The following is a 70,245-nucleotide window of genomic DNA, read 5'->3' as shown; positions in this document are numbered from 1 at the left end:
CACCCTGAGACTAGGAGACTGCACAGAGGTCACAGGGTGGAATTTGGCACAAACAGTAGGTCTGATCCTGCTCTTATTTACCCCCAGTGTGAAGCAGGAGCAGCTCCGCTGAAGTCAGCAAAGTTTCACTGGTATAAAATCTGCAGGCGCGAGAACTGGGCCCACGGGTTAATTTCTGCTGGTGGGGTTAAATCCCAGCAGGCAGCACCGATGGCCCAGACTGTACCACTGGCTCTGAGATCTGAGTCCAAACGGGACGACGTGAGTTTCAGCTGATAGCAGGCTGGAGAATGCCCTGAGTTTGGAGGGAGTCCAGATTCACATTCGGCTCTGAACACTGCGGCTCGAGTCCATCTCTGTAGAAACCGGCAAATGTCTGAAGTACTCCTGGTTAGGCTCAGCACAGCTCAAAGGGGCCGTCTCAGCCTTGAGAATCGCCTGCAAAGCAGAATGGCGAGTGTCTAATAAATGCCAAGTAAAAGCAGCATTGAGTGTGCGAGTGCCTCGTCAGTGTCAGGAGCCGGTGATTAATGACCCTGCTCGGAATACCTGACCAAAGACGCTGGAGCCGTGCAGCAGAACAAACCTCATTAGTCCCATCGGCCCCCTTGCAAAGGTGTGGGCTGCGGCTGCTCCGACCGGTGCTGTGGGCCACTCAGCCCGCTTCCCTCGGGTTTTTAAGCTTGCAGAAGAATGAAGTGCGTACAATGGAAAAGGAACTTGGTCTGAAGGAATAGGCTGTGCCATGAATAAACATGCAGGTTCCTGTGTTGGTATTTGGGTGAATGCCTTGCTGAGGGGGTTGAGATGCCCCAGTTACCCCCATTGTGTGAGGGGAGTGACTCTCCGTTTGAAGTCAAGGTGAGGACACGCTGAGGGCAGATGGAACCTGCTCTGTTTGTGAAAGAGTTTTTCTGCTATTTATGCTAAGCAGTGGGAACGCTTCTCAAGCATCGCAGATGATTCTGTAATGAGGCCGGCCTAAATATGCCCGTATTGTTTGTGCAGGACAATTAAAAACTCCCCCTTGCCACATTAGCGGGCTCTTTCTTTCCAGGAAGGCACTTGGAGGCTGAAAGAGGGGAGAGTGAAAACACCACAAAGACCGACTTTTGTTTTGTGTTCCTTTGAACCTTCTCAAAGAGCCTATTCCAAGGGGTGTCTTTTGTGGGCTTTTCAGCGGTACTGAACCCAGAATCGCCTGTTGTTTAGCAACACAGAAATGTGACCTTAATTGACTCTACTCCTGTGTGAACTTTGTAAATCATTCCTGGCCCAGAGTGGAATTTGGTGAAATAAAACTTGGCTTTGGTAAATCTAGGTAGAGTCATTTCTTTACAGTTGTCTGGCAGGTTCATCCAAGCAGCTGAGCAATACAGTAGGATGCTATAGGACTTTTATTAAACCCGGGGTCTGTCATACAGAGCATATCTCAGAAAGGCTCCACAGAGGTAGACAATACTCTGCCCCTCCATAGCACCCACTTTCCTGGGCTTTCAATGCCTTTACAAACACTGAAGAATTAAATCCCTGTGAGAGAGTTTCAGAATATTACTCCCAGTTTACAGCTGGGGAAACTGAGGCACAGAGCAGTTGGGTGGGTTGCCTGCGGTCACATGGTAAGAGTGGTACAAAGCTGGGAATAGGGTCCATATCTCCTAGATCCTGTTCTGTGGTGGAGGTAGGGTGACCAGGCAGCAAATGTGGAAAATCGGGATGGCGTGGGGAATAATAGGAGCCTCTCTAAGAAAGAGACCCAAAAATCAGGACTGTCCCTATAAAATCAGGACATCTGGTCACCCTAGGTGGAAGGAGAGAGAAATTGGAAAGCCTGGGGGGAGGAGGGGGATGTGTTTCCTGCTTTGATTTGAGGTGAAGCAAAGAGATACCTGGAGGATGTTTCAGGTGGCAGGAAGGGCTGAAGAAGGTAAGTTGATAGCATCAATAGTAACCAGCTTGTGAGCAGAAAAAGACAGGAGCCTGGTGCTACAGCACATGTGTGTGCGTGCATGGGGAACTGTGTTAGCTCACATGCTAGCTCGCCTGCAGGAAGCTATCCTCTGTCACAGCAACGCTACTTGCTGCTGCAGGGCTTCATTGCACTGTATGGTACTTGCAGGCATCTAGGTGCAACAATTCCAGTTTGCTGCCCAGGGAAGAGAGAGGAAACATCACACCCGCCCGCCCTCCGCTGCCATGTTCCCAGAGGTCCAGACTCAGTTCCACTGACTTTCATGGGAATCCTGAGGCTCCACAAGGATCAGGCTGCGGATGTCTGGGCCAGGACTCCAAATCCTGATCCAAACACTCCTGGACTCTAAGAAAGCTCAGCTCTGGTTGGGACTCTGCTGCTCCAGCCCTGGCTGTCGTTTGGGGATTTCTCCGGGGAGCCGGATACCTCTTGGCGTAACCTTTCAGCCTCCCTCCCCCAGGCACTGTATTTTCCACGGGTTGGGTTAAAAAAGGTAAATAATAGGAGATATACCAATCTCCTAGAACTGGAAGGGACCTTGAAAGGTCATCAAGTCCAGCCCCCTGTCTTCACTAGCAGGACCAATTTTTGCCCCAGATCCCTAAGTGGCCCCCTCAAGGATTGAACTCTCAACCCTGGGTTTAGCAGGCCAATGTGCAAACCACTGAGCTATCCCTCCCAGGCCTGTGGGATGGAGAAGGAGCAGCCTGGGGGGAGAGTGCGAGAGATGTGTCAGCTGGGGAGAGCAGGGCGGTTCTCTGAGGCAGCAGGGGAGCACCGTGCCAGCCAGGTAGGGCTGGGAGCCGCCTGCCACAGCTGGGCTTCCGGATGGAGAGCCTGGGAGGGGCATACGGGGGCTGTGAGAACCTACCTTTCTGTGATCCTCAGCCAGGGACAAGCCTGTGGGGAGTTTACTGAAGGGCCCTGAGGAGAGGGCTTGAGGGCAGGTGCCTGCAGGGTGACCCCAGGCCATGACCCTAACAGAAAGAGGGGGGATGTTAAGCAGTTTGGGGCCTCCCTCTCCTCCGTTCCTGCCCCAGTCCCTTCCCTGCGCTGTGTCCCCATGAGCGATGGCAGCCAGCCAGGAAGACAGAGCCACCTTCTCTCCGGTCAGCGTAAGCTGGCGTGGGGATGGGGAGGTGAGCGCCTGGTCTCCGAATGGCAGTGTAATGCCCAGGAGCTGAGCCGAGGGCTGGCAGCCGGAGGACATGGGCGAGAAATGAGCCAGGCCACATGGCACGAGGAATTCTTTCACCTGCGACGCTCAAACATTTGCGGCTTTAACATTGAAAGTGGTGTTCCGAGTGAGAGCAGGTTGTTACATCTCGTTCAAATTGAGGTGGGTCAAAACTGGAACCAATTTTCCAAAAGCTCCAACTTCTGAGGGTCGCGATCTGGGCACACCCCTGCTTTTGGTTGGTACCACAAAACCCAACCAAACCAGGCTTTTTCAAATCGCCCCTTCTTGGGGTCATCTCTCTCGGGGGATGTTGGTAGCTTCCTAGTGTGGTGTGTTGTGCATTATGGCATCAGGTCTTTCCATTCCTGGTCTCCAAAAGCCTTTTGCAGGCATATTTCTATGCTGTCCCCGTTCAGACAGATCCGAGTGCTAGACCAGAGGAAAATACGGCTCTTTACTTTCATTCCCCAGGATTCACTGGGTTAAAGTTTTATCGCAAGGAGAAATTAAATGTGGCAAGAATGTAACAAAGGCCCTCTGTGAATGACTGACAGTCACTTAACCAGACAACTTGTTTGTGTGATACCAGGGGCCGTACATTAGCAGATATAATTTGTAGGCTCCTGAGGAGAGGTTAAGGGCTGGGAGCACAGCTTCCTTTGAGCTGGCTCTGCGACTCCATGTCATCTGTCCCTGTGCTTAATCAAGTTATCATATCAACCAACGCCTTCCGGGCCCCGTCACTCTTTTCAATGAGAAAAATTTGCAGACAAATTTCTAGCAGCAGGAAGTTGGAGCTCTCCTGCCTGGCTGGATGAAAAGTACCTGTAACCTCTGCACGGCCTCCCCGCTCTCTCACGCTGAGAGATCGCTTCAAGTTAGCACCATGCTGCTTCCCTTATTTGATTACGCCTCTCATGCCTTCGGCTGTGTAGGCATGTCCATTCACTAACCCGACCAGTGCTTCCTGCGAAGCGCTAGCCCCAGAGCTAGCCTTTTGTTAGACCCTGCTGATGGCAAGTGGGACACTGCAGATACAGGATACGCACTTAGATTAGGGCGGGAGCTTGGTAACTGAATTGCTCACATTGCTTTAGAGTCTCTTCCTTCTCTTTTGTAACGAGAGCAGCTCATGATACTGATTTTTCACCAGGACTCCCTAACAGTCAATGGCAAAGAAGGACTGGCAGAGAAAAAAAGACTCGGCTATATACCTTGCTATTTATTATGCTCGATGATGCCATTACAGTGTTACGCTAGTTGGGTGTTTTAGTAATTAAGAAATCTCAGCAGTAACTGATTATTACAATCGAGTCCTTTCTGGCCAGCAGACGTATGCGCACACATCCCCCCTCCCCAGCTTACAAGTGCTGGTACCAACAGTTCCCCAGTCATATGTCTGCATTTTGGCTCTTTTCTTCCATAGTTTTTCTTACATTGTCATTGGCTTTAAAAGAAGTGACCGAGTACTAACCCCGAAGCCTTTACTCCCAGAGGGCCCTGTCAGGCACTTGCAAATCCCACAAAGATCTTGGGGACCTGACTCAGGGCCACAAAAGTCAACAGAGTCTTTCCATTGTTCTGCAAAGGGCTTTGGGCCAGGCCTCTCTAGTCCTTCAGTCAGGAGGGACATTCTGAAACCCCAACCTGATTTCACGCAAACTCCCCTGGGATTCATCACTGAGTCAAATCTTCAGGATTTGCCCGTCATTTATAATTCATCTTTCAGAATTTCATATATTTAATAATTCATAAAAAGACGTTCAGGTAAGAAGTGGTTTGGCTGGAGCCCTCGTATCGTATCTGGGCTTTGAAATGGCTTGTTCTGGGCTCAGCTTCATAAATTAATGGATAATCATCGGGGCTCGTTAGAAGTGGGTTTGAAGAGAAAAAATATCCCAAGTGCCGGTTATTCCTGTGCCTCAGGAAATGGGATCTGAAACTGATATTGATCTGTGAGCGTCCCAAGAGGGGGAACAAATTGTCTCCCTACTTGTTAGCTTTTGATTGAGAGAGGGGCTCTCAGCGTGAGTTCCCACAAAGCCTTTAAAGGCTGAGAGGAGGGGCTGGGGGGAGAGACTGCAGCTTTTCATTTGTGCAAAAAAGGCATCCCGCCGCATTGTGTGCTGGAATCTCAACAGTTAAAGATCCCTCGGCACAAAGAGCTTCCAGCTGTAATCTGAAAATAAATTTAATTTTGTGGATTCCTTGGCACCGGGCGACAAAAGCTCAGGTATGGCGCCTCGGCGGGGGATGACCTTTCCGAGCTGCAAGCAAACCCGCCGCGAGCTGTCAGCACAAAGGGGCCCTGGAGCTGGCTGGACCAATGACTTTGCCTGCCACAGCTACCTGCTGCTCCACTACAATGGAGCCTGAGTCCCCAGGCCTGCCTTCTCCACGGATGAAAAAGGGCCTCAGAGAATAACAAGGCAGGCCTTGTTCCAAGGGGCTTGGGGTGGCCATTTCATCTGCCAGGAAGAAGAGACGTGCCCCCCAAAAGCCTAAACATTTTGGAACTGCTTTTTACTGATTGCCTCCCCATTGAGGGTGAGTAACACCCCCTGAGCAGCACTGACTGACTGGAGCCATTCGGAAGGGACCACAGCTAATGACCAGCCCTGGAAACGGAGATGCCGGAGCTGGGGGCTCATTAACAGGGACCCTGAGAAGGGAGAGAGGGGCAAATTGCTCCACCCCGCGGGATACTGCTGGGCTTGGTGGGTCCCTTACCCTGGTGGGGAGAGGGGTCACAGGCATCTGGAAGAAACAGCTGGGGCCCCCCCCAATCAAATGGCCTGCTGCTGGGAGGAGCCCATTCCTGCTTCACCTGGTGCAGGAACGGTGTCTAAGAGTCAGAGCAGGGCCCTGGGGGTCAAGACTCTCAGCTCTGCCATTGACTGGGCCGAACCACTTTGCCTGGCTTGTGCCACAGCTGCTCCATCTGTAAAATGGGCCTAGCAATCCTTCGCTCAGCAGAGTGCTGTGAGGGGGAGCTGTGGCAGCGCACACTGAGATCCTCCAGTAAAAGGTGTTCTCTGTGGGGCCAAGAGTGGAGTCGTGGTTGAGGTTAAAAGAGGTTGAGATGTGTAAAGATAATTCAGAACAGTATGGCCAGCCCCAAGCACTAAAAATCACAAGTCAGGCCTGTGACATCATGAGACTGCCTCAAAAATAATCCACGTGACTCCCTTCTGGGGGTCACTGACCAGCTTTTCTTCACCACTACGAGGGCTGGAAACTTACTTTTTCTTCTTCAGGTAGATGTAGCTGTGTATTCTATGTGGGGGTGCGTGCCCTGGAGGGGCAGCTGGAGGACTATGTGGGGGAGCTGGAGAACTTCGCCTAGCGGTCCCCGTAGGGGTGGCGCTCACGGCCTGTGGCTCCTCCTCTGGCTGTCTAATGGTGGCACCGCCCTGTCCCCCTCTGTTCCTTCTCACTGCCTGTGGCCTGGTGTTGGAGGCTGGAGCTCTGTGTGGCGTCTTCACCTCACACACTTGTCTCGGTTTCTGAGAACTCTTTCCCATACATAGTAGCAGTAGTAGCAGGACCTTAGGTGTAGTTAAGTGCTAGGTTAGTGTTAGAGTTGTTGGCTGCCCGTGTGATGCCCTCACCAGGGTCCAAGCATTGTCGTATAGGGGGCCATCCGCAACAGCGACCCCCATGCGAGGTGCTTGTTGTGTCTTGGCGAAGGATATGATCAAGAGCAGTGCTGCGTCTGCCAGTCGCTCCCCAAGGGAACCCAGGGGCGAGAGACGTGTGGTTGAAGCAGCACCTTCCGGAGCAGGCCCTGGTCTGATCAGCCATCACCTCCAGACCTGCTCTGCGTTCAGGCTCTGGTGTTTCATCGTCCTCTGGCGTGGCCAGGACAGGATCCCATAAAACGAACCGGGCCCGTTCCAGGGCTTGGGGAGACTCCTCCCCCACTTCTAAGAGGATTGCTGACCAGTACCAGGCTCCCTGTGGCACACGGGATGGAGCGGGTCCATCCAACCCCTCCCCAGTGCCATGCCGAGAACAGCGAGGACCCATACCATTGGCTCTGGCTCCAGCCATGGGGAGTCCATTGAGGCTGGTACCAATGACATTCGCACCAACGCCAACTGTCTCCACGCCAGTGGCATGCCAGGCAGCATCAGGCCTGTTTTGCCTCTCAGTCCTGGACTCTCCACACGTGGGTCTTTACCAAAAGCATGGTCATGATGACAGCTTGCCTCAGGGTACGTCCATACTACCCGCCCGGGTCGGCGGGTAGCGATCGACTTCTCGGAGTTCGATATATCGCGTCTCATCTAGATGCGATATATCGAACTCTGAACGCGCTCCCGTCGACTCCGGAACTCCACCACCACGAACGGCGGTGGCGGAGTCGACGGGGGAGCCGCGGACTTCGATCCCGCGGCGTCAGGACGGGTAAGTAGCTCGAACTAAGGTAGTTCGAGTTCAGCTACGCTATTCGCTATTCGCGTAGCTGAACTTGCGTACCTTAGTTCGAACCCCCCCACCAGTGTAGACCAGGCCTCAGGAAGAGGGGAATTAATATCTTCCCATATCTGGACGACTGGTTACTGAGCAGCAAGTCCAGAGAGGACATTCTCTATCATGTTTGTTCACACTACATCTACTCGATCATCCGAGTCCCATCCTGAAAGGTGGGACGTCGACACTGTTTCCAACTCGAAGAATCGAGTTCACTGGGGCCCTGATAGACTCTACGAGGTTGAGAGCATTTCTGCCGACCGACCGATTCCAGGAGATTCGCTGCGTATGTCTGAAGCTGCAGTCCCAGCCCGAGTATGCCTGGGGTTGCTAAGCCATACGGCTGCGTGTGAACATGTAGTCCAGTGTGCCAGGCAGTGCCTTTGTCCTCTTCAATCCCTTGGACAAACTGGCCCGTCTTCCTCTGCCGATCCTGGCAGAAGGTTCCTGGTGGAAGGACAAGGTGGGAAAGGGCGTTCCCTTTGCTCGATCTCCACTGACCAGAACTATTGTCACCGGTGCCTCCTAATAGGTTGGGGAGCACATCGGGAGTCACTGACGGTTCACGAACTGTGGTTGGAATTTTCTCCAGCCCTCAAATCTTTTTTGGGCATCATCCGTTTTGCACCCACTCTAATGTTTCAACGTCTTTTTTAAAATGGGGAGCCCAGCGCTGGCTGCAGAAGTGCAGTATCAGTCTCACCAAAGCCCTACGCAGAGGTGTGATCTCCTCTCTGTTCCTGCTCAACACTCCCTGTTTTTACACAATCAGGGAATGGGAAGTGACACCCTTCAAGGCCAGCATTGGGAGACTCCGGTCCCCCATGACCAGTATCAATGGGCGATGTGACTTTCCTGCACCGGGCGGCCAGTGTCTCCATTAGAGCCGTGCAAACCTCCCAACTCCGTCCTTCCTGGGGACCCGCAAACACTTCCTGCACTCTCTGTCAGCTTGGGCTCATGCTCCCCATCTTGAGTATTGCTTTGAGCTTCAAGCACAAACAATTCCCAAACCCCAAGTGAGACTCAGGGCCAACTGGCAGCGTGGGGTGGGTAGCATCAAAACACCAGGCCACTCCAGGCTTTGGGTGGGCTGATGCAGGGTGTCTGGGATCCTGAAAGAATCCTGGCTGGTCTGTGGCTTTCTCTGAAATGCCACCGAAGACCTGGAGCGACTGAAGCCCACACCCCCCCGCCGCCGAAATGCCACCGAAGACCTGGGACCTGCGGCAAATTGCCCCACTTGCCCCTCCCCCCCCGGGCGGCCCTGCCGCTCACAAGCAAATGTTGGACCTGGGCCCTACCTCTGTGATACTCTGAACACAAATCCCAAGCACTCCTCAAATCCCAAGGGGCGTTTGGCTCCAGGTCTGCCACCTTGGCTCCATTCCTGTGAAACGGCAGCTTTTGCTGTGCAGTAGCGTTCCCTCTGGCTCCCTGTACTCTACTTCTGTCCAGGAGGGAATTCTAAGTTTCTTCTCTGATCTTCCTGTTCTTGTTGGAGATTTTTGCTGCCTGCTGCCCTGCTGATCCCTTTGCATTCTTCGCGCACGGGTGGAAAAGTGGCTTTTTCTGGACTCAGGTCATTGCACTTTAGCAAACAGGCTCACCGCAAAGTTATGAACAGAATTTCCTCCTCCGCTTGTGCTGTTATGAATGGAACCTTCAGCTGCACTCCCTGCCTATTGTCCCAAGCAGATAATTGGAGGCACAAATGAACCAAGGGTGTAATGAATTCTTCACCTATTCAGCTGGAGCTCAGAAGCAGAAAGTTATCTCTGTGCTAGCACTGAAGTGCTGAGGTTGCTACATTCATTCTGGGGAAGCTCAGGAAGGATGACCCTCTTTTGTAGGAGCTCTGGGGGTGAGATTGCAAGCAGCATCTGCAGCTTTATCCTGTGTGTGCAAATACAATTTTAAGTGCTGTCAGTCACAGCTGTGAAACGGATTCCATTGGAATCTTCCCCTCAAGAGCCTCTCAGAGACCGAGTCTGAAATGAGGGCAGGAGGCCAGCTAGCATCTTGGAGTTTTCCTGAATAAACCAGATGAGGAAGTGAGACCCTCACACCCAGCATGAGTGCAGGAAACTCAGCATCAGAACATAAGAAAGGCCCTACTGGGTCAGACCAAAGGTCCATCTAGCCCATTGTCCTGTCTTCCAACACTGGCCAATGCCAGGTGCGTCAGAGGGAATGAACAGAACAGGGAATCATCAAGTGATCCATCCCCTGTCACCCATTCCCAGCCTCTGGCAAACAGAGGCTAGGGACACCATCCCTGCCCATCCTGGCCAATAGCCACTGATGGACCTATCCTCCGTGAACTTATCTAGTTCTTTTTTGAACCCTGTTATAGTCTTGCCCTTCACAACATCCTTTGGCAAGGAGTTCCGCAGGTTGACTGTGTTTTGCGTGAAGAAATACTTCCTTTTGTTTGTTTTAAACCTTCTGCCCATTAATTTCATTTGTTGATCCCTGGTTCTTGTGTTATGAGAAGGAGTAAATAACTTATTTACTTTCTCCACACCCATCATGGTTTTATAGACCAGAGGCCTGGGGGTGCAGCCCACCTCCATGGGGCAGACTGGGGGGTTCAGTCCCCCTGGGGCTGCTCTCCTAGATTATAACCTTCTCCCATGCAGATGGTCCTGGCCACTGGCTCCCTAGACCTGGAACAGGATAGCACCCAATCCCCATGCTAGTGTCTCTGAAGGGTGAGTCGTAAAATGGCCTATTCTCATACAGCTGGTTGCTGGAATTAATATGGAAGCTTTCTGTGTCCTGGAGTCCATGGGACTGACATATACATATTGTGATGTCCCATCTCCTACAGGACTCTCCATCGATGGCATGCCCTCCTTCCACCCTGCTCCGGCACTGTGAACCCCTGCCAGACCTGGTCAGCCCCCATTCTCGCCTCCTTCAAGGTTTGTTCAAAGCTCCTTTTTCTGAGAGGGCCTTGAATGGGAATCCTGAGCCTAATGAGATACCCTCTCCACTGCCCTGCTCAGCCCACGTGGCCTCCCACAGCATCCCTCCCACTGGGTCAGGGCAGGGCCAGCTATGGGCCACGTTGTGCCAGGCAGGGGAGAACTTTTCCGCTCTTGCAAGCGTCCGCAGGGGTCTGGCCCAGCGCGGGCCGTGCGCTTGTCTGCAAAGCAGGGTTGGCTGGTTTGTCCCTAGCTGGCCGGCACTGAGACTCTTGGCGTGTGGCCCATGGAGGAGCGAAGGGAGGACATGGGGCGAGACAGAACGCTGAGGCTGACTACTAGGGAACACCTGGTGTGGGGTGGAGCAGCCTCCCAAGAGAAGGGGTGGGAGCCCCACTGCTTGGAACGTTTAAAACTGGGCTGGACAAATCACTAGAGAATGTGGCACAGGGCACAATCCTGCTCTGGATCCAGGCAGTGGGCTGGAGGGCCCAGCACCTCCTCTCGATTCTCTAGATAAGATACAAACCAGACTCCTGGCTGGACACTCCATGGCTGCCAAGCAGGAATCATGAGGTCCAGCCCCTATCTGCTCTGTGCTAGCTGGAGCCCAGGCTCCGCAGATCCTCTCTCACGCGGCTGCAGGTGGCCTGCAATCCTGAGACATCGTGTATGGCTTGGCTCAAGCTTTCTGCAGCAGCTGCCAAGCTCTCTGTGGGATGCTGCAGCCTTGTGCGATTTTTCCTGTTAGGTGCCTGTGCAGCACCAGGCCTCTCTATTTCCGTGCAACAGCTTCCAGCAGGCTCCAGCTAGAGCCAAGGGGGCAGGTGCAAACCCGAGTCCCCGGATTTAATGGACACTCTGAAGAACTTGGCCTAAGTGGCTTTCCCAGAATTGCACAGCGAGTCAGTGTCAGGAAGAGAAACTGAGTCTTCTGGCTCCCAGTCCTGGGCTCAGTCCACTAGCTGCCCGCGTGAGCCACGTCCCGTCTCAGGGAGTGCGAGGCGAGTGCTGAGGTTCGAGCCGGCTCTCAGGCTTGGAAGAGCAGAGACCTTCCCCATCACAGGCTGGGCCAGCCCCAGACTCTCTCTCCTAAAGCCCAGCTGGCCATTGGTGACTCCAGTGAAACACCCGCGGCCGCATGCCAGTTTTTCTCTGGGTGAAAAATGACCCGACGTCAAAATGCAGAAAACAATCAGCGTGAGGCCTGGCAGCGCACGGAGACACCCCGGGAAGTGAGGAGAAATGGCACAGCAAAGCCCTGGAGCTGTCAGAGCACCCCCCCGCAAGCAGCCCCCTCTGCAAACAGGCTCAGAAAACAAAGCAGCTGAGTGCTGACTGGTAGGCACCTGTCCCAGCTGAGCAGTGTGTGTCCAGAGGATCGAGCAGGCCGAACACACATGCTGGAGGCCAGGCCAGTGCACACAGCAGCAACCAACTAGCCAAACATTCCTGCTGCCTGATTGGGTAGATAGAACGACCTGGGCCAGCAGCATGGGGGGATGGGCCCCAAGATGTTTGCACCAGGACGTGGAGGGCGACAGAGCTGGGGGGAGCGGGAGGATGCACAGCGCCCTGCCGGCTCCAGGGATCCAGAACCACACACTGAAGAAACAACCCCCCTCCGTGATAATGTAGAAAAGGAGAGAGAGACGGGCAGTGTGACAGGGCAGGTCTCACAAGCAAGCGGGCCCTGCAGTGACTCCCGTGCTGAGACCGCTGACTTCATAAGAACATAAGAGCTGCCAGACTGGGTCAGACGCAAGGCCCATCAAGCCCAGTGTCCTGTCTTCCAAGAATGGCCAGTGCCAGGTGCCCCAGAGGGAGCGAACAGAACAGGGAATCACCAAGTGATCCATCCCGTCACCCATTCCCAGCTTCTGGCAAACAGAGGTTAGGGACACCATCCCTGCCCATCCTGGCTAACAGCCATTGATGGACCTGTCCTCCATGAATCTGTCTAGCTCCCTTTTGAACCCCATTGTAGTCTTGGCCTTTGGCAGGATTTGGCAGGGAGCAGCTCTCCCTGTGGGTGTGACCGTTTGCAGGTCAGGGCCAGAATTGGCAGCTCTGGCTGCAACCGGCTGGGGGTTGGGCCGAGGCAGGTTTAGAGCCTGTGTGCCTGACTCGCCTTCCTCTTACCCCCGTGTAGCTGGAGAGCAGCTTCAGTTGGGTTAGTCTGGGGAAAAGCTGGTGTCAGGGAAGTGTCAGCTCCTCCCACTCACCCTTGCTGAGGTCAGTTCACTCACCTTTAAATCCTCTTCTCTCTCTGCAGATTGGTGGGGGACCTGGAGCAGCTCCCCTCCCTGGCCCGGCAGGATGGAGGCAGAAGAATGCAGCTGGAGCACTGCTGTGAGGGGAACTCTGCTCCCTTCCAGGGCGTATCGGAGAGCGATGCTGCTAGAGCTGAGAGTCAGTGCAGCGATGGTACCAGCAGGTTCATTCTAATTAATCCTGACCGAAAAGACCAATAATATTTAATGGGGGTGAAACTCCTAGCGGGCTTGAGAAGTTACTCGAAAAGGCTATAGAGTGTAATCGAGGGTGATATTCTTAACACAGGATTTTTAACCACCCTGTAGAACTCTGTAGCAGGGACAGTCCCTGAACAAGCAGTTTGTTACATTCATCGGCTAGGTGGTTAATGGTTAATTACTCACTGAGGCATATGGGCCATGATACTGAAAAGTCCTTCTGCTTGGATTGCATCCCTGGCTCTTTGCCTTGGTCCCAGTGTTCATTGGGATGGAGAAGGCGGCTGGCCAGAAGATTCAATTTCATCAGAGTAACACACTTCCCAGTCCTCGCCAGCCAGGAATGGGTCCGATGGACTATCCATAATGACTAGAAATAACGTTAGAATTGTTGTCTCAGTCCATATGCAACATGGTCCAGGTAAAGCATGATCCAGCGACGTGCCTCCCTTCCATTGGCACCGCACAGCCAGTTAAGGGCACATTGCACGGACCAAATGCACGAGGGCCCAAGTACAAACCATGGCTGCAAAGGCACATGCGTTGGCCCTATGCCCACGCAGCGTGCTCTGGCCGCTCATGGCGCTCCAGCCAAGTCAAGGCTCAAGGCATGGGGGTTCGTCTCCCTTTCCATGCCAAGAGAGTTCTAATATTCCTGGGCTAAAACCATGCAAACCAGTCAGTGTGTTTTAAATCACCCTGGTGACTCCCATCACACTTTGATGCCAAGGCTGCTATGATGTGTGATTCGTGCGGGGTCAGCAGCATGCTGGAATCCCCAGCCCCTTGCCTAAGAAGCAGCATCCAATCTCCATGGGACATAAGAACGGCCAGACTGGGTTAGACCAAAGGTCCATCCAGCCCAGTATCCTGTCTTCCAACAGTGGCCAGTGCCAGGTGTCCCAGAGGGAATGAACAGAACAGGGAATCATCAAGTGATCCATCCCCTGTCGCCCATTCCCAGCCTCTGGCAAACAGAGGCTAAGGACACCATCCCTGCCCATCCTGGCTAACAGCCATTGATGGACCTGTCCTCCATGAATTTATCTAGTTCTTTTTTTAACCTTGTTATAGTCTTGGCCTTCACAACATCCTCTGGCAAGGAGTTCCACAGGTTGACTGTGCGTTGTGTGAAGAAATACTTCCTTTTGTTTGTTTTAAACCTGTTGCCTGTTAATTTCATTGGGTGACCCCTAGTTCGTGTGTTATGAGGCGTAGTAAATAACACTTCCTGATTTACTTTCTCCACACCAGTCATGATTTTATAGACTTCTATCATATCCCCACTTAGTCACTTCTTTTCCAAGCTGAAAAGTCCCAGTCTTATTAATCTCTCCTCATACGGAAGCCGTTCCATATGACTGTAGGAGGGGCTTTGGGGAGAATGGGAGATGATGGATTCCCTTCTGAGCTCCCTCTAACTAGATTTGATTCCCCTCTGCTCAGGGGAATGGGGGTGGGGGTGATCTGACTCTTGGGGTTTCAGCTTTGTAATGCTGGGCTATTAGTAGGGTAACAATTGTAGTATATAGAATAGGGCACTAACCCTTTAAATAATTTGTGAGCCCTACACAAATGTGTTTTAGACACCACCAGCCAGAGCAATAGTGCAGCTGTAGCTGCCAGGGATAGCTCAGTGGTTTGAGCATTGGCCTGCTAAACCCAGGGTTGTGAGCTCAATCCTTGAGGGGGCCACCTAGGGATTTGGGGCAAAAATTGGTCCTGCTAGTGAAGGCAGGGGGCTGGACTTGATGACCTTTCAAGGTCCCTTCCAGTTCTAGGAGATTGGTATATCTCCAATTATTATTATTATACAGTCAGTAAACACGGTTCTCTGGGACCCTGCTGTGCCCGGGTGGTTGTCTAGGATTATTATGTTGTGTTAAGAGAAAAAGACATATCACAACCATAACTTTTTTAAAAGTTAAGAAAGGAAAAGAAACGGGGCCCCTGTGAAATGAAGACCTGCCTATTGAGTTCACAGCACAGAGGGGCCCAGCTTTGTAACCACACATGTGCTTTCAGACACAGCTTCTTTAGAAGAGATCTGGAAAGTGATGAGCATGGATCACCCTCAAGGCAGGTGCCGCGATGGAGCAGGGTCACCTGGAGCAAATGCCCTCGTGGGAAGGGAGCCAGGTTGGTTGTTTTAAATTCAAATAATGTCACACACAAATCACACACCCACACAGACGCACACCCACACACCGCTCTCCAGAATGAGATGAGTTCAAACCTCGAAGGAGGATTTAGGGCTTTTGTCTCTGGCCAGCAAACCAGGTGGTCACACAATCAGCAAACCAGGAACAATTGCAGGCATTACAATTTCCTGAGTCCGTGCCATGAACAAACAGTGAGCAGTGGGGCAGGGAAAGGCAAGAGCATGGGCAACCTGAATAGAAAGGGAAGACAAACAAGACTTTGTCCCAAGATTTACACTAGGCCTCAGGCCGTCACCAGGGCTACATATGCTGCTTCTTCACTGGTGCTCAGTGTTCAAATGAAGGATCTCATAATACCTTGGCTTAGTAGAGCTTAGCGGGCTGTAACAGGCCCCAACAAGGGCCTTCCTGACCTCCTCTGTAAATGACTTTAGCTAGCAAGCAATAGAATGGCTGCCACTTCCTTTGCAAGGGGGGTTTCCCCTACAGGCTTTAATAGCGGCAGTAACGTTTAGACTTCACCAAGAAAACGCAGGGAGCTGTAAAACTGAACCTGAAAACCACGTCATGGTCTACGTTCCAGAGGGTGCTTTTTATCTTCGCAAACCTTTTATTTATCAATTTCCAATATTACATACCAGCCATGCAGAGCCACAGAGATAAGATCCTTCTGACAGCAGGAAAGGAAGGACAGCACCCCCCCCCCCGATACGGTGACCTTTGTAGCAGACCACAGTTTATGAGAAAAGGGGAAACAAGGAAAAACCGTTAGCTACTCAAAGTAAGTCCCACTTTGTGGCCATCCGCAACTACAGACCCAGTCGCTGTAACACAGTGCCTGTAGCATGCAGCACAGAAATCTGTGAGTCCCCCAGCAACCACAAATCCTGCAGGAGGGGAAAAAGCCACCACTGCAAACTGACAGCCAAAGCTGGAGGGATTTGTAAATAGTTTCCCAATGATGTAATCCTATAAAGAGAATTAAAGAAATGAAGTGCCAAATTAATTCCCAGAGAGAAGAAATACATTTGTGATCTGTGCAAATGACCTAGTTTAATTACACTTTTTGGGGGGGTGGAAAGGCAGAAAAGGCTGTTCTGTGCTAAGGGTCAGAGCGCTGCGACAACTACCAGCAGGGCCTGGAGAGCAGCGAGATTTTGAAATGATACATAGTATTTGTAAAGTACTTCTGTTGCCTCCTTGTGATATCAAAGTGCATCCTCGGGAGGGGAGAGGAGAGGAGATCCCATTGACCACCACAACCCTTGGAGCCATCCTGTGCCCTGGGGTGTGTCTTGGTGCTGGGTTGGCTGGTTGTTTATTTGTGTGTCTTGCCTTTTCCTCACCTGCAAACAAATTGGGTTGCCAACTTTCTACTCACACAAAACCGAAGACCCCTGCCTCATCCCTGCCCTGGCAAAGAGATCTGAGACAGAATCCATTCCAGCGCAGCTGAGATGCAGTTGTGCTGTGAGCATGGTTATCCAGCACAGCCGAAGGCTCCCACCATGTGAGTATGGAGTGCAGGTGGTTTGTGGGATTGGGTTCAGTGCTCCCAGCCTTCCAAAGCAGGTGTGTTTAATCTTCTGTAAGTGGAGCAAGGCAAAGATGCCAATGTCGCTCGCAAAGTGCTAAAGCATCATCACTGATTCAGATGCCTGACTTTCTAAAACCCAACAGCTCTGCAGGAGAAATTGCCTTTGAACTCACTGCTCACTAGATTCCTCGGAAACTTCACAGGGAGTTTTGTTTATGATTCATGCAGCCTTATTATTATTTTGAAGCTGGCTGAACAAACACAATGGAGTTCAGTGTGCCCAGGATGCTGGGGAGCAGACCCAGCAGCTGAGTATAAATTCTTGTGCTACCAAAAAACAAAGCAATAATATATTGCTGAAGTAATACTCAGCTGCCTATTGGGACTTAACATCAAAATAGCTCATCTACCTCTCCTAGTGCACGCTAACGGTGTCACTAGTTGAATGGCCTGGTGAAATAACAGGGATGCCCCACAGTGAAACAGCACTTGCTGTTAGGTGCCCCCTTCTGTCTGTCCATGTCTTTCTGAGAACAGGATGCCCCAGGTTTGATGACACCCAAAGCCCTAGAAAGGTGGGGGTCTGTCCCTTCCTGCCCCTGCATGCAGCCCAGTGATTCACCTGGCTTGTCAGACTGTTACCTGCACACCTTGGGGCACCCTCCTTGACCCTGTTCCTAGGGCTCAGGGTGTAACCTTCTGTGGGTTTGCAGGACCTTTTACTAGTGAAAGAGCCTTACCCAGTAATATCCTTAACCTCTGTTTATTAACGATCACCAAGCAGAAACACACGCTAAGCATACAATGCTCTGCTCACCAACCCTGATCAGGCAGGCGGACTTTCCCTGTTGGCCAAACAAGGTCGGTCTCGTCTGGGTTCTGGTTGCTGCATGACACAGTTGTGCATAGGAGTCGAGCAGCTCTGATCTCTGGCTGTATCTTGGAGGTGAGTTCTTCTTTCTTTCCCTTTCCTTCCTCCTTCCCAGCTGGTCTCCTTCTTGGACCCCAGTTTATATAGTGAAACTTGAGTCCTGCCTAGCTATACTTTAACCAATTATTTTACTAAAATATTACAGAATGATTCTTGACCAATCCTAACGTATTGTGACATAATTCTTTACCCAATCATGCCCCGCCACCTCAGTTGATTTAAATCGTGTAAAATTAATTATGCAACAGACAGAAACAACCCAAGAACCAGACAGATAAACCATAGAGAAGTGGGGACCATAAAAGCAAAACAACAAAGAAGCAGAAGTAGATTTCACACCCACAGCTGCTGGTAAGTGATTCTTTGCCAGACAGATGCCGTCAAACAACGTTTCCATTAAACATCTTAAGATCTGTTTCTTTATCTGGTGATGGTGGGTACCATTAGGACAGGAGCCTTCTTAACAGCCTGCTATGACATTATCTTACTGTAATTTAGATGGCATAAGAGGCTGTGACTTCCTGCTTCTTGGCTCATGGCTGCTGCTCTCCTAATACACCTGTAGAAAAAAGCCTCACACCTTACTAAACCTTACTAAACACTTAGCCAGAAAACTCTTAGGAGGTGAAGGCCAAAGTCCTGCTCTGGTTTGGGTGGGTACGGGGGATACAGGGGAGGCATGTGGCTATGGACTTGGAGCTGGAAGGGGGTGCCAGGCCCCCAGCTAGCTGGCATGCTGTGCTAGGCAGAATGCACTGGCCAGGGTGTGGGCTGCTCCTGCTGGGATCAGCTCTAACCTACTCCCAGTGAATTAAGTAGCAAATCTCCCACTGGCTCATTGGGGGCAGGAGCAGGCAGCGTCTCCTCTCCGAGCACATCCTGAGCTGCTGTGACCTGTGCTGGCAGGATGGCTTCAGGGCTGGGCGCACGGCTACCACTGCTCCCCTCCCCACCCCCTTGTGGCCATCTCTGTTGAGGGGTTCTCTAGAGTAGCGGGTTACAGTTGGGAGAGTCATCAATGGGGTGTCCTGGGGGTACAAAGCTCCTGGTTGATTTGGGGATGCAGAAAGGCAGAGAGCCTGCGATCAGTGACGTTTGCTCTGCAGCTCCTGGGCACGGCATCAACCCGGAGAGCTGCCGGGCTGCCCACAGGCAGCGGGCACTTCATAGCCAGCAACACAGCAGGAGGTGCCCGCACCAGGCTGCCCAGAGTCCTGCTCCTTTCAGACCTTCCAGGCTGCAAGGAATCGAGCTCCCTGCAGTCCCTGGCTTCAGCCTGGCCCTGCTAGCAGCTGAGCGCAGCAGGGAAACAAACTCCAGTGCTGGCCACAAGCACCAACAGCTGCTTGGAGCCTGAGCAAAACCATCAGCCCAGGCTGCGTAACCGCCAGCCCCCATATTTCCAAACCCAAGAAATGCTGGAAGGATGAGAGTCGGCTCCAGGGAATGAGGCCTGAACCGGCTCTCTCAGGGATGTAAATCAGCAGTAGCTCCACAGACAAACATGGGGTTGTGCTGCGGTACGTGAGAATGAATGGCCACATCCTTGAGACCCTGCGAACGGGCGCACTGGGCCCCTTTTCCACGAGACCCGTGGTGCCAAAGGGCAGAGCTGAAACGCAGTTATCAGTTGGGACCCAAATGGCTCCTCGCAGTGCAGAGGCAGAGCCCAGCGTTCGCGACGGGGCAGATGGAGCAGTTGCCATGGCCCTGAACAAGTCGCTGTCTGCACACACACTGCCACTCTGTCCTCGTGGGTCGGCGCCGGCTGTCGGTAAGGGGGATCTGCAGCCCGGCTTAGCCAGAGAGAGCCGCAGAAATGTCTAGGGCCGAATTCTGCAATGTGGCAAACGGTTTCAGCTCCATTCACTTCAACAGAGTCTTTCCTGCTTACACCAGCAGATCATTTGGCCCCCTATCCTCCTGTCACCAGCATCCCATCCTGGACTTTTCATCCTTCTTAAAGAAGTGGGGGGGGGGTGGCTCTACACGGGGTGGAGGAGGATTCACAGCCTAGAAGGCTGCCAGGGACGGCCTCACCAAGGCTGCTGCTGTGATGTTAACACTGCCTGCCACTATATTACAGGTCTACCCATGGCAACGGCAGGTGCTGCGCCTCCTGATACACCCCAGGCAGCTGCTAGCAGAGTTGAGTGCACAAGGCACTGCACAGATCCGAGACGTCCGCTATGATAGAACATTGACGCCGAGGCGACTGACGTCACGACGACGTTTTCCTGGCACCGTTAAATCCCTCCCTTTGTCACCCCAACAGACGAGCAGAGAATGACCTTGTAGCTTGTGCACTCCAGCTCCCCCAGCGGAGCACCTGCCACCCGGTGCAGGCATAGACCTGATGGCATTGCCTTAATCAATGCCGCACGGGAATCGGCTGGTCCAGAGGCGCCGTGATCACTGGCCCTAACCCCTATGACTGCGGCAGAGAGCCTCAAAATATGAAGCATCTCCTGTGATGGCAGCTGCTTGAGCGCGAATGCTCTTCCAGTGCCCTGTCGGAGTACAGCGATTGGGCAATCACGTGCACAGATGTGGGGGGTAGAGTACGGACACAACAAGAACGCTTCTTAAAGCTACGCTACTCCCACTGATCTCGCCTGGGCCAGACGCTCCTGGCAGGGGCACTGCAGGAAATTTGAAGTCGCTCCTGACTGACACTGTTGTAACTGAGGCCAGGGCTACGCTATCACTTACTGCGGTATAACTTGCATCGCTCAGGGGGGTGAATAAGCCACAGCCCGAGCGACGTAGGTTACACCGACATCGGCGTTGGTGTAGACAGCACTATGTCAGTGGGAGAAGCTCTCCTGCCACCCTCGCTACCGCCGCTCGCAGAGGTGGAGTTGTTATGCTGATGGAAGAGCTCTCTCCCGTCGGTATAGAGCATCTTCACCAGATGCTCTGCATCAGCGCAGCTGCACCGCGAGAGCACTTCTGGTGTAGACGAGCCCGGAGGTTGCTGAAAGTGAGCACAATGGCCCACTCCCTCTGCCCAGTTGGATGCGTTTTAATGACACTGGGATGAATCGTTGCAGGCTGTTTTTGCAGCATTCAGCCAGCCCTACAGAAGACTGGTCTTAACAGAGGTGAGGATGAGTGTCAAAATTTGGTCCTGGGATTCCATCCGAATCCAAATGTTCCCAAAGTCTGGGGAGATCTCATGGGTTCTGGGTCAGTCTCATTGTTCATTAGCTCATTGAACGTGTTGCTGGGCTCGCCCAGAACCAACGCTGGCTCCATGTTCAGCATCACCTGCCGCTGCCCCGTGCCTCTGTCCACGTTTGGTCCAAGTTGGCTTCCTGGAGCCAGACATGCGAGCCAGGTGAGGGACCAGGGCCTGGCAGGTGTGCCTGGAAGAACAGAGGCTATTTAAAGCATGAGTTTCTGCTAGCCAGTGTCAGAGAGAAATACTCGGGGGTGGGGGGGGCACCGTGGTGCCCAACTTTGGAGGCAGAAGAAATGCCAAGGAATGACCTGAGCTGCTCCCTACACACCAGGGGTCCAGCAGGGCAGACTGGGGCTGGCCCATTACACAGGGCTCTGTGCTGGTGTTCACTGTTCTCCCGAAAGCCCTAAATGCTCATGATCCCGGAGGCTGCCTTTTCCTGCATCCTCTGCAGGCAGGTCCCCCCTGGGGAAGGATATTGGAGCTGTCAGTCTCCAGGCTGGAACTTCTGGGGCTCTCAGGGGCCAGTTCTGCCCCCGCCCCCGGACCGGGCAGCTGCAGCGCCTGAATCTCACCCCTTAGAGGGCACAAGACGCACCTCTTCTGCCTGGCGTTTGTACACCGGGGCGCTGGCAGCACTGGGTATTTACCCCTTTGGGTAACCCCCCTTTGGGGTGATACTGGCCTCTGAGGCTCCCGCGATGGGTGCCTGTGAGAGCAGCAAGTGGCTGAGCGTGGCACTCTAGCGGGGGCCGAGGGAGGGGGACTGCACTGCCATGGGCTCGCCACAAGTGCACGGTGCAAGGCCCAGCTGGAGAAAGCTGTCACTTCTTCCTTGTCGGTAGTGCCAGTTTAATTCCTGGTGCTCCCTGTCTGAGGGAGCAGGCTCTGCCCTACGCTGCGGGGCCGGACTCAGCTCTCACAGGCCGTTTCCATCTCTCACTGCTGGGCTCTTGTGATCTGAGCCTGCAGGGTGGCTGTCTGGGCCAGGGGGGAGATGGCTCAGGAGATCCCAGACAGCCCCGGCCCTGCAGCAGGGTGTGGTGCCAGCGGACAGGCTGCGAGCTCAGCAAGATGCTCCCACAGGCTAGGGATGAGCCACCCTCGCTGGTGTGTGTGGGGCCAGGAGCTCTGTGCCAGGGCCTGGCGAACGCTGCTCCCTGCTGCCATCAGCTGGGTCTTTGGCCCATAGATCAGTGCAGTGGATGGGCCACTGGGTCTGCCCCAGTGCACCCATCCTCAGCTTGGCCTCCAGTCAGAGACATGCCAAGGAGCCGTTTCAAATCTGCCCAGGGCAGCCGCAGTGGGTCTGGGGTCACTGTGGGGTTGGGGCCTTGGAGCATAAATTGACTCCCCTGACTCCACTTACTCCAGATTTAGAGCAGAAGCCGCAATGGCCCCGCGTGCTGCCGTTTCCCGGGGACCCCACGGGGTCAGGGTGATCGCTGGTGGGGTGCGGGGGGGGGGCTCCTTTGTGCTGCACGTCGCTCCGTGCTGGCCGGGTGGCGTGCACACAATTCCGCCGGGGTTTGTGGGGAGACGCGCTCCGACACGGCGGCATGGGGATGGCAGTCAGAGTCCCAGTGTCACCCAGGACACACTCCCTTGCGTTGCCTCCTGCCCGACCCACTGCGGGGTCCCACAGCGTGCAGAGCCGAGGGAGCAGCCAGGCGGCCCCCCCACCCCAGGGGCCCTGACACCCCAGGGTGCCAGTCTCAGCAATGGGAAACGGTTCGAGGATACTGCCACCCAGCGGCAGAGGGCAGGAACTGCACTGGCAGGGACGCCCTCTCCAGCCCCAGGGGTGCCCTGGCAACATGTCCTGGGGCCCAGCCGTGCAGTCCAGCCCTCAGCCAAAACGCAGTGTTTGCCCGGCCTTTTCTGTTTCACTCCGGTTTTGCCGGAGTGAGCGAAGGCAGCAGGGTTCGGCCCCTTGTCTGTTTTCAGTTAAGGGGGGCATTGCTTTTTACAGCAAAAATGACCCCAAGTTTGGGTAAGGCGCAGAAAGCCTGTCTGTGCATTGCTTTCCCAGCGCGGTGCCAGTGCCCAGCGGGGCAGGCCTGGGAGCCAGCCCCGTTTACTGCTCCCTGCTGTTCGCTCAGCTGTTGTTTTACTGTAATTGTCACGTGACTGCAGCTTGAGAAACAATGGGAATTGTCTCTTCCACTCTTTTTCCAGGCTGTGACCAGTGTTGATTTGGTTAATAAAATGGCCCTTTGCCTTATCGTTCACCATTCTGCTGGTCCCCTCCAGCACACGCACTTTGGCTTCCTAGAGGAGAAGCTACCCTTCAACTCCTGTTAGCCACTGAGTACCCCCGTCCTTACTCAGCATCAGCACGGAAAGTGACAAAGAAGATGATTAGTGAACAATATTAATGGGTGGGGTGGAAGATGGTCCTTGTTCATTCAGATTCATTACAGTGACAGCGCTTGTCTTGAAGGGCAATAAAGATCGAGCTGGGATGACAGATTCTCTACTTCTCTCCATTATGAAGTCAGTTTGGGAACGTAATAAAAAATCATGCGACTCTTAATGGAGAGAACAGGTCTTCCCTTTAAAAATGGTGACATCTTTCTTTCTTTCTTTCTTTCTTTCTGTCCAGAGAGCTGTTGTAATACATGTTTTACTCCTGAAACATCAGCCTGGCTGCCCCACGGGAGCTGGTGTGACCCTGATCTCTCCTCTTGAGCAGAGAATTCGAACAGGGGATGCTGTGGAGGGTGAGAGCTGGGTGGGGAGCACAGCAGCTCCGGAGTAGCTTTTAAAATGTGCTGGCCCAGATCCTCAGCCTTTGTGCTGCTATGGAGGTGCAGAGCCCCCTTAAACTGGCAGCCAACTGGGGAGTCTCCTGGCACAGCAAAACCTGGGGTGACAGAGCTGGCATCTAGGCCACCCCCTCACAGTCCCTGGCTTTAGGGGCCTTGTTGGCGCGCGGGAGCAGGGCATGGCTCAAGCATGAACCGCACACCAGTGATCCTTGCTTGCCACAACTGCATCACAGGCTGCCCTGAGCTAGACTAGGTCTGAGGCTGCTCTACATTGTGCCAGGGTTGAACCCGCACCCCCGGCAGCCGCCGGGATCAGGGAGGTGCAAGGGGGGCTTAAAGCCGACTTTGTCCTGGCCCCCGTGCAAAGCACGGCTTAGCCAGACCTGAGAAATGTGTTGGGGCCAAACCTCAGGTTCAGACGCCCGTAGGGCTGACGCGGGCGCGCCTCTCTCTGAGGCGGACGGAAGGAGCACTGTGGGGCCTGCTGTTTGGCAGGGGAGTAGCTAACCTGGCTTCCCTCTGCTCCCCACTCTGGCTGCTACCCCGCCAGGGATGGCTGCGTGTCGCACTCTGTGCCACGGGCCCCTGGGCCTGGGGATCTGCACTAGCTGTGAAGCGTTACTGGTGCCGTGTTCTCTTATGGCCCAAGCACACGAGTCATCCAGCGTGCTCCCCACCGCAGCAGAGCAGCGTGAACGGCCCCAGCAGCTCTGTTGAGCTGGCTTTACTGACAGTAAACCCTGGCTGGAGCCCTGCCTGCACGGCTGCCCTTCAGAAAGAGTATCTGCTGCTCCACGCTTTCCCTCCTCTCTCCAACTCTGCAACCCCTTGGGGAACATCCTGGGGATACTCTCTGCCGCAGCCTGACAGATCGCCTGATAAACTTCAACGGGGAGAGTCAGGGAGTGCAGGGAGGGATTTTTAGTCACCCGCTGGAATATCTCCTGGCTGGGGGGCTGAGGGCCGGGGATCCCAAAGCTCCAAAGGAATCCAAGCAGGAGTCTTGAGGGCTCAGCACGTGGGCCAGGGCTCTCCCTGCCCACTGCCAGGCTTTGGCAGAGCTCCCTGCTGCAGTATTTTACCAGCCTGGCACCCCCTCACAGCTTTCTCCCTTTGCACGCAGAGCAAGTGACTTCTCTCTGTGTGTCTGCAGGAGCTGTGAGCTTCCCCGGGCTCCGTGGGCTTCGGGCCAGGATTTAGCGCTGGCTCTTCACAGAGAACACGGCAGCCGGGTCTGACTTTTCCCAGCATTTGCAGGGTTCAGAGCCTGGTTCTGACATGGGTCAGCTGATTCCCTCTGCCCTTCCCAGTGGGGGCCGAGCTCAGCCCTGTCTCTCCAGCTGGCCTGCGAGCTGCTGACAAGTGCTGCAGCAGGAGTGCGGAGATGTGAACATGGGAACGAGGGCAGTGCCCACCTCCACTGGAGCAGGGAGAGGCTTCCCAGGGGCCGGAAGCTGCCCCAGGGGAGACAGGCCTGGCAGCTCCGCACGGCACTTGGTGGCCTTGGTGTCTCTAGTGCAATGTTCCCTCCAGACTTTGTTACCTGCGGATCAGACTGCGGCCAGGGCAGGAACCTGAGAGTTTGTGAGATTTCTGCTCTTCTCCCCAAAGGCCAGGGTGGGCTATTTACAGACCCATATGTGTGCACTGAATTCCCTCCCCTCCCCCCTCACACTCACGCCCTGGATTGCAAGCAGAGGGCGAAGTCCTGCAGCCCTAACAGAACAAAGCTCCCTTTGCTTCAGCTCTGGCTCCGGCTCAGAGATGTAGTGAAGAGCAGGAGTGGTGGCAGGATGCCCGGAGACATTCAGCAGGACCAGCTCCTGCAAGGTGGTGAGTGACCTCTCTACAGGACGGGGCCCTCATTCCTTCTCGCATCTCATGGGTGACAAATGCAGGCACGTGGACCTAGCAGGTGGCCAGGCTGCTCGGATTCACCTGCAGATTAGGGAGGTGGCAGCTGCACTCTGCTCCTCACCATCAGGCCTTCCTGCTCCTTGGGTTCTGGAGAGGCCACGATGGCCCTGGTCCCACCCTGCTGGTGTGCTATGGCTGAGATGGGTCAGAACTAGGCGGAGAGTAGGTATCTCTGCGGAAGAAGCTCATTACCCAGTCCCCATGTGTTTGCTGAGGTCCCTGCAACGTTTGCTGCTTTTAGCCCAGCCAAAGCCCCCCAAAGCCCCAGGATTTCAGAGGAATCAGGGGTCTGTCTCCTCCCACTTCCTGCAGGGGGGCACCCCATGGTTGGGAAGCTGCAGACTGAAGTCACTGTGTGTGGTGGGACTGGGGAATCCTGTGATGAACCAGCTGGTAGGGATGTGACCAGTATCTCCTGCTGAACAGAGTCAGAACCACTCCCGTGTGTGAGCGTGGTGGGCTGGACCCAGCCTTGGTGTTGTCCTATTACACCAGTGTTTCTCAAACAGGGGTCACTGCTTGTGCAGGGAGAGCCCCTGGCGGGCCGGGCCGGAGTGTTTACCTGCCCTGTCCGCAGGTCTGGCCGATCGCGGCTCCCACTGGCCACGGTTCACTGCTCCAGGCCAATGGGGGCTGCTGGAAGTGGCGCAGGCTGAGGGACGTGCTGACCCATTGGCCCGGAGCAGCGATCCACGGCCAGTGGGAGCCGCGATCAGCCGGACCTGCGGACAGGGCAGGTAAACAAACCGGCCCGGCCCACCAGGGGCTTTCCCTACAAAGGGGTGTCCTAGGTTTGAGAACCACTGGACTACACCCTATCCCAGGAATCAGTCCTGTGGGAGGAATGGAGCAGTGAAGGTGGATCCTCCAGGCCTGTCTAGAGAGGCCTCTCCAGAGCAGCCACTTGGAAACTACAGAGGCCTGGTCCTCCGAGGGCCAGAAGGGCTAGCGACTGCCAATCACAGCCCGGCAGGCTCAGATAAAAGGCCCTGCAGGGCCTGGGCAGGGCAGTCCCTGGGTGGGACCACAGGCGTGCTGGTGTGGGTGTGGCCAGGTGCAGCTCTGGCCACAGGCACCTGGGATGAGCTGGGGTTTGCAGGGCTCTGGCTGAACGGGCACAGTGGGGTTTGCTGGGAGTGAGGGGCTGAGAGCTCTGGCCCTGAGCTGTGGGTGAAGATAAGGCGCCAGGCGGAAAGAGCTGCAGGGAATGCAGTGCAGGGCTGCTGGTCAAAGGGTCCATGGGTTGGAACCCGCAGTAGTGGGTGGGCCCGGGTTCCCCTGGCAGCGGCAAAGTGGCACAAACCCCAGAAAGGGGGGTCGAGCCTAACCTATGCCCCAAGTAGGGGACAGGGCTTGTCTGGCAGCCAGAGCGAAGGGCTGTATTTACATGGCCTGGAGCCAGCTGCTGTGAACACCCTGCTGAGGGCAGATCCACGGTTTCTTTGCTGGACTCTTTGCTACCCTGGAAGGGGTTCGCTTTGGCCCTGCAATCTGGCCGGAGGGCCGTGCCACAGAAGACCAGCAGAGGCAGGCAGACGGCCTGCAGCGGCCTCAGGAGTGGGACGAGGAGTGCAATACCCCCCACCCCGAACTGCAAGGAGGAGCTCGAGAGGTGAGTGCCCCCCCACCACAGTGGGACATAGCTCCAGCTCTGCTGCCCGCTGATGGGGATTCTCCTTGAAGGTTCTGAGATCCGTCCTGAGCAACTGCAGGGTGGGGGCGGAGAGGATCTGGGAGAACAGGGTGAGTGGGGGCCTAGCAAGACCGCGGCAGGGCACGGGGACAGACAAGGAACCTAGGGAGCCTCCGGCAGGGAAAATGAGAGATTGCACTACCTGGCCCAGTGCCAGGTGCTGCTAAGCCAGCCTCTCCTGCAGAGATCCTGCTGGGCAGACTGGGCTGGCCTGTACCCCTGCTCCACCTTGCTGGGATCACAGAGGGATGCTGGACAGACACTCAGCAGCCCCAGGCGCCCTCTCCACGCTAAAGCAAACAGGTGCAAAGGTGAAGCTGAGAGTGCCCCAAGCCGTGACACGTCTCTCTGCCCTGAATGACTCGTACGTACCTCCATTAAATGTGACCTCTGGTCACCCGGCAGACTGTGGGCAGGGACCTTGTCTCTCTCCCTGCCCAGCTCCAGCCAGCAGGGCGGGGGGGACAGAGGAGTCCGGAGATACCACATGGAACCAGCGAGAGTTTGGACCCTCTCCTCCATCTCTGGGGTTGCTCATTCAGTGCCCTGCCCCGAGGCTGCTCCCTTCTCTGCATGGGTCCTGCCCCGTGTGTGCTCAGAACCTGACTGCAGTGGGAGCTGAGCACTGCCTGCCAGGCTTGAGCCGCAGTGCTGGAGTGGGGAGCTGTGGTCGTCCTGGAGCTGAGCCAGGACTTATCTCCAGGTGAAAGATAACGGCAGCAAATGAAAGCAGTGTCTGTCCAACACGCCAGACAGCGAGTTGCTCTGTATAAAAGAGTCATTAATACAGGGGAAGTCCTGCTCTCCTGTATCTCGATGGCCCAAGGAGGTGGCGTCTGGATTAGGTGTAGGTTACGGTTTGGGGCTCGGGTCCAAGGGCTAGGCTGTGTGTTTGGATTAGAAGAAGCAGAAATCTTGTGAATTGCTCTGGTTATATTTCTGCCTTAGTTCATTGTTAGAAGATTTCAGGTATATGCAGACCAGGACCAGGAAACTGGCTCCTCCTGGTTTTGGATCTGACCTGGAGTCAAAGCTGTGGGTTTGGGCATGAGGATTGGAATCCAAATTCCAAAGGAGTTCAGTGGACTGTGGTGCTCTGTCACTGTTCTGTGCTTGTTTCTCCACACTGCACCTTTACGGTCTGATGCAGTTTCCGCCTCCGGGAAGCGCTGCCATTTTCGGAGGCGGCGGATTACAGGGGAGATGTGCACACTTTGTTTTCTTTTGCTGGAGACTTTACTTTTGTTCTTTCTTGCTATGTTGTTTTCCTTGACCTAAAGTGAAAGTCATCCAGCTGCAAGTGTATGGAAAAACCCAGTAAAGAGTTCCTCATAGTTGCCTGGCTACAGGTGCGGAGCTGAGGTTCCAGTTTGGGCCCATCTCTGGGTTTGACCCTTGTCACATGAACAGACTTTATATGTAATATGCTGGCTTAGTGCCTGTGGGGATCAGGTGTCCCTCCAGCGGCTGAGATAAGGACCTGCTGTTGAGGTCACAGTTAATTCAGGCTCCTGCTAGTGAAGGTCTCCAAGTTCCATCCTTCCTATTGCCTTCTGGCCTGTCTGGACTCCTCAGACACTCCAGCGCTGTCGTCTGATGGAAGAGTAGTTAGCACATTGACTTCATGTATTTGATCACATTTCTCTTGAATGGCTGGTCCTTGCAACTATAACGGTCTGCTGCTTGCTGGTGGGTTTGGTCCTTGTGTGTGTGTGTGTGTGACTGACTGCCATTTGTAACACACAGATCTGGATATTCAGCGTCAAGAGAGAGCGTTTCTTTTTCCTAGAAGGACAATCCCTGACAAGTGGAGACGATACACTAGAAAGACTGTTGGAGATGAATGCTTGAGACAAGCTTTGACTGCATGATTCATTCATCAGCCAATCCATCCTGTCTGAACTACTTCAATTATATTAACTTCCTGTGAAGGCTCAGGTGTGGAATCATTTTCTTACATAAACTCTGTTAATACTTAACGTGTCTACTTATCACATGAACAATGTAGTTACAGGAATTTAGGAAGCGAGCCCAGTTCCGCACAGAAGAGCTAATGACAAACCATGATCGATGGTTACAAGATGTGCCGTGGAGGTTCTGCCTTCCTGCTAATCCCGGAACATGCACTTGGTCATTTGAATTGGAGCCAGGCCTGGCAAACCTCTGAGCGTGGGGGTGGGCTTGCTTACAGGACTGGCATTGGGGGGTGGGGGGAGGGAATAGACAGTTTAACCCTTAGATCAATGGCTTGAATTACGAAGGGTCCTGAACTGGATCACCGGGCCCAGCCTCCCCTCTCCTGCTCTCTGAGGGAAGTTCCAGCCTACGTCCGAGTGTGGCTCCAGACTGAGAGCTGGGCCTGCCAGCTGGTGGTTGTTCACTGACATGTGCGATGCGATTGGCAGTCTTCCTCCAGCCCCCAGCACTGCTGCCAGAGCAGGAGACGGGGAGCGAGAATTGCTGGAGCCCGATTTCCCCATTGCCTTGCACCATGTGGAGTCATTTACACCGGTGTGCAGTGGGTGCAGAGCATTGCTGTCCCGGCTAGGCAGCGTTTTCCCCCTGCTCTGGGCTCCTGTTCCCTGGTGATACTGATGACACAAGGTGCAGGGCAGTGGACGCTGGATTCTAGTCGTGGAGATGGGTAATCATGGGCATGTCACTTACAGGGGCACTGTCAGGTCAGATTTCACACCGGGGTAGCCCTCCCCCGGGGGCTGCAGGTGCAGAAAATCTGTCCATGCAAGAGCAGCATTAGCGTAAGTACGGCTGTTGGGGTAGCAGTGGAGTCTGCTGTTTCACGGACCCTCCCCCCAGCCCCTCACCTCCCTGAACCCCCGGGGGACCCGCAGAGAGGCTTCCACTGGGCTCCGGGCGGCGGAGGGGACGAGTCAGTGGTTGCACCCCGCTGTGCTCTCCGAGGGGAAAGAGACGCTTAGGGTCCTTATGTCTCACCCCATTTAGGCCCAAACCTGCGTTACTGATGCATACAAAACTCCCACTCCTAGGCCAGTGGGAAGGAAGCCCCCAGCCGCAGGGGCCGTGAGCCAGCTGGGGCAGACAAGCAGCGGTGCAGGGGAGGTAGTCCTGCCCTGGATCTCAGGCTTAGGGGGCCTCAAGCCCTCCCTGCCCTCGCTGGGGACAAAACCCTGCTGCTCCCTGCGAGGGAGAGGTTCAGAGGAAGCTCCTGGAGCGTCCTGTCCCCGGTGTGGGAATGTGCCTCCTGGGCAAGTGGCGCCCTTTCAGTTGAGATCGTGCTGCTCCACGTGGGCTGGTCCCACTGAGCAGGGTCCGGAAACGCGCTCTCCCTGCTTTGCCGTGCAGCTGGCAGCTCTGCCTCCTGGTGCAGTGGAAGCACAGGGACCAACGCTGTTTGTTTGCCTGCAGGCAGGAGGGATCTCGCTTGGATTCAGCTTTGTGCTCCCTGCCCTCCCAGCGCGGTGACCGGTGCGCTGAGGGGGGTGGGGTGGGGTGGGTCAGCTCTTGGCAAGGCTCAGGCTCCCGTGTGGCATCTCCAGGTGCAAAGGCGCGCCAGGCGTGTGTCGAGGCCGGGATCTCTGCAAGGCTGGGCGTTTCCTTCTGATCTTCCTCTGGGAATGCAGTGCGTACCCTGTGCAGCTCTGCCGGGTCAGCCTCTTGTTGCAGGTCCCAGGTGGATCCATAGGGAATGAAGCTCTAGTTCTGGGGAGGACAGGCCCCCCTGCATGGCTGCTCTGGCCTCCCTCCCTGCTGGCTTGTGCTACCGTTCCTCAGTGCCCTGAGCTGCACCCACCCCCTTTCCCAGGGGTGTAGCCGTGCCAGAGGGCATCGCCCTTGTCCCCGGAGAGAGGGTGCCATGGAGAGCCGCCCATCCGCAGGGCCGCAGCCCAGCCTCAACCCCGAGGAGCACTAGAAGGGAGCTGCTCTGAGGAAGGACGTCCCCAGTGGGAGATCAGCCCTGGGCCGGTCTCCGCTCGCAGAAGCACAGGGTTTCCCCACACATGTGCAGCTCTGCTGTACGCTTTGGCTCAGTCAAGGGGACTGTCTGAAACACCAGTTTCTGGTGCAACCAGCACGGAATGGAGCAGAGCCCTCTGCCAGGCTGGTCCTGCCAGGCCTCGGAAGTCTGCTTTGGTTGGATTTGTTTTCACTCAAACACACGTCACCCCTGTAAATCGTAAGCCCCTTTCCCCAGCCCCGCTGCAGGGCCGCAGCAGAGTGAAATCCCCGTGAAGTCCTGCAGCAAATGCGACGTGCAAAGAACTGACGACTGGGGTGACCATTGTTCAGGACTGGAGCCCCAGCCCAAGGCTCGGCTGGGCCCCAGCAGCCTGCCCTCTGCAGTACCAACAAGCCTGCCCTGGGCTGGCCTTTGCTCCAACCCTGCACAGGGAGGTTTGGCTGTAAACCCTTCTCCCCTCAGAGCCTCCAGCTGCTTCCTCGGCTCACCCTGGGAACGTGCAGCCGGGCCGCATCCTGCTCTCACACGGGCCGGGCGCTCCCTGCAGGAGGGTAGCTTCGGGCCCTCCCCTGGGGGACGTTGTAGGCCCCAGGGCATCAGCAGGCGGCGTGGGCTGTAGCTGGGCTGGGAGTGGGGGCCCAGCCTGCTCTCACCCACGGGGGTTACGCCCCTGGCAGCAGTGGGAGCCCCCTCTGCCTCGGGCTGGTGCGAGCAGAGCCAGGCCGGTACCTTTCACCAGCCCCACCCTCCCCTCAGCCCTTAAACCAGGGCCAGGGCTGCAGGGCTGCATGAGCTGCACAGACACCAGGAGCTCTGCAAACACCCCGCAAAGATCAGCTCTTTGGGGACTCAATTCTGAGCAGGGTCCAGCGTCCAGTGTGTTCAGAGGGTGCTCAGCCCCCTGCAGAATCGGGCCCAGTGGCATCAGCCAGAGCCCAGGTCACTCAGCCCCCGCTCTCCCCACAGGATTGGGCCCAGTGACCCGGCTGGAGCAGGCTCTCCCTTCAGAGGCTGCCAGGTGCTAGGAGCGGAGCAGTGGTGGAAGGGCAGGGCGCTGGGTGCTGCCTGCTCACAGGCCCTGGGGAAGGTGTGTGTCAGACGTGCCCCTGAACTCCCCCACACTCCTGGATCCCTGCCCCCACACAGCATCAGGGGAGTTGCTCTGTTCTCATGGCCTCAGGTTCCGGAGCTGGCAGGAGCGAGTCCACCCTGCCAGCAGCAGCCCCTGCTCCCAGCTGGCACCGGGCTCGGGCGGCTCTCAGAGCTTGGGCTGTGAGCCCGGCAGCCACAGGGAGCAGGGAGCGGTTCCGCTCTGTGTGCAGGGAGCGTGCGGAGAGTGAGCTGGCTGCAGTAGCAGGTCCCCGGGCGGGGCGGCGAGCGTGCATGGTGTGACCAGGCTGCTGAGAGGCAGGTGCCCTGGGGAGATGAGTCCTGCAGGGAGAGCCCCGTGCATTGGGCACCCTTCCCTCACGGTGCTGCTACAGGCAAAGGCCCACACCCTGAGGGGCGGTACGGGTGCTTGGGAGAGCAGCACCCCTGGGTCCCCTGCACACTGTGCTCTCTCCTCAGCAAACCAGCCAGGGGGCGGCCCGGGACTCCTACATGTGCAGCTGAGAAGCAAACTTTGGTCCCAGTTTGCAGCTGCTGCCTAAAAACATCATAATCCTAATCACCAGCTCGGCGGGGAAGGGCCCCTCCCTAGCCTCCGCCCAGGGCTTATCCTCACACCACGAGCCCCTTCGGCTGCTGGCTGGACTGAGGCCTGTCCTACGAGCTGGCTGAGTTTACTGCAGGAGCAGGCTCTGGCTGCCCGATGCCCTGAGTGTCAGTGACACCTGTGGAAATCCCAGCTGGGTCTGGCACCTGCTGTCACACGCTGGCTAGGATCACCTCTCGTCGAAGCACTAATGGGGACCTTTGCCTGGGTTTCTGTGGCCCATGGGGAGTCACAGACCAGGGAAGTGAAATCCAGGTGAGTGATTAGCACAGGGGGACTCCGGCCACCTGGGGCAGGTGGGTGTTATCACGGGGGCCTTGTTTCCTCTCCTGGCCACTGAGCTCAACATCTTCAAAACGGGGTGTGATGCTGGGTGCCCACCTTGAGCCCTGATTTTCCTGGTCACTCCATGTCTCAGATGGTGGGGCGGGTGCTCAGCCCCTGTGGAAATCATATCAAGGTGCGTAATAAGTCACCCCGAATGACCAGCCACTCTTCAAACTTTGGGCTTTAATCCATAACTGGGCAGGATGAACTTAGGGGCAGCAGGCAGAAATAGACTGACCCCCTGCCTGCAAACTAAAGGTGCTTCTGCGTGGGATTAGGGCCGTCCGGTGCAGCGGTCCTGGCGTGTTACTCACTAGAGTAACAGTTTGTGGGACCAGAGCCTTAGTTTGCTGGGCCAACTTCAACCCTAGTGTAACTCAGCTGACATCAGTAGCGTTCGCTGGGCATGAATTTGGCCCATCAGATACGTTTTAGGGGCCTGATCTTGCAGACCCAAAATAACCTTGCTCTGGTCACCAGTCCCAGGGACAGCTCTGGCAAGGGAGGGTTCCAAGATCTGGCCCAAATTCTCTTCATGTTTGAATATTTAAACACCGTCCTGGTTGAGTTTTGCCTGGTCTTTAACTTCAGGACTAGGTCCACTACATGATCTCCCATAGCCCATCACAGTCTTTTTAAAAACCAGTTTTCAAATAGCTCTTGTCATTTAACCAAATATTTCCACAGAGGAGAAGGGAACTGCGCAGTTGAAGAGGACAGAACTGTTAATGACAATCCGTCAGTAGGTCTGCATAAATTCAATTCCAGTCCAGCTGGAGCAACGTGGTTCCCAGATAAGGGACGGGGTGAGGAATGTGTGTATCTCTGAACAGTTTATAAGAGTTAAAATAGGCTGGATTCCTTTCTCATTTACATCAGTGTAAATCAGGCAGCATCCCACTGAAGTCAGTGGAATTACACCACTGTTAGTGAGAACAGAATTAATCCAATGTGTTTAAACATCTGTCTTTGGAAACCAAATATTGGTGTCTCAAGAGCCAGACACAGAAGTGTTTGTAGCCTTGCCAGTTACACAAACAAGCTGTTTCTTTCTGGTGCTCTTTGTTACTAAATACCTGTGATTCCAACACCGTTGTTAAGTGATTTTTTTTTCTCGTGGTTTAAACAGGAAGGTAGAGCCGGCTAAAACTGAGCAAGGCAGCAGCTAACATGCCTTCAATATACACGCTACAATAATTGCTAGCAAGGATAAAGAGGAAATGTGCATTAAAAAGAGCCTACTATCTATTTTTACTCTTCCCTATAAAGTATTTTTTAAACTGAAACTTAAGGGCTGAATTCTGTCCCAGTTTTCTCCCAATGAAACCCCATTTGCTGTCCGTGAAGTGGCAAGGGATGTAAATGGGGTAGAATTTCTATTTGAAAATGTTAACTCATCCAGGACCGAAGCCTACAACAGGGGCCTGCATGTCCCCTCGGTGCTGCGCATTGATAGACCTACCCTGGACGTCCGGGCGCTCTGGGGTATAGAACTGGGGTACGTGAAGGCCTGGAGTTGTGCCTGATGGGGAATGCAGAACTGACCCGCTCTCTGGGACCCCACCATCGCTTTCCACGGGGCACTTGAGGAAGTGACGAGCAGCCAGAGGAGGAAATGGGGCAAGAGCCCAGATCCCAGAGGAGAGGAGCATTGTGTTTGTACTGTACAAATTTGGCACTTAACTGCTTCAGTGAAGTGTGCACAGGAAAAACGTGTAGACAGCCAGACAGGTTATTAGTATTGCAGAGACACAAGGTGGGGGAGGGAATATCTTTTATTGGACCAACTTCTGTTGGTGGAAGGGAGAAGCTTTCCAGCTCCACAGAGCTCTTCCTGAGGCTTTCTTGGGGCACCTCTCCCTACTAGACAGAAGGGGAAACAACTGCACTTAGCTCTTGCGTTCGCGGGGATGGTGAGTTGCGGTGACTGAGAACAGCTCAAGGAGTCTAAGGGCTTTGTCTGCATAGTCCTTGGAAAGGAGACAGAAAAGCAGTGCCTGCCTCTTTGTTAGGAAGCCCTGCAGAGATTGACCCTGTGCACCGGTCCTCCCCCCTTCCCTGGCAGCAGCTCCAAGCTCGCTCTGAGAGGGGAGCAGAGGCTGATGAGGGCATGTGTATGGAAAGGGGGGCTACAGGTATGATCTGTCTGGTCTCGCAGTCCTTCTGGCTTTCATTTCCCCAACACCTGGATGCAGTCAAGCACCTGGCCAATCCAGACAAAATCCGACGTGTCTTTGTGGTGGGATTTGGAAGGAATTCCCTGCAGATCCTGGCACGGTTTAAAGCTGTCCGCTTTGAGTTAGGACTTGTTAAGGAGGGTTATGTGAGCTGAAATCGGAGCCTGCCATTTGCCTCTATCTGGGGCTCACATCTTGCTGGGAAATGGGGCATGACCAAGTCAAAGGGGTCGCTTGCTGCTGGTATTTATAAGGGAAGATCATCTGCCCCGCACCAGCGCTACTCCCTACCCACACGTTTTCTGTATTAGGGCTCAGGCAAAGCATGGCCTTATCAAAAACATGTGCACTGTGTTAATCGGGGAGCTCAGCCTGACTTGGTTCTGGCTAGTTAGCCATGGGGAAAAGGACTGCCCCTTTACGCTCTCCCTAAAGGAAAGCAGGGATCTCGTTTGATTTAGTAGGTGCAGCTATGGCTTCCCAAGCGCCTGCTGAGTAATGTCAGCAAACAGAACCCCTCCACCAGCTTTTTTGGGGGGGGGTGGGGGTGGAAGAGAGCGGGTGGTTTTGTAAACTTTACTTAATGTTACGGATCTGATTCTGTAGCTTGATTTATTTCAGTGGAGAGCTACATCTGACTTACACCAGGTTAAGACCCCAAAGAAGCAGCCCTAACGTACTCCTGGCATCTGTGCTTGCAACTTCAACTTGGAATTTAGACTTCCTTGGCAGGATCAATCCATCTCCCCTCACTCTGCACTTGGCTCTGTAATTTTGTAACAGAACAGCACAGCGCTTCCCAGGGGCACTGCAAGGGGCAGCGGATCAGATTCATTAAAAGAAACTAACTGCTGCTAATGAAGTGAGATCTTTGTGCACAGGCTGCATCCTCCTCCTGTCTGAGCGGGCAGAGATAACAGCTAGGGGCAGCTCGAGCTAGACAGCGCCTGCCTCAGCATTGTCTGCGGGGAAACCCCTGGGCTCACACAGCAGGCAGGGGCTCCCAGACACGAGTCAGACAGTTTATTATTGTCAAATAACTTCCCCAAGGAAGCGAGGCATTTATTGTATTGTAAGAGCATTCAGACAGGATCTTTGGTGTCACATTAAAAAAGGGGGGTGCGCGCAAGGGAGCTCTCATGGAAAACACGAGTGGCCCACCCGGCGGAGGGGCTATAGTACAGAGGCACAATCCAATATGAACAGGTAATGATACAGCCAGGGCATGGGGCCCCGCGCACAGCCCGCCGCACGTGGGCCCGTCAGCCTGTCCTCTGGCTGGGACAGTCCAGAGTCCTGCTCCTGGTGCTGGCTCACCAGGGCCGCCACACAGAGTCCGCTGTGAGCGAAGGGCCGCCGGCGGGGCCCCCGGAGCCCGGCCCGCCGCTGGGATACAATGGCACCACGGCCCCGCCAGGCGCGAAGGTGTTGGGGATGAGAAAGGCGAACTGGCCGTCCGAGGCAGGCACCAGCTGGAAGCCACCGTACACCTTGGTGGCCTCCCCCGCCGGGCTCCCCAACTTGCAAGGCATCCCGCTGAGCGGCACCACACCGCCGCCCGGGGGCGCTGCCCCCGCGGGGATCTGCACCAGCGGCTGCCCGAAGGAGGCGTGTGGAGCCCCGGGTGGGGGCAGTGGCGGTGGCTGCGCTGGGTAGTTCATGGCGTTGATCTGGGTCATGCAGCTGGCCAAGTGCCCGAGGAGCCGGGTGCGCACCTCGGTGTTCACACCCTCGCAGGTGGAGAGGAAGCGGGTCACCTCGTTCATGCACTCGCTGAAGCCGGCCCGGTACTTGCCCAGCACCGTAGGGTCCGTGCTGAGAGCAGCTGTGGGGCAGGAGGGAGAGACGGAGATCAGTGCCTGTGGGGCAAGTCATGCCCTCTCCTGGGGCACATGTGGGGCCCCTCCCTGCTGCCCCCTCCAACTGCAGCCCAGCTCCTTCCCCTCCCCATGACTATCTCAGGCTAGGAGCTGCCCCCCGCCCCGTGCACACATGGGGGCCTCTCTCCCACCGCTGCCTCCTGTCTCGCAGGACTCCCTGCCGCCCCCCGCCCCCCCTTACACCTGCAGCGGCTTCAGCACGGGGGGGTTTCCTTGAACGTTCGCTGCCCCAGCCCCCCACCCCCGGGCGGAACCGGGCCTCGGCGCCGATAAACGGACCCCCCCCCGCCGCTTTCCCCCTGCAGCCACCGGCCCCTCTCCCGCCTTCCCGGGGGCGGTGCGATGCCTCAGGCGCGGGGCGTGGGAACGGCCGCCGCCAGGGCAGGGGGAGGCTGGAGCCAGGGGCAGCGGGCAGCGGCCACTCACCCGTCATCTGGGCGCGCTGCAGGTTCCGGAGATGCTTCACGGTCATCTCCAGGATATCGGCCTTCTCCAGCTTGGAGTGCCGCGAGCTCTGCGGGGAGAGGAGACGTGAGAGCTCCCGCCGAGCCCCGCCGAGCCTGGCGAGCCCCCCCGCTCCCGCGGGCCCCCGCCCCGCGCCCCACAGACCCACTCACGTCTTTCTTCAGCGCGTCCAGGATGAGCGTCTTCAGCTGGCTCAGGCTCTCGTTGATCCGCGCCCGCCGCCTCTTCTCCATGATGGGCTTGGAGGACTGCAAGGGAAGGGGGGAGGGGGCAGTGAGCGCCACGGCCGGACCCCCGCAGCGACCCCCGGCCCGGCCCGGCCCGGCCCAGCCCGCGCCGCGCCGCGGCCGCCTTTACCTTGCGGTGCTCGGACGCGGTCTTCGGTTTGTCCGGCGTCGCGCTGACGCTGGCCGGGGTCGCCGCGACCGGGGAGGAGTTTTTCTCCATCATGTCAGCGGGCATCTTCCCGCGGCGCCCCGCACCCCGCGGCGCCCTGCAGCGCCGAGCACCCCGCGGCGCCCCCGCAGCGCCCCCGCAGCGCCCCTGCAGCGCCGAGCACCCCGCGGCGCCCCTGCAGCGCCGAGCAGCGCCCCGCTCTCCCTGCCGGGGGCACCGGGCTGGACGCGACCCTGCCGGCGGCGCGCGGGCTGCAGCCCCGGGGTCAGGCGAGGCGGCTGCCGGCGGAGCGAGTCCCCCGGTGTCCCTGGCCGCCGCTATTTATAGCCCGCGCTGCACGCGAACGGCTCGTGTGAAACTTCCCAAACTTTCTTTCCCACAGTAACTTTCAGCCAATGGGAGCCGGGGACACGCGGCCCCGCTCGTGGACGGCGCCCGCCCATTGGTTGCCAGGCGCAGCGACCGGCGGCCAATGGCGCACGCCTGGGCCTGGGGCACCGGAGGCTACAGTGTCAATCAAAGGCGTTTAACCCTTTCTGAGCCCTGTATGTCCTTGGGGGTCTGTGTCCCTCCTGCCGGGGCGGCAGGGAGCTTGGGGCCCTTCCTGGCCTGTGCCCGAGAAGGAGTTGCACGAATGCCGGCTAATAAGCAAGTTAATTAGCAACCTGCAAAATGACGCCCTCGGGCAAGACACGGTTTCTCTTTGCTGAGCCGGTTGCAGCCGGAGGGTTTGTTGGCTGCAGCGGGAAAAGGGTGCGTGGCTGCTGTGTCTGTGCGGCTCAGAGCTCAGAGCTGTCATCAGAGCTACCGATGGGCCTTTCCGCCCACCGCTGCAGGGGCCTTTTCCGACGAGAAACAAAGACCCCGCCTCTAGTGCCACTAAAAGATGCCGGACTTGAGACCCCCTTCTTTTCTGGAGAGCGAGAGAGGAAAACAGCAAACTCGTTCTTTAAAAAAAGGTCCCTTTGAATTGGCCCGGTATGGCTCGCTTGGAAAGGAAGTGCTCAGTATTTCGATTGCCGTTGTTTGTTTAGTTACTTGTTAAAAGTTGCAAACAAGAAAACACAGAAGGTAAATTGAACAGCTGGGCACCACCCTGATTTCTCTGGGAACGTGTGAGAAACGTTCTAGACAGTGAAGGGGATCCCCGCTGTTTCCAAGGCCAGAAGGACCTGCTGTGCTGCTAGTCTGACCTCCTGTACAGCCAGAGAACTGCCCCAAATCCTTCCCAGAGCAGAGCTGTTCGAAAAACCTCCAACCTGGATGTAAAAGTTGTCTGTGATGGAGACGCCACCTCAGCCCACTTGGTACGTTGTTCCAATGGTTAATTACTCTCACCATAGGCCTTATATTCAATCTGAATTTGTCTAGCTTCAGTTTGAGCCATTGGATTGTGTTAGATTTACCTGACCTAGATTGAAAATCCCATCATTAAATATTTGTTCCCCAATTTAGGCTCTTAATGACTGTCACCGAGTCCCCCCTGTGTTCTCTTTCAGATTGCGCTCCCTGAGCCTGTTACTGGAAGGCAGGTTTCCTAATCCTTTCATCAGTCTTGCAGCTCATTTTTGAACCCGCTCCAGTTTTTCAACATCCTTCTTGAATTGTGGACACCAGCTCTGGACACAGTTTTCCAGTAGTGGTCACGCCAGTGCCCAATAGAGAGGGCAAATAGCCTCCCGGCTGCTACTTGAGATTCCCGTTTGTGCACCCAACCCCTGGATCACATTTGCTGTTTTGGCCACAGTGCTACAGTGGGAGCTCAGGTCCAGCTGGTTCTCCACCATCCCCAAATCTTTTTCAGAGTCCCTGCTTCCCAGGGTAGAGTCCCCCATCCTGTGAGTGTGGCCTGCATTCTGTGTTCCCAGATGGAGACATTTACATTTAGTCACACTAAAATGCATATTGTTTGTTTGCATCCGGTTCTGTGACCCATCCTCCTCCTCATTTACTACTCCTTCCATTTTTGTGTAATCTGAAAACTGTTATCAGTTAAAGTACCATCACGTGTTAGCGTTCACACTCTGGGACCCTGCACATTGTATTGGGAAGGTACAAGGATGATAAAAGCACTGGGGGGATGTTGCTGATGCACAAAGGGGCTCTGCTTTGACACTGACCAGGCATATTTAGCATCAAGTATGCGCAAAGCTGAAATAACTGTCTAGCCGGAAAGCGGACGTATCCTGTTCCACTTTAAATGACTTTTTAGGGTGTGCGGGACTTTTTTGCCTAATTGAAAGAGAAAAGCACCATCATAACTACATCCCTTGCAATCCTCTTTCTTCTTTTGATTTGCATGAGGCTGAGGGGAAATCTCTAGGCAGGTCCTCTGAATCTGGGCCTCCATTCTAGCTTTCCCCTGCCCTGGCCACACAGCGGAGCCGCCAAGACCATTCCTGCAAGAGGTTTGCAGTAAAGTGACTATAGCCCCAGTGCAGTGCTGTATATAATGCCTGCAGCTGTAACTTTCACTCCATGCAGCTGGAGAAGTGGGGTTTTTACCCACCCAAGCCTATGCCCAAATAAACCTGTTAGGCTTTAGGGTGCCACCAGACTCCTTGTTTCTACAGCCCCAAGCGGTTCGCTCTTCCCTGAGAAACCTCCCTCCCGGGGTCTGGTGGGGGGGCGATGCGCGTCTGTCACGCCAGGCCAGGCCTGCCCATGCTCCAGCCCTCGCTAGTCCGAGCCCTGCGGGGACCGTGCCCGGAGCTGGCTGGTGAGAACGGACCGCAGACGGGCCGGGCGGTAGCCGGGGAGCGCGCACGGAGCTGGGCGGAGAGAGGCCGAGCCCCGCCGCAGGTCAGCAGCCAGGTCCGGCCCGGGGCCGGGGCCGGCCCGGCGGGGGAAGGGGCTCGTGGGGCCGGGCGCTGGCTGCCAGGAGCCGGCGGGGGCTGGAGCACGTGCCGGGATGGTTAATTGCCGCGGCGGCGGCGGCTGAGGTCGGGCCGGGCGGCTCGGCAGGAACGCGGCGGGGGCGGGGGCGAGGTCCCGCGCGGGCCGGGCCGGACGGGGGGGTGGGTGCAGCGGGGCAGCCCCTGCGCAGGCTGTGGGGGGCGCACAGGGGAGCCCCGGCGGGAGGCCGGCTCCTGCGAGCGCCCCGCCCCACCCCACCCCACGCCACGCCCGCCGGCCGCCCGCCGCGGGTCGGGAGCTGCGGGGCGGCGCCGGCCCAGCTGCTGCCGCGGGGCGGGCACGTGGCGAGCGGCCGGTCTGCTCCGGGGGCCCCGGGCTGCCTCCCGCGCCGCGGCGGGGCCAGACTGGCCGTGGGGGAGCTGCCCCTGGGCCGGTCCCCTCCCCCCTCCCCCCGCCCACGTGGGCTCGGCTCTCCCCTCCGCTGCGCCGGGTGTCTGAGCACCCTGGGGTGGGCAGTGGGCGCGGAGGAAGCGGGGGTAGGGCTGGGCTGCTTGCGGAAGAGCAGGGAGGTGTAAAGCAGCCCAGCAAGCCCCCTTCGGATGCTCGCTTCTGGGGGCTCCTGCCAGTCCCGGTTTCCAGTCTAGTGCCAGAGATTGAAATGAGCCTTAAAATGTACCGGACGGTCCCTGGACGTGTCTCTCCGCCACCAGTGCCTTTGCGGAAGGGTCCAGCCAGCGGGGGGGTCCTACTGGCTTGTTAAAAGTGTGGTGCACTTTGGCCCTTGGACTCGCCAAGTGCTGGGCCTGGCGGCCCCTGGAGAGGCCAGTGCTGAGCCGCTCACAGCATCAGCCCTGGGGAGGGAGGGTCACTGCTGTCTGTGACCCACCAGCCTTTCCGCCAACAGACCCAGCCCTGTTCCTTGCACGCAAACAGCGCTGGAATACCATAGCAAGGACACTAAAACAGCTTCTGTCCGGGCAAGAAACAGGGAGAGCAAAAAGTAAAGGCTGTTTGCCTTCCGAGGCAGCCTAGGTCCTGCAGACAAATTCTGACATTTCAGGCGGTGGCTTCGCCAAGCGGCGTGCAGTAACGCAAGAACGATGCCAGTATTTACCCTTCAGGGCTCGTCTGCCCTGAAGAAGTGAGTGCGGGTTGGGTGGGTAGCCAAAGCTGTCCGAGGGGTGCGTTTACTAATGTCTGCCCTCCGGCGAGTCGGTGGGAAACATCGTCACACACTGCAGGCAGGCTGGGCCCTATCGTGTTTTGAGCAATAGTGAACAGTGCATCTTTTGTTGGTGTGGAGTGACAGGCTCACATGCACGCACACAAATTGTGAACGGCAGAGGATTTGGACACTGGTGGCAAAAAAGGTCACCTGAATGTTGGCCTTTGGGGGTAAAGATTTATGAGCGGCTGAATCCAGGAGGGCTCCACTCATCTTATGTTGCTTGTGCTTCTCATTGCTCATATATTTGGGGGTGGGGGTGGGGTGAAGTGATCTCAGACCGGGAAATAAATGCCACACAGACACTGGCATTACGCTAATGACTTCAAGCTTTACACAGGTGTTCAGAGCTAGATGGGCTAGTTAATGTCAAGAGGGAGAAGTGGATCGTTTTGTGGTGAACTGGTGTGGTCCTTTTTTGGCACTGGGAAGACTCAGAGGACTGGCTCTCCTGACAGGCAGTGGTGAATAAGGCCAATCGCTATCCTACATTTTCTCTCACAGCTAATGCTCGTTTTGACAGCTTTGCTACTTCAAATGCTTTAATGTTTCCTTTCAAATCATAAAACAAGCAAATGCAGAGGCACTCTGGGAGACGTCTGTCCCTCTGCTTTGATGGGGCTGTTGTGCCTTTGCAGTACCTAAATCTGGCTGGGATATTTTGTGGGGTTAGTTTTAAAAAAATTGCTGAAGGACTTGCCTTTACTCCCCCCCACTCCGCTTGACTGACTTTCTCACACTCTGATTCCCATAGTCTGCCAACTAAGCTTGAGTCACCCTGCCAAGAGCTAGACTTGGCCTATTCAAAGGCTTTAAAAAAAAAAGTACACACAGCAATGTTTTTCCTACTCCTCCAGTACCTGATCCGCACCTGTACAGAGCTGATCCCACACGTATCACCTGATCTTCTCTTTTCAGAGAGCGTGAGAAAAATAAAGTTCAGGAAAGAAGAGACATGTTTGCAGATCTCACCAGTGCAAAATCTCTGATCCCTGCAGAGACTTGTGTACACAGCCATCACAGCTTAAAAAAAAGTGTCATGTTTTAAACTACAGAAAAGTACAAATCTAGATTTTCTTTTTGATCCTTGCTTCAGTGAGAAGTCTTCTGATTTAAAAACAAATAGAATCCTTCAGGGTATTAAATTTAATTCCAGATGAGAAATATTTGATATAAGCTTTAATTAGTTAGAGACTTTGACAAATTAATAAAGAAAAGATCAAGAGGGTGAACCAGAGGTGTAACTGCTAATGATTCTTTTCTTACTACTCCTTATGGAGATGTCCCATATGACAGAATAGTGAGTGATAACCTCAATGTGGAATTTTTAACTAGCCTATAGAATTCTATAGTGGGGACAAAATTCTCTATTCTATTTATAAGATTATTTGAAAATTCTGTAGAAAAGATATCACTCTTCAATTCTATATATTCAGAGTGCAGTTTCTGTATAACTCAATTAGTTTCATTATTTTTATGGGATTATTGTATAGGATTTTTTCATAGGGATGAAAAATAACTTGTTCCATTGGGTTTTAAACAGTGTCTGGGGAGGGGGCATGCACTGGTATAAATGACTTGGTTCAAGACCTTGACCCATCTTGCACTGGGAAATGCCTTATGTGTAATCATTGTGATCACAGATAAGGAGGAGATGGATATGACTTCCCTAGGTAAATGCTCTTCATTTTAGTTAGCATGTGGGCTGAATGTTTCAGTACAAGCTCAACTGTTGAAGGAATGAATTGAGAGATTCTGAAGCAGGGATTTTAATGACACTTGAGATGTGGCGGAACTCAGTGCCTCAGTACAGCCCCGAACCACATGAGATCTGAACATCGAATGTGTCTGCAGGACGGTTCAGAGCGCTGCTGGGCGCTGACCCAAATGAAGAAAGGTGAGCTAAAGCAGGATGCCACCTGCTGGAAGTGTGGGAGGAAAAGGAGAGGTTGCTGTGTCTCTGCTGCAGACCTTTGAGTGAGAAGCTGGGGACCAAATAAATTTCATTCTGGGCAATCTCATTTCTAGAGACCCAAACATGTTCAGGGACTTTGGGACCTAGGGAATCTAAACAGAATGTGGAAAACAAATTGCATTTCAGAGCTAGGCTAATTACTAAACAAGATTATGCAGGCTGGGAACGGGTAATTGAACACTGAGCCTTTCACCTCTCAGTCACTGAGTGAAACCCTACCCAGGTCACGACTGGAAGCTGTTACCCTTCCGCTGGCTGGTATGTGGCCAAGGTGACTGCACTTCTGTTTTAGTGGACAAGTGTCCACATCACAGCTGTCTCTGGCAATCTGCCCAGATGGCAAGAGCAGGCCCAATAGCAGTCACTCAGCCTAAACTGGGGGGTGTCCTCATTTGCAAATTATTCACAAAGTGCTTTGATAACTGTGAGTGGATTCGATCTCCGTTGCTGTGCACCAAAGAGCAGCAACTGTCAGAGAGTGGCTCTCGTCCCGTATACATCGAGGTGTTCCCTTAGAAATCACCAGTGAGGCCCTGTGGTGAGACTCAGGGGTTGAGAGATTTTTAAGGCCAAAAAGGATGATTGTGATTCTCTAGTGTGACGTGCTGCATAACACGGGCCAGAGACCCGCACCCAGGAATTCCTGCAGTGAGCCCATAGCTTCTGTTGAGCCAGCGCCAAGCTCTCCTCATGCTGTTAGTGGTGGGGTGTGGTCACCATGACACCCCTTGGGCTGTGTTCTGCAGGAAGGTGCCCAAGGCCCCGGTTTCCCCTTGGGGGGACTGACCCACTCGGGCAGGGCGCTGCGCCAGGAGCCAGACCTGGCAGCGTATCCCCTCGCTCTTCCAGAGGGAAGCGGGGTCGGGTTGCCCAGCCGTGTGAGGCAGAGTTGCCAACTTTCTAATTCCAGAAAACTGCAGACCTTTGCCCGTCCCCCTGCTCACTCCAGCCCCCTCTCGCCTCGCTTGGCCACCCGAGCTGCAGGAGACTTCCCGTGCTGGCGGGCCCCTCGCCCAGTGGGCTGCCTGGTGCGAAGGTTGGCGGAGGCTGGCCACCTGGCACTGGGGGGCTCTGCTCTGCCTGGGCCCCGGGCTGCTGCCCGAGTTTTATTGTCTGGTTTTGTTGCCTTTTTAGTTTCTCTCTCTGATTTATGATGGTGCCCGGGAGGACTCCACTCTTCCAGGGGCTGCCGAAATCACCCCGCCCGGAAGGGAGGAGGATGGGCTGGAGGGGAAAAGATGGTGGAGGAGAGAGGATGGGGAAGGAAAAAGGCCAAGGACGAGAGCAGGGTGGGGATGAGAGGGAGCAGTGAAGGAGAAAGGAGGGGGCGTGGGGGGGATGTGGGGTGGATGGGGATGCAGGGGGAGGCAGAAGGCTATAGGTGTATGAGGATGTGGGGGGCACAGGGGTGTATAGGGACATAATGGGAGTGCAGCAGTGTATGGAGGTGAATGGGGTGCAGGGCTGTGGGGGTGAGGGACAGGGATGAGATGGGGGAGGGATGCAGTCAGGGGGATGGAGGTGCGGGGGTTGGGACGGGGAGGGATGCAGTGAGGGGGATGCAGGGCTGCGGGGGAGGAGTTGCCCAGCATCCGGGGCTGCTGGGGCCAGTGATGGACTCAGGAGGACTATCCCAGGCTGGGGGTGGGGGCGATGCTGCCGGGCCCGGCCTGCCGCTGACTCCCCAGGGTGGCTGGGTGCTGGGTTCGTCTCATTCTCCTCCCCGCCAGCAGCCCCATTCCCAGCACTCTGAGATGGGGATACACACCTCGAACTCCTGGGTGCTGGCCATGGGGCGACAGACGCTGCTCGCCATGGGGCACGTGCCACAGCTCAAGCCGAGCCGTGCGAGAAGGCCGGGCAGCAGGGGGAGAGGCGCTCGCCACGACCCCTCAACAGCCGCCTGCAGAGCGCTCGCGAGTCGCATTAATTCGTTCCCTGCCCTGACCTGGCCACTGGGAGCTGCACCTGTGGGCGGGGGGTGGGACAGCACCGGACCCCCTGGCTGCCCCTAAGCCTAGGAGCTGGACGTGCCAGCGGCTTCCTGGGAGCCGCACGGCGCAGAGGCTAGCAGGGAGCCTGCCAGCCCTGCTGTGCACTGCCGCCAACCGGACAGTCAACAGCCCGGTCAGCGGTGCTCGTGTTTCCCCTGCGAACCATGATCTTATGGAAGCTGTGGCAGACATGAGGTGGTCAGCAGAGAGCCCTGCCGCCTGGCCTTTGGGGAGCTGTTATCTGCCGCAGCCGTGGCGATTCCCTGAGCCCCATGGTTGTGAGGGGGAGCAGGGCCCCTTCACGCTGCGCTGTGCCGTGTAATTTGCACCGGCTTCCAACCCAGCTTGGGGAGGAAGAGTCTGGAGAAGCTGAGCTGGCTGCCAGCCCTGCCCCACCAGCTGCTGCCTGGCCTCTGCCTGCTGTACAGAGCCCCACAGCGGGGCCTTCCTGGGGAGTGGGGACAGACTCCTCTCTGGGCCCCGGGCGCAGGATGGGGCCCCTCGTGAATGGTGACTATGGCAGAGCAGCGGCTGGGAGCTGGGAATCATACCGGGGCGGGTGGGGGGGTTACATGGAACACGAGGCCAGGCTGGCGAGATGTTTTGGGCGGGGTGTGGTTAACCTGCTCCGCAATCCCATACTGCGCATACGTGGCTGTAGCTGGGCTCTCTAGTTAGCTTCCCTAATTAGCAGGGGGACCGATGCCCATGTGCCCTAGCTTCACCTCTTCTACCTTCTACTAGCTTTTCTCTTGTGTGTCCGTGGGTCCTTGGCTGGGGGGTTACCTCAGAAGCAGACCCCTCCCTCTTTCTGTGAGGAGCAGGATAGGGTGACCAGATGCCCCAGTATTAGGGGCTTTGTCTTATATAGGCAACCAACCCCCATCTCCTCTGCCCCAACTTTTCACACTTGCTATCTGGTCACCCTTGCGCAGGGTCATCGCTGTACGATGATTGTGAGGGCACGGAGTGGTCCTTACAATGTGTATTTGTGCCTAGTCTGGTAGATAGGGAAGAGACTTCAGCGCCGGAGCCGAGTAGCACCACTGACGTAACAAAGGGCAGGAGCTTAAAATGCATTCTGCTGAACCAGACCTTGTTATCTAATACAGAGGGCGCTGCCTCTCAGCCCCGCGGGCTGCTCGGTCTCGTGTCTCTGAAGAGTTTGGTAGCCAGGAACCGAAAACCTGGATGTGAGGGAAAGAAAGATCTTTGTCAAGCCGCTTGATTCAATTCCCGTGGGCTGTCTGCAAGCTCCTGGCCTGCAGAAAGCAGGAAATACTGAATGAGAACATACAGTTGACCCTTACATGGCAAGTGCTAAACGAATCCATCTCTTCAGTAGTGAGCAGTCCCTGGGGTGCAGAGAAGGGATGTGCCCAGACAGCTGTGAAATGCTGTACATGTAGGAGGGACAGGAAACTCCTTCCTGACCATCTCACAGAGGTCAGTTTATACCCTGATTTACACCCCTTCACATAACACAAGAACCAGGGGTCACCCAAGGAAATTAGCAGGCAGCAGGTTTAAAACAAACAAAAGGCCGTATTTCTTCACACAACGCACAGGCAACCTGTGGAACTTGTTGCCAAGAGATGTTGTGAAGGCCAAAAGTATAACTGGGTTCAAACAACGACGAGCGAAGTTAATGGAGGACAGGTCCATCGATGGCTGTTAGCCAGGGTGGGCAGGGCTACAACCTCAGTTCCCTCCAAGCTGCGCAGCCATGCCGTAGAGCCACGCAGGCGCCCAGCTACTGGGGCCCAGTGGGGAGGGGAGCAGGTTGGGGTGTGCAGTGCTGCTGCAGGCCTCTCCCACAGCCCCGGAGCGCCCGTCGCTGGGGAGAGGCGCCTCCTCCCCGGCCCTGGAGCTCCTGATGGCAGGAAGAAGGCTGGGGGGAGTCCTCTGGCCCCAGCCCTGGGGCAGCCTGCACCCCAAACTTCTCATCCCTGGCCCCACCCCAGAGCCTGCACCGCTAGCTGGAGCCCTCCCCACACCCCAAGGCTCTGTCCCAGCCCTGAGCCCCCTCCCACACCCTGGAGCCTTCATCTGCAGCCCCACCTCGGAGGTCTCACCTCCAGCCGGAGCCCTCACCTTCACACCCCAGCCCTGAACCCTCTCCCGTACCCCAAACCCCTCATCCCCGGCCCCACCCCAGAGCCTGCACCCCCAGCCAGAGCCCTCACTCCCCCACATCCCAACCCTCTGCTCCGGTCCTGAGCCCCCTCCCACACTCTGAACCCCTCATCCCCGGCCCCACCCCAGAGCCTGCACCCCCAGCCAGAGCCCTCACCCCACCACACCCCAACCTCTGCTCCAGTCCTGAGCCCCCTCCCACATCCCAAACCCCTCATCCCCGGCCCCACCCTAGAGCCTGCACCCCCAGCCAGAGCCCTCACCCCCCCACACCCCAACCTCTGCTCCAGTCCTGAGCCCCCTCCCACACTCTGAACCCCTCATCCCCAGCCCCACCCCAGAGCCTGCATCCCCAGCCAGAGCCCTCACCCCCCACACCCCAACCTCTGCTCCAGTCCTGAGCCCCCTCCCACACTCTGAACCCCTCATCCCCGGCCCCACCCCAGAGCCTGCACCCCCAGCCAGAGCCCTCACCCCCCCACACCCCAACCCTCTGCTCCGGTCCTGAGCTCCCTCCCACACTCTGAACCCCTCATCCCCGGCCCCACCCCAGAGCCTGCACCCCCAGCCAGAGCCCTCACCCCCCCACACCCCAACCTCTGCTCCAGTCCTGAGCCCCCTCCCACACTCTGAACCCCTCATCCCCGGCCCCACCCCAGAGCCTGCACCCCCAGCCAGAGTCCTCACCCCCCCCACACCCCAACCCTCTGCTCCAGTCCTGAGCCCCCTCCCACATCCCAAACCCCTCATCCCCGGCCCCACCCCAGAGCCTGCACCCCCAGCCAGAGCCCTCACCCCCACACACCCCAACCCTCTGCTCCAGTCCTGAGCTCCCTCCCACACTCTGAACCCCTCAGGCCCACCCCCGCCACACCACCTCAATATTGGTGCACATAACAAACTTCATTCTGCACATGGATATAAACAATTAGAGGGAACATTGGCCACAACCCAATGTTCTGGGGGTACCTAAACCTCTGGCTGCCAGAAGCTGGGACTGGACGACAGATGATGCATCACTCGATACTTGCCTGTTCTGTTCATTCCCTCTGACGCATCTGGCACTGGCCGCTGTTCAAAGACAGGATACTGGGCTACATGGACAATTGGTCTGTCCCGGTCTGGCTGTTCTTATGTTCTTAGATCAGAGCTTTCGCTGGAATAGCCACGACTATTATTAATGGCCATAAAATTATACAATCTTTTCTGTAACACAGTCCTCTTGCCCTGTGAGTGCTCCAGTCTAGTCTTCTGCTGATATAGCTGGCTGCAGCTGGCTTGAGGGTGAAGCCTGGTCTGGAAATGCATTAGGAGAGGGCTACTGGCTATTGAACTCAGGTGTTTAGCTAAAATATTTCCCTTTCTGAAAGGAAACAAGGCCTGGGAGCTGGGTCTAAGGGTAGAACCATGGGCCTACTGATTTTTGGGTGCTAAATATGAAACAGCTTGCAGGTGCCAGGTTTCCAGAACATGCTGAGCACCCAAAACCGGTTTTCAGTTTTGAAGATTTTGGGGCCCTGATCTTTAGATTTCGTTCTTTCAAATGTGCCTGTAATTGATTTTCAAAACTAGGATTTAAACAATTCAGACACAGCAGACCTCTTCGGAGCTGCTCTCACTAATCCTCCCAAACGTGTGTGTGAATGTCAGTTCCTCCAATATAGAAAAGTCTCTCTTCTGTGCTCTACGCAGGAGAAAAAGGAAATTCAGTCATTTTCCTTCCTTCCCGACGTGGGTGGGACGGTGTCCGTCAGGGAAAGCTGATTTTACTTATTAAAAGCAAAGAAAGCCTCGCGCCACCTGGAGCGTCTGGTCTGTGACGATCTCTAGTCCCTGTGCGCAATTCCAGGCGCTTACCATTGCTGTCCTTGTCCGCTCTCCCTTTGGTTTTTCTCACCCATTTGTTGCAGCTTGTCTAACACTGAGGCCCCAGCCCTGGAACACGTTTCACGTGGGTGGATGCCTACGCTGGCACACGTTTCGTAGACTTGAAAGCCAGAGGAGACCGTTAGATCATCTACTCTGACCCTCCGGTATAACACGGGCCATTACATTTCATCCCATCACCCCTAGACTGAGCCCAATGACTTGGGTTAGACTAAAGCATTTCAGCGCTCAGGAGACTAAGCTGTGTGTGCCACAGGCAGAGAACAGGAGAGACCAAGGTGCCACCGAAGGCTGAGGCCCCTGCAATGGGAGGGAATTGATTATGTGAGATATGCCCAGATGATGCCAGCAGGTGAACCACACCCCTGCACTGCAGAGGAAAGCAAGAAACCTTCAAGGTCCCTGCCAATCTGAGTGAGGGGTGGGAGGTGGGTGGGATTTCTTCCCAGCTCGAGATCTGGAGTTTGCTTCTGACCCTGAGCATGTGAGCAAGATGCACCACCCAGGTAGCTAAAAACTCCAACTGGAGAATCTCTGTGTTAGCTCTTTGGGGAAAGGCTCTTCACTTAGTATGTGCTAGTGCAGAACCTAGCAGCGTGAGGCCCCAATCCTGAGTGTGCCACTTAGGACTGACCTACCCAGTCCAAATAACAACTCCTATTTGCTGTCACGTTTACATTTCCAGGTCATTCATCAAGGGAAGAGAGGGGATTGGTTTTGCTAGTGCATTTTGGCTTTCTATAAAATGTGCCAACTGATCAGAGTCATCAAATATTATTTATGAAACGGTGTCACCAAGGGTAGAGAAATGTGTGAATTGGATGGTGTCATCTCTATCCTGGGAATAACAAGCTACAGGTGACACCTCTGAGTAAATGCAGACAGAGGCATCTGGAAAAAACTTGTGATTCTTAAAGCAGATCTCCCCATTACAATAAAGTTCTCCGGAGGGCATTCTGCGCCAAAACAGTGCACACTTTGTACACAGTATTTTAAAATTCTGCAAAATTCTGCAAGTTTTATTTGTCAATAAATAAATGCAGAAGCTCCAGCATGGCAGTGGGGAGCACAGGCCACTGGCTGCATGAAGGTGGGAGATCACCCTGCAGACCCCCCACCTCCGGCAGATGGACTCAGCGGTGAGGCTGCACCCAACCCTGACACAGCACAAGGCCTGGGCCTGCCCCAGAAACACCCTGGGGCTCTGCCCCTCCGCGCCAGGCGCACCAGGTGCAGGGCAGGCAGCTCAACCAGGCAGGAGCCACGTGTGGAGGAGCTCAGTGTGGGGGGATCCAGGTGTGGGGTGAGAGGGTTCTGGGTGGGACAATCTGGGTACAGGCAGCTGAGTGGGGGATCTAGGTGAAGGGGGATCTGGATGCACAGAGGCTTGTTTGGGGGCTTCCAGGTGCAGGGGACTCTGTGATGGGTGTGAGGGTCTCAGCGGCGGGGTCTGGGTGCTGGGGGAGTGGGGCTTGGTGGGGGTCTGGGTGCAGCTAGTTGGGAGTCAGTGGCATGGGGGTCTGGATGTGGGGGCTCAGGGTGGTGCAGGAGGGTGAGGCTTATCAGCATGGGGGGGGTTGAGTGCAGGGAGCTCAGTGGGGGGTAGTGTGGCTGCAGGGGAGGGGGTCCAGCAGCGGGGGGCTCCAGATGCAGGGGTGTGGGGTTCGGGTATGGAGGGCTAGGGGGGTTCTCGATGTACCTGGTGAGGCTTGGCAAGGGTGTCTGGGTATGGGAGGTCCAGATACGTGGGGTGAATGGAGGAGCAGCTCCCTGTACAGTGACCCTTCCCCACACAGCTGAGAAGCGATGGGGGCAGGAAGCAGGGGAGGATGCTGAGCTTCCTGCAGCTGTGGGAGGTTTCTGGTGGTGGGTCTGACACAGTCCCAGACACTCCTTGCAGGGGAAGAGAAAGTTCTAAGCTCTCCTGCCTCCAGCCCAGCCAGGACTAGTAGATGATCCCAGCTCAGAGTAGGAGCCACTGGATGGAGTGTCCTCAGCCCCACAGTGATTTACCTCTCCACCAACTGCTCCAGGTGCATGAAATGATGTACCTGCTCGCTAGAGAGTGGTACGTGACTGTTCTTGCAGCTTCCATTTGCTTCCCTGTCAGAAAGTCATTTTTCTGTGGGAAAGCCAAGAAACCTGCGGGGGACATGAATTCTGCACACGCGCAGTGGTGCAAAATCCCCCCAGGAGTAAATAAGATAATTCATGCTCAACGGCTGGAATTCATGCTGGTGTAGAGGGGCCAGCACAAAGAGCCACTAAAGACTCATCATGCACCACGTAAGTCCTGCTGTGGTCAGCCTGGGCACTTGACCAGGATTCTCTTGGTTATATAAGAGAGAGGGAGCTGGCAGGGCATTCTCTGTGAGGGCTCCGGGGCTCTGGAAATTGTGCCCTCTGGCGTCCAAAATAGTCCAAAGTTGATAACCTTCCCGTCAGGCTGCAAAGGACATCTGTGTGAGAGGGTGTGTGGAGGAAGCGGAGGGGATGTTTCTTAGATGATGAAGGGGAACAATGGAAAGGAGTTTCTGCAGAGTCTGGCTGACTGAGTTCCTATTGAAATGACTGTGTCTAAGATGCTGGGACTGTCCTGTATTATTAATAATGTTCGGGGGGCTAGAGCCTTTATTGTTTTAAATTGAACTAATGGGAGTGCTGCCTTAGCCACGTCAGCCCCAGGATATTAGAGTGACAGGGTGGATGAGGTCGCATCTTTTATCGGATCAGCTTCTTTCGGTGAAAGAGACACGATTTTGAGCGTACATAAGGCTCCCCAGATCTGAGGAAGATCTCTGTATAAGCTGAAAGCGTCTCTCTTTCACCAGAAGAAGTCAGTCCAATAAAAGATATTACCCCTCACCCCCCGCACCGCGTCTGTCTAACGAAATAGAAATAAACTCACACCACAGAGGCTGCTAACAGCCACTGCTGGTGCCGACCAGGGCTAGAAGCAAGTCAGTGATCTCGATGGGAAAAGGCCCTTAACTTATTCCTTGTCCGTTTGTTTCTAGGCCACGTGCATAAGGTGTCGAGCAGGGTTCCAGTTGTGGAGGTGGTTTTGAGATCTGGCAGGAGACACTGGGCTCAGGTCACTGGCTTGTTGCTGTCCACACAGGCCACTGTGCCGCCGCTGGAGGATAGAGTTTAGTCAGGACCAAATGGGCCTGTGTTAGAACCCAAGGGATCCAACAAGGGTATGAATTCTCCAAGCTGATTTCCAATACTCCCCATGGGCCTATTTTAAAGGAACAGTAAATCATTTCCATCTCTCTCTTCCCAGGCTGATCAGATTTATTTAGTTAGTTATTTTAGTAAAATATATGGACTTTTCAAACCTTTCACCAGCCTCGTCACCACCCTTTTTTGGCCTAGAGCTGGACTGCGGCTGCTTCAGTTGTTCACAGCTCAGAGACCCACGTTTTGTAAAGAGGGTATCTGCCTCCTTTGTGATGTAATGGGTGCCGTGGCCAGTAAGTTCACGCTCAGATTCCTAAAGTGAAGTGTTACCTTTAGCCACGTTTAGGCATGTGGATAAGAGGCCTGAGTCGCAAAGATGCTGAGGCCCTGCCGCTCGCATTGATGTCGCTGGGCACTGTGCGGACCTAGAGGCCACTTCATTAAGGTGCCTAGGTTTAGGGTAATACGTTTGAAACTTTTGGCTGGTGGTTTCTGGCACGTTCTTCTCTTTTAATCATGTGTGGGGCTACGTGCTCTCTGAGCTCGTAGGAGATCAACGAGGGAGCAGCCATTCAGTGAAAGCGTTCATAGAAAAGTGCATTTTCACGCTTTGCCACCTCAGATATTATGCACTGCACTTCTGGGCGCCTGCCTACATTTCTGTCTGATGATCATCCCAGGATCTGCTGATAGGGCCATCCATCAGCCACTGGCAGGACCAATACACAGGAATTACACCTTGGCAATGTAAGAAACTTGCAAAGGTTTGTAAATCATGACTGTGATGGAACACACCCCTGCATTCACACCCTGAACACTATTGTAATAATCTTTGTACAAAGAATGCCTTGTGAGAACTGAGTTTTTCTTCAACACAGGTATCGTCCTGATCAAATACGTGTGGCACCACTGCATGTGACGTTACAAGTTCCCCTCTATGGTGTTGTTAGCACATTTCCAACCCCACGGCCCTGCCCAAGCGAAAGCTGGCAAACATGGCTGTCCTAAACAAAGGAATGTGTGCTCTGCTTCATTTGCATATAAGCAGTAAACAGAGTCATCAAGCAGGACGGGAAGACAAAGGACGTTCTAACAGGTGAAAAAACCAGCAGGGTTTTTCTTCTGCATAGACTTTGTGGCTCCTGGTTCTCCACTGGAAATGTTTTCCAAGAGAGGGACTGCAACTGTAAAAAGGAGAGACAAACACCCCAAGTCACTGCTCTCTCCCTGCCCATCGCAGTCACTGCACCTAAAGCGACAAAGGAAGCATTCGTTGGACTCTAGCAGAGGGGTGCTGACCCAAAGAATCTGGTCAGTACAGCTGCTAAAAGCATGTGGTGAGAAAGCTTTGCTTTCAGTCTAACTTAGTTTGGTAAGGTAGGTACCGGTTGTGTTTTATCTTTATTTTTCTTGTAACCATTTCTGACTTTTATGCCTCACGACTTGTACCCTCTAAAAATCTCTCTCTTTGTAATTAATAAACTTGTTTAACTGTTTTATCTAATGTGGTGTGTTCAAGTTGAAGTGTCTCGGTAACTCCATTTGGTGTAACAAGTTGTTGGCATAGTGTTCCCTTAAAGGAACATTCGTACTGTCCAGGAGAGGGCTGGGCAGTACAGGGCATTGTTTCTGGGAGTGTGCTGGGGTGAGCCTATGGCAATCTTTAAGGCTGGTAAGAGCCAAGGGCTGGCTGGCTGGCTGCAGCACACACACACATAGCTGGGAGTGACTCCCATGCTGGAGGCTGTTTGTGAGCAGCAAGGCAGGGTAAAGGGCAGCCCAGGTCACAGGGCAGGGGGAGCACAGCTACTCCTTCGTCTGCCTTGTGCCCTGGTGTGTCCCCATGACTGAGGAGGAAGGGAGTATAAAAGGTGGGCGTATGGCATCTCTCAGAGAAAGGTGCAACAAGAATTCACTGCTGTGACTGGCAAATGCTTTATATGAAAACAAATTGTCACTGTCTGTGCAAGGGAACTCTATTTTCCCTTAGAGATTATTTCTACCAATGGAAGAGCTTGGGGAAGCTGTGATCATGGTTATTAACACCTTCCTCATGATGCTTCATGTTGTTTTATGTTGATTAGTTTACAATGTATTGGACTGTACTTGAGAAAAGAAGACTTCTGTACCGTCTACACTACGGTAAGTAAGGGATGTATGGTGCAGCGTGAGGTTGCTATAGAAAATAACCTTCCAACACCCAGATGTTGACCTTATTTTCTTCAAGTGGTAAGTAGAAGTACGTGTTTTGATAAATATACAGTGAATTTATACTTGCCATTTTACCCTGAGAGCATCTTCAGTTTTCTGGATGAGTTAGTGATACAGTTAGTTTAACTCATTAATGTTTACATGTAGATCTTACCCTAATCCTAGGTTTCCCAGAATCAGACATTTAGCATCCCAAGACGGCAATATAATGAGAACCCTGCCCGCTATTACCATAGTTAGTTTATAAAGAATATATAGGTCTAGAGATTGTAAATTCCTTGGGGTAGGGACCTTGTCTTCATACATGCTTGTAGGACACTTCTGCATACTGTTGGTGCTACACAGATAATTATTAATAATGCACCAGACAATAGGGATATTATTTTTATTTAACATACAAGGCAAATTCTGCACTGCTTTTATAATTCCCTGTCCCTTTCGAGTCAATCCACTTGCACCAGATTTAAGTCACTAAAGCATGTGAATTATATCTGTCAATCATGTAAATGTGCACACACACACGCATGCAGGCAGAACTTTGCTGTTTGTTCATTTGCTTAGTCGAATATTTCTCACAACTGTCTCCTCTTGCTTCACCACAAAGATGTAAATATTAGAGTTAAGTGGTATCAGATTACATATGAGAGCTTATTTAATGCTGCAACATATATGGGTGTACACAGAGCACACTACAAAGCATCATAAATCGTTAAATTTAAACTACGCCTGACATACAAACTCAGTGAGCAACGTACATTTTATGATGCAGTGCCCTTGAATTATTTTGCCCTTTTTTTAGTTCACTCACTTGCTAATTCCCAGTATCTGACCATCAGTAAGAGATCTCCCAGTCATTCGTGTCACTTAGCAAAGTGCTGCTCCATACCCTTTTGTATTTGCTTGATGTGTGTATGTGCAAGTCCAAAGTTGTGTGTGCACATTGATATTTGTGCTCACACTTGAAAACAGGGTCAGTTTTTTCCATAGTCCTCAGTAAAGCAAAAAAGGTGCAACTGTTTTACAATTCAGTGTCAGGAACCAGCATGTCACAGATTCCAGCAATTCTGAATATGATTCCCTCCCCTTATAGGAAGATGCTATATTATAAATAAATTTTTAAAAAAATCTTTAATTCTTTGACTCAGGTTTTAATTATTCACTATAATGATTCAATACATGCAACATTTAAGTGTTATACATTCCAATAGGCTGGGAGTTTTCAGACAGTAGATTTTTATTTGGTAAGAAAGCTGAGAAAGTGTATAAAAATTTCACTTATTACTGTATTTATCCAAAACAATTAAAAACAACCTATAACGGAAATAAGATTTCAAGGACCCAGTCCAGCTGCCTTTGAAGTCAGTCAGTAGCAAAACTCTCACTGACTTCTTTGGGTGCAGGATTGGGCCCAAACATTTGTCAGCTACAGAACTGAGAACGTAAAGGCAAAAACTCCCCAAGGCCTAAATAAACCAATCAGTAGATCAGCAACTACTTTAGTGCCAATAAGACATTGTAACTGATTCCTTCCCCATGATCAGGTGCCTAATGCACAACAGGTAAATAACAGGCTATTGTACACTCTTTTGAAAAGGGGAAGCCAAATTTAAACTCTTTTAGTGAAATCCTGGCCCCATCGAAGTTAACGACAAAACTCTCATTAACTTCAGTGGGGCCAAGACTTCCCTCTTCGCGCTCGCACACCCTCTAGCTAAGGCTGAAATGCCCTGTATTCTGGCAAGAGTACAGAGCAGTACAGGAAGTGAAATTCACGTCTCCTCCTGGGGCTGGCAGCTCTTGTGCTGTTTCTGTTCCAGCCTGCAGACTGAAATAGCTCCCACAGCCCCTTGGCATCAGCTGTGTGGGGAGCTGGGGGCCACACGACCTCCATAAATGTCACCATTCAGCACGTAGGGGTGAGCAGGTCTTCCTGCTCTGTGGTCTACTGGCATTCCCCCTGCACAACCTCCATGCAGGGCTGAGGGTGTGGAGACCCTTGCATTGGCCTTCCACATTGCAGGGGACTTTCACCCTGTCTAAATCAGTTCAGGCCACTGTTGTCTATCAACTGTGCCACTGCCCAGTGCCAGTATAGCAGGCACCTGCTCTTCGGTTGTTACTGCCGGAATAATCTTGGGCTGCTCCTGTCCTTTCATAGGCTCATATCTTTATTGGAGGCTGTTAAAGCCAAACCTCCAAACAGCAATAATGTGACTACAAAGCATTTATAGGGGAAAGTACGTGGGAATAAGGGAGATACTGAGATCCCAACCAATTCTAGTGCAATCAAAGTCTGATGTGTCTTTAAAGTGCACAAGTCAGATTTAAATGTACACATGGGACGTGAGCCAGCATATAGAAACGGTACACAGCAAACTCTGCCGTGCCATGCCATTGCCTTTCGAAATCTCCATTGAAAGCATCCTGCAGAAAAAAAGCTTTATTCAAGTAGCTGATAAAGAGGAGAGAATAAATCCAGCGGAGTTACGCCAGCAGAGAATTTGGCCCATCACACATCTTACAGTAATGTTCCTGCCGCATTTTGGTCCGTTGTTGTAGAATACTATAGTATTATTTTCAATGGTGAGGAAGAGTTTTCTTTCACTTACTGCAACAACCCTTGAGTGTAATGGGATTGCACTGGTGTAAGCAAGAGGAGAATTTGGCAAATGCTTTCCACAAAGGTTTGCTGTGACCTTAGCCACTGGAGTCACTGGATACTGACTCCTGCCATGTGACGGGTACAACATCACTCTCCACAGCTCTCCTGTGTGTCAGACCTCACTTCATGCACCAAAGCAGAATAAAACAGAAAATATCAGACTTGCTCATTTTCCAACCTCTGGTAAAACAGTCTTTTCACATGACAGCGAATTGCTGCCAGTACCCTGCTTGTAACGCCCCAGAAGAGGATTAGCAATGGTAAAAATGCCCACCCTGTTTGCATTAAATACATATGGAGTTTGTAAACACCTTTTCAGTAAAGTTTATGGCACCTGTGACTTTTACAGCGGAAAAATTGGCAGTAAATAGAACATATATGACGCTATCCACACCCACAGAGCATGGTTGGTTTTAAAAATGAGCTAGAGAGGGACCTGTGGAAACTATGCAGGACAACATGGGTAGAGCCCTGTGTGGATACAACATTTGTATCTGTATCCGATCTGTGATCTGCAAACATGGTCCACGGATATCCGCAGATTTTCAGGGCTCTAGACATGGGGAATCCTGCCAAAATCTATCCCCAAGCATTCGCTTCTATAAAGATGCCAGTTCATTCTGACAGCATTGCCCCCTCCCCATTTTATACAACGTCCATGAACAGTTGCAAGAATGTTCATGAGGCGCAAAAGGCTCACTGCTTAGCTAGGCTCAGGCCAGCTTGCAATCCTTCACCTGGCTCCTCCCCCTGTATGTCATTTGTGAATGGCTGACAACATGTTGCATTTATTCTAGACCAGGGTACGTTTTTAAGTTTCACCCATCCAATCAGGGAGAAGAGGCAATACCATGTGATAGAGGTGACCTATCACACCCTCCAAAGAATAGAGTCAAGGTAAAATAGTGTGTAAACAACTCCGAGGCTGAAAGACGCTGGCATAAAATGTTCAAACCACTTAGAACAACGAAGCCATTGTAAAAATGTGAGTCCGTTGGTGCCTAGTTTGTGAACAGGAAACAAAAATACCGACATTTATGAAATTATTGGCTATGAATAACCCAGCAGATCTGAAGTGCGTGATTTAGGGCTTGGTTTGCAGAACTTTGAAATGAAATGAAATGTTCATCACCAAGCACATGCCTGAGACATGAAAGGTACAAAATGTGGCACTGAAAGGCTGAGTGCTGCTGGGATGCCCAGGAGCCACCTGCATGCATCCGAGCTCAGTGTTTGACTTGGTTTTACAATTTGTTCCCAAAGGATTCAGCAAGAACATGCACCTGGAGACCGTCTCCCCATTTGTGATTTCCTAGGCCCGGCTCTCGCGTTTCTGAGCTTTCCTGGGAGCAAGAGGAAACGGCTTGTCACCGTCCATGTAGCAGTCACTGGCTCTGCATCCGCGGCTTGGTGCGCTCCGGCGCGGTGTAGGACACAAGGCACAAATAGCTCGATAGGTTTCCTAGTCAACGCCACAGCGGCTTAGTGGCCTGCCGCCAGCAGGGTTCCCAGAGAAGAATTAGTGAAGATGAGCCTGAGCTGCAACGGTGGGATCCAGGGGGAGTTCAGGGGGCGCGATCGCGCACTTAGAGATAGGGGCTGCTATGTAGTTCAGATCTGGATCTGGGCCCCGCCTGAGTCTGGGAGCATGGCTCCAGCGTGCTGCTTTGACCCATCTCTCGACATTTGTATAACAGGTGTGGGGAGGGGAGCGAAAGGAAAGCCTTGGAATATTCCCTACAACCCCCCCAGACAAACAGGCTTTAAGGACAAAAAGATGTGTTGGATTTTCCACATAGGCTATGATTTAAGGTTTACCCTTTATTAATTCAGAGGGGGAAATAATGCTGGCAAAATATGATCAAATACTTTAAATTAATGATTAATTCTCGATGGAGTGATAGTGTTTGATGTGGTCTGTGTTGGTTTAAGCAGGAGAAGGGTGAGTCACTCTGGAGGAATTTATGAAACACAAGTATTTGCTTATGGACAATAAATGTGGGGGTAGATACAGGGGGTGGAGTGCTCAACTTCTTGATAGCGACTTGAGAAAACTTTTGACCTTCTCACATCTTAAATCACAGGGGCCCTCCTGCCCCAGGCAGAGCTCTCGTTGACATCAAGAGGTGCAGTGTGTAAGTGTTACGTCCAAAGCTCCTGGCAGGACCAGGTGGCTCAGGTACTGGGGTTGGGTGTACTGTGCAGCCTCTCACCTGTAGGTCACCATCCCAAGTCCAGCCCAGATTGGAGGCTTTACCATCTGCTGTCTCTCTGTGTGAACTCCATTTGTTGGTCTCAGTTCAGTTCCTGGTGCACAAAGATCCACATCACAGAAGCCAGAGTGTTTATATGTCGCCCTGGGTTTGGAGGTCTCAGCACAGCGACCAGAGAGCGAACGGCTCGTGGGGACCCCACAACACACCCAGCTCTTTAGGTGAACGGTGAAGCGCATCTCAGGGACTGTGTGGGGAAGCTAACACTGCTACCGTACTGCCACTTTCCTGTGGGCACAGAGCCGGGGTCAGATTCTGCCCTACGTTAGCGTTGGTTTGTGCCCTTCTGATGGAGCTGGTGGGGCTGCATCCCTCGGCTCTGTGCTGATTGCATCATTGGATGGTTATCCGACAGGCAACAGCCCCTTTTAACTGGCAAAGGATTATCACTTGCATCCATTTTACAGATGGAATAGATGAGGTCCCGGAAGGGACTTGCCTGAGCTCAAAGTGAGTCATCGGCAGAGCCAGGAATAGAACCCAGGAGTCCTGATGCTTAATCCCATGGCCTAACTAAGAAATCACTGTCCTTCAACAAGCACTATGTAAATCAAGCTTTTGAATCAGTTTACATAATCTGTGTACACAATGTAATCTGTCAATTTACTTATTGTAAATGTAATCATATAAACCTAACATGGAAACGGTGGGAGTTTACACAGCTTCTCTGGCTGGGGAAGCAGAGATTTACACTGCACTGTAGGGACACATGTGCCTTACTCTGTGGCTTGGAAAACACAGTCCCACACCAGGGCTGTGTATAAATTAGCAGCGAGTGCTGATAATAGAATCCTCCATGCATGGCTGGTTTGAACCCATTTCGCTTTTGTTTTCCCAGCGTAAACCTGGTGTGGCCGAGAGGGGAATCAGCTCACTGCAGTCTTTGCCTGGCTCCCACATTGACTCCATCTGATCTTGAGTCACTTGGGCCCCAGATTAACGAGAGCCTTTGAAGAGAGAGTACGCACTGTTCCCTTTGACTTCAGGAGGTGCCAGAGCTGCCTGGCACCTCTTCAAAGTGGGTCATTTACTGAGGGGGCCTCAATATGGATGGAGGTGCCCAATGTCATGTGTCCAGCTTTGAAAATGTTGGCCTTAATCTCTGTGCCTCAGTTCCTCCAGCTGTGAAATGGGAAAATAATGTTTATTCTCTCGTGTTGCAGGGATGTGTGAGGGGTAACAATGGCATCAGTTAAACGACACTGTGACAACTCAAGGAACAAAAAATTGTCCTTTAATGATTGGATGAGATTCCCAGAGCCCGGTCCCAAAGGCGGCTGCCAGCTAACTCCAGGTGAGCAGGTGGTCGCGTGGTAGCACCTTTCAGCTACTATCAGCCCAAGCTGCCTTCATTCCAGCAACCGAGAGCTGAAGGGCTTCGTTTCCAGCCTCCTGGGCACCTGCTCCTCCAAGACAGCTGTTTTCATTGTATTGGGCAAGGAAGGAAGCGGTGGCTTTACATAGCCTCTTGCTTGGGTCACTTGTGGGATAGGTCTGTTTTTGTGCGTGTACAGAGCTGGAGGCAGGTGACAGACCAAACCACACATGGACAACTCTGCAATTTCTAGATCAACTCCAGGAGTGGAGCTGGGTAAAAAATAGGAGGGTTTTTAAAAAGAAACAGTTTTTCTTGTTTTCCTTTTTGGGTGAAAATCAAAACTCTGTTAAAATTAAAAGAAAATTTAAACCAGCTTTGTAATTGGTCAAAAGAATGGGGGGGGGGAACATTTATGGAATTTCCCCAATTATTTTTCTCTGAAATTTGGAAATGCAAAAAAAATTTCAACCGTCTCCATCCTGGCAGAGTGAGCCTGGTCCAGCCAAGCTGTTGGGGTCAGCTGAGCACCCAGCAGGAAACCTCAAAGATTCCCCAGCAGCCTGAGCGAGTGCTGTCTGCAGCCAGTCAGCTCTCACATCCTGCCTGGAGCGAAGCACTCAGCAGCTGGGAGGAGCGAGGCAGAGCTGCAGAGGGACTGGGAGGAAGGGGTAGCACTGAGTTAACATGGCGGTGATGTGCAGGATTAAAGCTAACCCACAACGGAAGGCAGCGTTATCAGTCCTGTGTGCTCCTTGTTACACCTGAGCGAGATCTTGCTATTTACCTTCCCGTGGGAATTTAATTCATCAAGGGTGACCCCTGAACTTTGCTGGGCTACTGCCAGCAACATGAACGCCTTTGCCCCCACACACGACACTGGCATGATGTGGCTTTTATTGAGACAAGATTAGACCCCCTTTTTTTTTTAAAGGAAAAGCCTGGCTCACATGGTCACCTGCTCTTTTTGTGTTGCTTATAGGTTGCAGAGCTGCCAATTTCATTTTACTCTGGGATTTAATCACTATGAAAAGAGTTTGGGGTTGTTTTTTAAAGATGAACAAAAATCAAATTCTTCTGCTGGCAGTGGCTGCTGATCTAGTCTCATAGTGAGTGTAGCCAGGAGCCGGGGGTGAGAGCGAGAAGGGGAAATTCCTTAACTGTGTGTCCGGGATCCTGCTACAAGAGCCATGACAGGAGCCCTGTCCCTTCACAGGGGCTCACTGTGGGTGCAGAGACCTCCCCAGGTAATTGTCTTTGTGAGATTGTTTCCCAAAGTGTATGGCAGAAGGAAGCCCCATTGCTCAAACAGCTCAAAACTGGACTAGGCCAGACCCCTGGACTCCAGTGCAGGGAACAATCCTTCGGAGGCCATATCTGGCCCTCCCTGGGCTGGCTCAGCGGCAGGATCTTCATGGGACACAGGCGTCACAGGTTTCAGGTAGGCATGTTACGGGTGCACATGGGTGGTTGTAGCTTCAGTGGGGGATGGTTTCTCTTCTGGAGAGCCAAGTACTTATGCAGCCTCATTACTGGCCTTTATTCTTGGGGCAGGAACTCTCCTTGTGTGTCTCCCGTAGCGCTGAGCCCACGGGCACCATGGAATACTGGTCCTGCTCCTTTTGTGCCATCGGCTACAGCCCCTTTCTCCAGTCGCAGACGGGATTCTTTCTTTCCTCTCATCAGATGTCTACATTTTACCAAGGCCTCCCTCTCAGCAATCACCGCCTGTGCCGAAGATGCCGACCCCTCGCAGTGCCGTAGCCGGAACATGCAGGTTCGCCCACGTCTGGCTATTAAATAACAAACCGCCTATCAAATGGGCAGGCTAACCTAAGCAAAGAAGCTGGTGGTATCTGCTGAAGGGAATGACCTCATACCTGTGACCGTTCTCATGGTATCGGCTTGCACCTCCTGTCAGCGAGGCTTTCATCACAAAACTGACTGACATCATCCTTTTCCAAACACCTAAACTGTTCATTGTCCTGGTGCTTCTAACACTTGTCAGTGACAGCAGCTTATGGTTTCAATTAACCTCCAGGCGGTTTGGGGACTATCTAATTGCACAAGAGAGAGAAAGGGAGAGGGGCAAAATTCCTTTCTCAGCAACAAGAATGGAGTACAGGGATGAAGAACTCTTTAAAAGGGGGACAGGTTTCTTTTCTTTTCTTTTCTCTTTCACTGTGGAGCAGACAATTGATCAGCTGATTTTTCACCACCAAAGCTTTGCTGAAGGGAATTCTGTGCTGCTGGTTCATTTTTTCCTAATGTTGGTAGATTGTAAAGTGACCAGCCTCTGAGGAAAGGGGAAAATCAGCTCTGTCTTGGGCCCACATGCTGGAATAAATTTCAGCATCCCAGAGAGAGAACAGCTTTGCTCCATAGTTTGCTTTTTAGTGGAAGTGTCCAAGGATTCTGTTTATAAATGGTTTTGGTTTGATACCCTATGGAAAACATGTCGCTGTGACTGGCAGGAGTGGGCACCTGGCATCTGGAGCCTGCAATCGTTTGCAGAACTTACTGAAGTGCAAAAAGGGTCAGATTCACGTAGCAGTATCTTCCCTGTGCTGCTCCCTTCCACGTAGCAGTACCTTACCCCCTTGATTACCCCCCATTGGCGTCAGTAGGATTACTCGTAGAGTAAGGGACTCCCCGAGGTGACTGATCTGCCTAGCCCCACACTGAGGCAAGGTATGTGCTTCCCTCCACATGCCTACTGCTGTAGGTGGCCCTTGATGCCAGTCCGAGGCTGGGAAGCAGAGAGCAGGTCGTGTCGGCTTGAGATTGCTGGGCCGGAAATCCAAGGCCCTGCCAACTCGATTTCATGGGACTGCCCTGTGAGGAAACACACTTCCAGGTTTACAGCAGGGCAATCCCCTGGAAAGCTTCCCCGCCACACAGTGCCCTGAAAGCAGGAGGGCAAGGCCTGGTACATTTCCTGATCATCAGCCAGGGGTCCGAGGACTCCTGTCCCTGAGAGCGATCTTAATCCTCAAACCAGCTCTGCCGTTCACTGGTATCATGTGCTCAGGGATAAGGCTACGCTTTAGTCACGGGTATGGACAGGTCACGGGCAATCAACAAAAATTCACGGCCTGTGACCTGTCCATGACTTGTACTTTATACCACTGGCTAAATCTTGGGTGCTCTGGGGGGCGCCGTGCGCACAGCTGCGGCTCTGGAGGGGAGGCTCTGGGGCACCCGCTGGTACTGGGAGGGGGGGCTCCGGGCTGCCCACTGCTGCTGGCGGGGGGCAGCCTGGGCCTGCAGCCACTACTGGGGGTGGGGGCGGTGCGGCTGGCTGCTTGGGCGGCCCTGGGGTCCATCGCACCTGCCGGCTGCAGAAGTCACGGAGGTCCTGGCAACTCACAGAATCCGTGACCTCTGTGACAGACTTGCAGCCTTAATGACTCATGAATGAACGTCAGAACCCACGAACAGGGCCAGTTACAAACTGCATGTTTATAACCAGGAATTCATCACACTGGCCTCTTTCTACATGAAGCCTGAATCTTGTGACTGTAAGAAGTTAACTCTGGTAACTTGTCCCCTGTGAAACAGCTGTCAGGTTTCACCCCAGAAATGGCCCCTGTTCACCTGTGGAGTGAATCCTGCAGTCTGTTCAGAGTTTGTCAAGCCCCGTGGGGTCCTTCAGCATGAAAGCAGCTAATTCAGTTCATAATTATTCAGCTGCCTGCAGCTTCTGGGCTCCGTGCTCGGGGCCCTATGCAATGACTGCTATTGCGCTGGAGAATCTACAAGGTGCATGGACCAAGAGTCACTCCCCCGTACCTCCCCCTCCCCTGCCAGTCTCCTCTGAGACACTCGGCAGCAGTCGGCCGTTGCTAATACTGCTTTAATATTTGACGTTACACGAGCAATGTGTAGGAGAATCGGCAGCGGTGGGGCACCCGGCAGCCCCACACTGGGGACACACCTCCCCATGTAGCAGCACTGGCCTGTCCTCCCGGGGTCGCACTGCTACCGTTGTTAGACGTCAGCCTCACCGCAGCACATCCCCTGCTCACCCTGGCCATGGCACAAAAACGTTCTTTTCACTCTTGATCTTTCTGGGGGCAGTGGGAAGAACGGTGGCTTATTGGTTTGCAGAAGTCGAATGCGGAGGCTGGATGAGCCGTTTGGAGGGGGTGGGGAACTGGCTGAGGTGTTTGGGGGCTTGGGTGAGCCATTTGCAGGCACTTCAGGGGTGACTGAGCCATTTGCAGGGGTGGGGGCGGGGTTGGTTGATCCGTTTATTTGATTTCCTGCTAGATTCTACCTGCTGTTGCTGGTGAAAGGCATCAATTAGCCAAGTCCTCTATGCACGTGACAGGCAGAGAGCACAGACAGCACCAGGGCAAGCCCCATCTCCCGGATCCCGCATTGCCCCACCACTCATTTGCAGGCCCCGCCTCTGGGCAGCATCACGTCTCCATGGCCCACTCCAGCCTGAGCCCCTCTGCTGAAACTACCCCTAAGGGGGCTGCCTAGCGCTGCCCAGGATGGTGCTCACAAGCTGGCCTGAAAGGCGTTTGCTCAGGGCACCGAAGGGAGCTGGATATATGAGCGTGTGTGCACGTCTGTCTCCCAGACGCAAAGCATGGACTGGGTCACCCACGCAGCTGGGCCACAGCCACCCACGCATGGGTCAGGGGACAGAGCAGGACGGATGCATAGTGCTCCCCTGTGCTCTGTGCCTGCACCCACTAGCCATGCCCCGGGCACCTGCCTCTCCTGTCCCCACGGCGATCTCCTGTCCCCAGCACCTCTCGGCCAGGGCAGATCCTTTTCCTTTGGTGGTAGGGTGACCAGATGTCCTGATTTTATAGGGACAGTCCTGATTTTTGGGTCTTTTTCTTATATAGGCTCCAGTTACCCCCCACCCCCAGTCCTGATTTTTCACACTTGCTGTCTGGTCACCCTATTTGGTGGGCAAACTGGACTGTGGGGGAAACAACCCCACCAGAGCCATGCTGAATGATCCGCTCATAGGGAAGTGTGTGAAGGCACGTGGGCGCATTGGGCTCAGCCCTGGTGTGTGTTACTGGAGACCAGTGGGCACAGGGAAGGTTTCCTTTGCTCAGCAGAGGTGGGAGTTTTGAAAACGCTCAGGACTGGCCTAAATTCTGGTTCTACTGGAGCCAGTGGGCGTTTCACCACCGACTCCCATGGGAGCAGAGCTCGGTTGCTGAGAGCACCCCCAGCATGGTTAGCATTGCATTGCATGGGGGCACCAGAGAGGAAGCAGCCCCCCCCCCGGCCCCTCAGATCGGCAAGTCCTTCAGGACTGGGTTTTAGAGGCGGTTTTTGTGGTGGGTGGGGCGGATGGGGCAGAAAACCCTTTAAAAATGTCCTTTGAGCAGTGCCCAAGGGGACGTGGGCCAGGTAGAAGCAGGCCTTGGAGCAGGTGTGAGCTGGCAGCATTGATGAGGCCCCGGCACCTGGAGAACTTGATGTGTGAACAGAGCCCGTGCGACACACGCCCTGTGCTTGTCGCACAAGTGCTAAGATCTGTGAGCTGGCTGTACACGAGGAATTGGTAGGCCTTGTAATGGGGAAGAAGTGAGATGGGAGGAAGGCTAATTGGAGGAAAAGACAATAGACAAAATCAAATGGGGTGCACATCTTTCTGAGGCTCCTCAGGACAAAGAATTCAATGGGGAAATAGCCCCAATATGTCCTCAAGAACAACGGACCAATGAGCAGAAACCCAGAGGCCTGCTGTGCTCGTTGAACGTGTGACGGGCTGACTCTGCCTAGCCATGCCAATGCTCCAGACACCGGTTTGCCAGCAGCTCAGGAACAGGGCCCAGCGGGGACCCCAGCCCCACAGGAAGGGCTTGGGGTCAGTGACACCTGCTTGAAGGGTTCAATGGCTGGACGGGAGTCCTCTCTTTGTGGCCGCTCCCATTTCTGGTCTGTGTGTAATGTACTCCGTGCAGTGTGCCACAGCCCACGGGCCTGCTCAGCCCAGCGCATCACCCGGGATATGGCTCATTTATTCAGTTCATGCTTGTTCTGTTTTCTCCAACTCCAGCCCACGCTCTGGGCCAGCTTTCTAGGTAGAGAGGCTGGAACATGATGGGAAAACGTGTAACCCACAACCTCACCATCTGGCCCGCCTTCCCCACTGGACCCGAGCATGGAGGTTAGGGCGCCCTCCCGGAGCTGGCTGGCACTAGCTGAAAGCAGGGCGGCAGAACCCCCAGGCAAGCAGACACCCTGCACTGGGGCATTAGCGCAGCAGGTAAGGACGTACTGAGCCGGGGGCGGAAGAGAGGAGGCAGAGCTTATGGAGCCAGCTAGGAGGTGCCTTCTCTGCAAAGCACATTGCCCAGAATTACGAGAACCTGCTAGCGAAGAATTTTCCTGCGAGAGACACTGTGACCTCCCCCCAGCTCCTTTAGCCCCGCAGTATTGCTACACAGAGACGTGTGCGAAAGCCCAGGGCAGACTCCTGGCCTGGCGGGAATGGCTGCCCCGGCTGAGGCAGAATGTAGCAAGTCCTCAGCCCACGGACTCATTCATCCTTCCGGTGCTGGGGGGCGGGGGGTGGGGATTTTGGGAGATTATCCTGAAGGATTTACAAAGGCGCAGACTTTCCCACAGAAAGTTCAATTGCTGCGCTGAGGAAGCGTGTGAGCCACGCCAGCCAGCCTGCCTGGGGAATGCCACAGCCCCAGCTCACACCGTGCGTAAGAATTAAGTAACTTTAATTGTCCTGGGAAAGTAGCACTTGCCTTGGGGCACTCTGTGCAAACTCATAATTAATGTTACCAAGAGAGATTATGGGCTGGAGAACTGAGAAACGATTCACTTTTTCTTTTTAAGCCTCTCCCCGTTAAAGTCACATTAGCCCCTAGATTAGCGCCTCATTTAACTGGGACGAAAACCTGTGGCAGGGAGGGAAAGGAAAAAGCACCCCAGCAAATTGCACCCCCCCGCTGGCTCGGCTCAGCCACCAGCTCCCCGAGGCCCTGTAAGAACAGCACAGCGTAGCTGGAATCCTAGCAGAGCCTGGTGGATCCCCTCCTTGTGACTCCATAAGAGAGCATGTGGCTAGTAATATCGCAGCACATCACAAAGGAACAGAGCTGTACGGTGTCTCTACAGGCGCTTGTTTCAGCTCGTGCACTGGGGAGAGCGGGTTTTATGGGCAAGGATGATAATATCGTGTACTCGTGGTATTGCCCCTGTCAGCTGAAGAGCTCCAAGCTCATGTGCTAACAGCCACTCTGCCAGAATGAGTCAGACCAGCCCTAGCCAGGGGCGGCTCCAGGCCCCAGCATGCCAAGCGCGTGCTTGGGGTGGCATGCCACGTGGGGGGCTCTGCCGGTCGCCGGAAGGGCGGCAGGCGGCTCCGGTGGACCTCCCGCAGTCGTCCCTGAGGAGGGTCCGCTGGTCCCGCGGCTTCGGTGGACCTCCCGCAGGCGTGCCTGTGGATGCTCCACCGAAGGCCGCGGGACCAGCGGACCCTCCGCAGGCATGTCTGCAGGAGGTCCACCAGAGCCGCAGGACCGGCGACCGGCAGAGCGCCCCCCGCGGCGTGTCGCCATGCTTGGGGCGGCGAAATGGCTAGAGCCGCCCCTGGCCCTAGCCCCAGTCTCTGACACAGGCCAGTGCCAGCTGCTTTAGAAGAAGGTGCAGGGAATTCTGCTGGGCCTATTCCTAGGGCAGTTCCTGCCTGCCCCCCAGCCGTTAATGGAGGGCTTATAGCCCTGGCCAAATCTGGCTGTTTTGAAATGTTTACTATTACAACACAAGATGCTCTCATCCTCCAGAGAAATGTTCAGTCCCTTCTTGAATTTTGCTACGCGTGGCCACAATGGCACTTTGTTGCAGTGAGTTCCACAGGCTAATTGTGCAGGACATGAAGGAGCCTTTCCTTTTATTAGTAGAATGACACCTTCTAACATGAGACAGGCAGTGCAGCCTTGTCACGGATGGGCACGCTGAGGCACAAAGGGGCACCCAATTTGCTGAGTCACAAGGTGGTTAAGTGCCAGTTCCCTTTTCTCCCCAGTACTCAGCACCACCTCATAGTTAATGGGAAAAAAGCAACCAACCGCCCATATTGCTGCCTGCCCCCAAAGCTCTGAGAAGGGAAGTTCAGGCGGCCGGCACAGCACTGTGGTTTGAGTGCAGCATTCAGGATGCACTGCTCAACCCAGACACCCAACCTACCGTTGCTCAGCCCCAGGATGGTGCCAGCCAAGCAGCTCCCTTTCTTTGCACGTAGCAGCTCAAAACCAAGCCCCGCCGAGCACTGGTTTGATAACTGCTCTTCTATACACGTGCCCTTGAAGCTTGATCTGGACACCTGAGGATTGCAGCTGGCGAAGTGCTCGCGCTGTATCTACTAACCCATACAATTGGGAAATCAATTAAACCAATGGGCA

At 54.2% G+C, this 70,245-nt stretch overlaps 1 protein-coding gene across 1 annotated transcript; it reads right to left on the bottom strand.

The window, feature by feature from the left end:
- Window positions 1-36,410: 36,410 nt before the first annotated feature.
- Window positions 36,411-38,618, bottom strand: HES1 (hes family bHLH transcription factor 1). Its single transcript, XM_045029173.1, has 5 exons — window positions 38,319-38,618; window positions 38,091-38,252; window positions 37,886-37,981; window positions 37,695-37,782; window positions 36,411-37,213 (listed from the first exon to the last, which is right to left on the bottom strand). Exons 2-5 carry the CDS (start codon window positions 38,193-38,195, stop codon window positions 36,702-36,704), a joined length of 801 nt encoding a protein of 266 aa, XP_044885108.1. The 5' UTR covers window positions 38,196-38,252; window positions 38,319-38,618; the 3' UTR covers window positions 36,411-36,701.
- Window positions 38,619-70,245: the final 31,627 nt, after the last annotated feature.

The sequence above is a fragment of the Mauremys mutica genome, chromosome 9, assembly GCF_020497125.1.
Source record: "Mauremys mutica isolate MM-2020 ecotype Southern chromosome 9, ASM2049712v1, whole genome shotgun sequence".
Taxonomy (NCBI): domain Eukaryota; kingdom Metazoa; phylum Chordata; order Testudines; family Geoemydidae; genus Mauremys; species Mauremys mutica.
The sequence above is the reverse complement of the archived record's forward strand: the minus strand, read 5'-3'. Positions and strand labels throughout refer to the sequence as shown.

Coding starts and splice junctions, on each gene's coding strand:
- HES1 (XM_045029173.1), bottom strand. CDS start 38,195: ATGCCCGCTGACATGATGGAGAAAAACTCCTCCCCGGTCGCGGCGACC. Junction 37,982..38,090: donor CCGCGTCCGAGCACCGCAAG/GTAAAGGCGGCC, acceptor CTTCCCTTGCAG/TCCTCCAAGCCCATCATGGA. Junction 37,214..37,694: donor GCAGCGCGCCCAGATGACGG/GTGAGTGGCCGC, acceptor CCTGCCCCACAG/CTGCTCTCAGCACGGACCCT.